Source organism: Telmatherina bonti (genome assembly GCF_933228915.1).
Source record: "Telmatherina bonti genome assembly, chromosome: 22".
In the NCBI taxonomy this organism is placed as follows: domain Eukaryota; kingdom Metazoa; phylum Chordata; class Actinopteri; order Atheriniformes; family Telmatherinidae; genus Telmatherina; species Telmatherina bonti.
The window spans coordinates 5,272,458-5,333,405 of record NC_136631.1 but is presented as its reverse complement, the minus strand read 5'-3'; the positions used below and the strand labels follow the sequence as shown (position 1 = coordinate 5,333,405).

Sequence of the window (60,948 nt, the reverse complement as noted above, 5' to 3'; positions counted from 1 at the left end):
TCCCTCCCTTCTCTTCTGGACGATACATGATCTCTCTTTTTAATCTTTCATGTCGACCACCCCAGATAAATTGAAAGATCATTTTCCGTAAAGTCAAAATGATATTATATGGTGGGGGAAAAGTTGTTGCTAAGTGGGCCAGTGATGCCACCGCTTCTGCTTTTACCACAAGAACTTTGCCAAAAAAAGTCAACTCTCTTTCTCGCCACTGAAGGAGCTTTCCCTGTACTTAAGTACAGGGTCCAATTTTTTCCTATCATGTCCTCACCAAAATTGATTCCCAATATCTTGATTGTTCCTGTCTTTTCTGGCATGCCCCCATCTCTCTAGTCTCTCTCCAGTTATAATAAAATAATTGGCTTTTTTCTTTATTAACTTTTGTACCTGACGCAAAAGAAAATTGTTCACATACCAAAATGGCTTTCCTGATTGATCGATTGTCTGTTAACAAAAGGGTCAAATCATCCATATAAATACTTAATTTTGCCTCAATACCACCACCTCCTGGAACGGTTAAACTCTTGATCTCTTTTTCTCGTCTTAATGCACAAACTAACGCTTCCATAGCCAAAACGAAAAGAATCGGAGAGAGGGGGCAGCCTTGTCGGACGCCCGGTCTAACTTCCAATGATGGTGTTAGCCTGCCATTTACTATAACTTTACTTTTGCACCCTTTGTACAAAAAATAACAATCAGAGAACAAACATTAAGTAACTATCATTACTAACAAACTCTTGTAACAGTGAAAACATGAATGCTGAATTTGTAGAAATGATGAGCTATCCAAACCCTCACTCATGGTGATGATTGGGTTTGTTGTTGCTCCACCCATAAATCAAGACTCATCCAATTACTTTTCATTTTGTTCAGACTTTTAAAACATGCTTGATCCTGTAAACAGTATAAAGAAGATAATCTATATGACGTATTACTATTAAATATCAAGGTTACAAATTGTTAAACACATATCTACTGAAGAGTTTTATAAAAATGTTTCAAACATTCACTTTCATCTGCTGGTGCAGGTGTTCCAGGCTCATGCAGTTACAACCCTTAACGGCAGGGGGCAGTAATGTACCCGTGAGCTGGATGGCAGCCGAGCTTTAAGCACAAATAAGAGACCAGACCCACTGATGCATTCAATGTCCCTCGGATGTAGAAGTTCCAAATCACTGAGACCCTTTTATTGTGTTCGATTAAAACTAAACAAATCTTTATTTCAGCTCTGATTAGAGCTATAGAAAACATACCCAAGTAACTTGTTTAAAAAGGAAATTTAAGTAGTGAATGTATTAGATATTAATTATTTTCTTACTTATAAAAGTTTCTGATTAAACATGCAAAATTCCGATTTATAAGGTAACAACGAATGCAACATAAACTTCCGATTAACCAACCAATCAGAAGCCGGCAGCCAGCAGCAGACACCGGCAGTGTTTTCATGATTTATCATATTTTACAGGTAAATAATAATTTAATTCACTTATTTATCACTAGATTCTGTATTTTACCTTGTATAAAACTCTTGTTTGTTAGTTTAACTGGTCAAACACAAAGTTAAATCTAGAGATGTGATAATTTTATCAGCTAAATGAGCTGTCTGTGAAACTTTAGTGGGTTTAATTTTTACATTTTAAGCCGTGAACATTTTCCTTTTTAAATTCTGAATCATAAATATGAGCAGAAATTATTTCTGACATGAATGAACCTTTGGACTCTGCTGATAAACAGCTGGAGACTCGGACTGTCTGTATGTGGATCTGACCTGACAGCTTCATTAAAGATCTGAAATGAGTGACTTTCTGTGTATAAACAACATTTAAGTCGTGAATGTTTTCCTTTTAAAATTCTGAATCATTAATATGAGCAGAAAATGACATGACATGAATGGATCACCTTCGGACTCTGCTGATAAACAGCTTGGACTGCGTGTTTAACATGACAGGTTCATGGACCACCCGGTGGGAGACACGCAGGATGACCCACGCACCCAGTTCATCTACTGCCGTGGAGCCGCCACGGAGCTGCTGAAGTTCGGCTCCTGTCAGCTCGGAGCCGGACATGAAGTCCTGTTCCTCATTGTCCCAGGTGAGCTGGACCACCTGTTCAGGCCAGTTTGTCCACGCAGACTGGTTTAGATGTGCACTGGGTGTTTTCCAGCCAGCTCCTTTGTGAACCATGTAGTCATAATGATCCGTTGCTGTCCTCCACAGGTAACCCAGGTGTGGTGGGCTTCTACAGAACCTTCATGAAGACGCTCCACAGTTCGCTGGGATACCGGTACCCGGTGTGGGCCGTAAGCCACGCTGGACACTGTGCTCCACCAGAATGCATGGACATGGTGGACGGTAGGACGCGCGACGAACAGATTTGGATGCTTCTGTAGTTTAATGTCAATGTTTAGAGAGATGCAGATGTAGTTTATCTGACTCAGACCAGTGTTCCTGAACGAAACAACTCATCCTTCATATCACAGATTTAATCCTGTTTGTAGTTCTCGGTCCAGGGACACCTTCCCAGCAGGGCCGGATTAAAAGTGCAGAGGCCCCTGGGCTCAGAGTTCTCCAGGGCCCCCCTTCTCCACCGTAACGTTGTGAAATTTGTGAAAGATACTCTGTGAAACAACATTTCTAACATCTCTCAGCCAGTAGCAACACACTGGAAACTGTGGTGTAACTATCTGGCTTTTATATACATTTAGTTTCATCTCCAAACTGCTGCTGTTTGCCCTCCGTGGGCGTAGAGCAAACATGATCCGGCCTTGCTTCCCAGAGATCCCTGACAGCAGATAGCCTGATGTTTTCCTGGCTTTGCCACCAGAGAGGAGCTCCAGCGAGCTCATTGTGCTCTCCTCCTCTGCAGACGCCTCGGCGGCGGCGGAGGACGACGTGTTCGGCCTGAACGGGCAGATTGAGCACAAGCTGGCTTTCCTTCGCGACCACGTTCCCAGAAGAACCAATCTGGTTCTGGTGGGACACTCCATCGGCTGCTATATGATCCTGGAGATGATGAAGAGGGACCCTGAACTCAAAGTTAGTCATGTTTTCCTGAACAGAAGCAGGTCCATGTGGAAGCATGTCCAGCCATCTGCTGACATTTGGAGAAACAACCTGAATGCAGATAAAGGAACTTTTGGCCTTCTTGGTGGGACTTCAGGTGTTTCTGCTTCCTCCCTGCAGGTCCTGAGGGCCGTCATGCTGTTTCCCACCATCGAACGGATGGCCGAGACGCCCCAGGGGAGGAGGATGACCCCCGTTCTGTGTCAGATGCGCTATCTGGCCTACCTCCCCGTCTTCCTGCTCTCTCTGCTGCCCGTCAGTCTCAGAGCAGGACTGGTCAAACTGGTGTTTAGTGGGGTCCGTGGTCTGGACCGCTGCATTGTCCAGCCCACTGTGGAGCTGCTCAGTGGAGACTGTGGAGGTGGGTGGACTTCTGATTCTTCATGTGTTAATTTGGAGCTGAAAATGTGGAAGAAGAGTCCTGAATGTTTGGACCTGCGATGAGACGAGTAGAAGGACGTTTCCCCAAACTTTACACAACCGGATTTCTCCTCAGGAACATTTCTAACCGATCGAAAGTTATTCAGACATGAACACAAAATGATTTCAGAAAAACTTTAGACGGAAAAACGAAACCGAAGTGAAGAACCTCGATCTGAGCTGGACGACACAATGAACGGGTTCTTTATGTAGTAAACATGTAAACATGTACACGGCGTGTCAGACTGTAATCCTGCTGGTTTTACATGATGAAATATTAAATCAACATTAAAAATTAGCTGAATAAAAGCAAATCTACCTTTAGTTGGCTTTTATCATGTAAATAAGAAATTAAAAATATTGATCTCATCACGCTGATATCATTAACTGTTCCTATTAAATCGTTCATCTGCAGAACTTCTGACATTCTGGATAATGAAGTTCTACTGAGTTTTAGTTTTTATTGTGTTAACTAATGTTGAACCATTTCTTAGAAGGTAAGTTGAGATGGGGGGGGCTAAGATGACACAGTCAATCACAAGTCCAGTCAGCAGGTGATTGTCCTTACAGGACTGCTTCAGTCATGCACCGTGTCTGTTGTGAATGTTAGATCAGAAGCATTTCCACTGGCTTGAATATGTGTTTCATTCTTGTGCAGAGGCAATATCATAGTCCATGAAGTTCTACTGAGATGTGATTATTGCTGGTTGAAAACTTCACCCAATACCCCGCCTTGAAGACTGATGCAGTCAGATATGGCAATTTTTGGTGGTCTCTCAGGAGACTGTAGTTGTGTCAATGAATCAGAAATTAATTATTTTGAATAACCTTATAGAATTCAGACATGGGAGGAGTTTGGCGAGGCCATGGAGAGGAGGGGGAAGCAGTGCTCCATCAACACTGTGTACAGTGGAGGTGGGGAGCTGCTGACCTCAACTCGGGACGTTGTGGGTCGGTGGAGGGAATACTTCGAAGACCTCCTCAATCCTACCAACACGTCTTCTGATGAGGAAGCAGAGCTGGAGGGACTCAGGGGTGGACTCTCCTATCTCTGGGGCTGAAGTCGCTGAGGTGGTCAAAAAGCTCCTTGGCGGCAAGGCCCCGGGGGTGGATGAGATCCGCCCGGAGTTCCTTAAGGCTCTGGATGCTGTGGGGCTGTCCTGGCTGACACGCCTCTGCAGCATCGCGTGGACATCGGGGGCAGTACCACTGGACTGGCAGACTGAGGTGGTGGTCCCCCTTTTTAAGAAGGGGGACCGGAGGGTGTGTTCCAATTACAGGGGAATCACACTCCTTAGCCTCCCTGGTAAGGTCTATTCAGGGGTCCTGGAGAGGAGGGTCCGCCGGATAGTCAAATCCTGGATTGAGGAGGAGCAGTGTGGTTTTCGTCCTGGTCGCGGAACAGTGGACCAGCTCTATACCCTCTCTGGGGTCCTGGAGGGGGCATGGGAGTTTGCCCAACCAGTCTACATGTGCTTTGTGGACCTGGAGAAGGCGTTCGACCGTGTCCCCCGGGGGCTCCTGTGGGGGGTACTCTGGGAGTATGGGGTACCGGTCCCCCTTGTACGAGCTGTCCGGTCCCTTACGACAGGTGTCAGAGCTTGGTCCGCATTGCCGGTAGTAAGTCGGATTCGTTTCCGGTGAGGGTTGGACTCCACCAAGGCTGCCCTTTATCACCGATTCTGTTCATAACTTATATGGACAGAATTTCTAGGTGCAGCCGAGGTGTTGAGGGGATCCGACTTGGTGGCCTCAGGATTGGGTCCCTGCTTTTTGCAGATGACGTGGTCCTGTTGGCTTCATCTGGTCGTGATCTCCAGCTCTCGCTTGAGCGATACGCTGCCGAGTGTGAAGCGGCTGTGATGAGAATCAGCACCTCCAAATCTGAGACCATGGTCCTCAGCCGGAATAGGGTGGATTGCCCTCTCCGGGTCGGGAGTCAGGTCCTGCCTCAAGTGGAGGAGTTTAAATATCTCGGGGTCTTGTTCACAAGTGAGGGAAAGATGGAGCGCGAGATCAACAAACGGATCGGTGCGGCGTCTGCAGTAATGCGGACTCTGCGCCGGTCTGTCGTGGTGAAGAAGGAGCTGAGCCAGAAGGCAAAGCTCTTGATTTACCAGTCGATCTACGTTCCTACCCTCACCTATGGTCATGAGCTGTGGGTCGTGACCGAAAGAACGAGATTTCGTATACAGGCGGCTGAAATGAGTTTCCTCCGCAGGGTGGCCGGCTCTCCCTTAGAGATAGGGTGAGGAGCTCGGTCATCCGGGAGGAGATCAGAGTAGAGCCGCTGCTCCTCCGCATCGAGAGGAACCAGTTGAGGTGGCTCAGGGCATCTGGTCAGGATGCCTCCTGGACCTCCCTGGTGAGGTGTTCCAGGCACGTCCCTCTGGGAGGAGACCCCGGGGAAGACCCAGGACACGCTGGAGGGATTATATCTCTCGGCTGGCCTGGGAACGCCTCGGGATCCCCCCCGCAGAGTTGGTAAATGTGGCTGGGGAGAGGGAAGTCTGGGCTTCCCTGCTTAGGCTGCTGCCCCCGCGACCCGACCCCGGATAAGCGGCAGAAGATGAAGATGAACTTTATAGAACTTCTAAAGGAGATCAGACCTTTGCCCTAAAAACAACTTTATATCAAGGAGGTAAAGGAGTTTTTTTTGTGTGTAGACACTGTAAGTAAACATGATTATAAACCACTAGGAAGGAAAACACATTTCTTTGGAAGCAGTGATGGGAAGTTCAGCTCCCATCACAGATTTGGTTCTTTTTGACTCGTTTGTCTCAGAAGAGTCTTTCTGCTGCTAAATAGATTTTCATTTAGTTTCACTCAGAGCTTCTGATTTAGTTTCATTTAGCAATTATTGGTTTGTTTGTTAGTGAACAGTATTTTTTTGAATGATATGACCCTTAATTTTGATTATTTTGTTTTCAAATTAAATAGAAATATGTATATTTTCATCAAATCTTTAAACTGTCAACTGAATCTAGTTAATAAAAGTCAAAAGCTGAACATTATCACACTTTTAATTAACTTATATCTCAATTTTTTCTAACACACTTGTAATTTAAATCTATCTTAAATCCTGTGAACCTGGTCTGTACCACTAAACTCCCTGGTTCACTACAAAGAATCATTTCTTAGGGCCGACTCGTTCATGAACGACACATCACTGTTTGGAAAAAAAACCCCAAAGGAACTCTGGAGTCAAAGTCACATCTTAAAGTTAAATAAATTGACGTGGATTCAGATGGGACAAAACTCTGCTAACTGATCAGATTAACTTCAACAATTAACAGGAATAAATTTCAGAAAGAATTCTAACCCAGAGAAACTAAACAAAAGCAGAGAACCTCACACTGAGCTGGACAACACCTTGTTACTAGAGATGGGCGGGGCTAAGATGAAACAGCCAATCACAAGTCCAGTCAGCAGGCGGTTGTCCTTACAGGACTGCTTCAGTCATGCACCGTGTCTGTTGTGAATGTTTGATCAGAAGCATTTCCACAGGCTTGAATATGTGTTTCATTCTTGTGCAGAGGCAATATCATAGTCCATGAAGTTCTACTGAGACGTGATTATTGCTGGTTGAAAACTTTACCCAATACCCCGCCTTGATGACTGATGCAGTCAGATATGGCAATTTTTGGTGGTCTTTCAGGAGACTGTAGTTGTGTTAAAGCAAATAAATATCTGTATCTACTATCAAATAAGTGAAAACTGTACAAATAAGATGAAACTTAAAATCAGTATTAGTAAATTCAGCTTATATGAAAGACTCGGTTCTTTTGAATCGTCTTTCTTAGAAGAGTTGACTCTTCCTGCTGCTAGATAGTTTTTCATTTAGTTTCATTTAAAGCTTCTAAGTTACTCTTGTTTAGCAATTATTAGTTTGTTTTTTGTAAACAGAATTTATATTATGACAAGACCCTTAATTTGGATTGTTTTGTTTTCAAATCAAAATAGAAATTATTATTTTCATCAAACCTTTAAACTGACATCTAGTTGATAAAGGCCAAAAGCTGAACATTATCACACTTATATCTCCTTTTTTTCTTACACACTCGAAATATAAATCTATCTTAAATCCTGTGAACCTGGTCTGTACCACCACTCCCTCGTTCACTGCAAAGAATCAGTTCTTAGGGCCGACTCGTTCATGAACGACACATCACTGTTGGGAAGAAAACACCAAGGAACTCTGGAGTCAAAGGCACATCTTAAAGTTAAATGAGTTGAAGTGGATTCAGCTGGGACAAAACTCTGCTAACTGATCAGATTAACTTCAACAATTAAGAGGAATAAATTTCAGAAAGAATTCTAACCCAGAGAAACTAAACAAAAGCAGAGAACCTCACACTGAGCTGGACAACACAATGAATTAAACATTTAAACATGAACAGATTGTGAAGAAATAAAACATAAAAGCAGTGATAAAAACGTTGCAGGCTGAATTTATCATTCTGCCAGAGTTCATCTTGGACTTCAGGCATGTCAGACTGTGATCCTGCAGGTTTTAGATGTTTCCCTTCTTCAACACAGCTGACTGAAATGAAATGTATCCAACAGTTTGTTGACATTGGGTCAATGAGAAAAAGTGGACAAGCTGGAGGAAACGTACAAAACCAGCTTGAAGACTGGAGTTTGAGATCCCTCCTCTGTTGGATGGATGATGTCATACTGTAATGGGCGGGGCTACGATGACACAGCCAATCACAAGTCCAGTCAGCAGGTAATTGTCCTTACAGGACTGCTTCAGTCATGCACCGTGTCTGTTGTGAATGTTAGATCAGAACCATTTCCACAGGCTTGCATATGTGTTTCATCCTTGTGCAGAGGCAATATCATAGTCCATGAAGTTCTATTGAGACGTAATTGTTGCTGGTTGAAAACTTCACCCAATACCCCGCCTTGATGACTGATGCAATTTTTGATTATCTCTCAGCAGACTGTAAATTTTTTAATATTACATGTTGTCTCAAAATTACCAGTTGTGGATGTGTGATTATGTTGTGCATTTGGCCTTTATCAACAAGTTGACAGTTTAAATGAAAATAATCATATTTCTACTTCATTTGAAAACAAAATAAGAATCTTATAATAGAAAAATACTGTTTACAACCCAATATTTGGTGAATACGACTAAATTAAAAGCTCTAAATGAAACTTAAAAAAAAAACTATTAAGCAGCAGAAAGAGTAGACTCTTCTAAGGAAGGTGAATCAAAAGAACCAAATCTGTCACAAAAGCTGAATTTTCCATCAATGCTTCCTAGTACCATCTTATCCATACAGTTAAGACTTCATGTTTGATAGTAGATAAAATTATTTGCTTTAGCACAACTATAAGCCTCCTGAGAGACCATCAAAAAATGCCATATCTGACTGTATCAGTCATCAAGGCGGGGTATTGGGTGAAGTTTTCAACCAGCAATAATCACATCTCAATAGAACTTCATGGACTATGATATTGCCTCTGTGCAAGGATAAAACACATATGTAAGCCTGTGGAAATGCTTCTGATCAAACATTCACAACAGACACGGTGCATGACTGAAGCAGTCCTGTAAGGACAATCACCTGCTGACTGGACTTGTGATTGGCTGTTTCACTTTAGCCCCGCCCATCTCAACTTACCTTCTAAGAAACATTAGTTAACACAATAAAGACTTACTATTTCAATACAACACAGGTTATTCCACATCAACTTATTTAATAGAATATGTGACTTTGACTCCAGAGTTCCTTGTGTGTCGTTCATGAACGAGTCGGCCCTGAGAAATGATTCCTTGTAGTGAACCAGGAAGGCCCCACTACATCCCATGATGCACTGGGAGCTTTTGTAACGCAACATAGATAAATCCCAGCTTTTCCTGTGTTACCTCTTTAGCTAATTCCATGTACCTGGGGGGTCAGGAAATGAGACAAGTCCTGGAACGCGACAACATGACCATCAAGAGGAACCTGGACAAGGTAAGAAACACACTTTTATTTGAAGCTGATTGAACCAGAAGGTCCTGGCTGCAGCCTGGAGAATGGGGTGGGGCGGGATGTTGGACATCCAACCCTGCCCCCTCAAAATTTTGATTGGAATAACTATAAATCCATGCCCACTGGATGTCTAACCCCGCCCAATATCCAGACCTGCCCCATTCTCCAGGCTGCAGCCGGGGTTGATCTGATTGGTCAGGAAACATATCAGGAAGGAATCAAGATAAACTCCCCCGTTACTGTGGTGACAACAGCAGGCAAGTTCACATTAACCCTGAATCACATGTCAGGAACCAACATCCTGAACTAACTGCTGGTTACCAGCTGAACCAGTTGTCTAGTTCACAGAACCAAGGCCGGGTGTTTAACGGTGCCGCAGGAAGGTTAAATAAAACGTAACAATTGTGCTCTGATTGCAAACGTTAACTTATCAACGATCAATGATGGATCCGAGATTTTATCTATAAAGAATAAATTAAAAGGAAATATGATGATCTGCATCTGTCGCTGGAATCGTCCGGTAATGAAGCGAGACTGCCGAGTCACTGCATAAATACGATGTCGCTGCAAAGAACCTGCCAGATCCAGATCGATGCCTCAACTGCGTATCAGCATGTCGCCACGGCAGCGCGTCGCCACGGCAGCGCGTCGCCTAGATTTCAACCAATCACAAGTTTGCGGTGTGTCAAGCTCCACCCTTCTGGGTCAGATCGTTCCGATCGATCAGCAAACAGAAGATCCTGAAGGAGGAGGAGACGGCTCGTGTTAGAATATGTTCTGACCTTTTAGAGCTGATATTAGTGTTGATAAATTCATGTTTGTGTTTACAAAGCGTTCAATGGAAGGGAAATTATTTCAACATGTTTTATCACAGCAGACGAGGTTAAACTTCGTCACCCACGATGCATTTGGATGGAGAACGCTTCTTCTTCTGTGAAGAAAGAGTTCTGACCAGAAGCAAGATGAAGGGAAGTGTTAAGGAGTCGTTTTCTGGAACGCTGCAGTCTTGTGTCAGTGTGGCGACAGAGTCCCAGTCCTGGAAACCTGCTCGCCGCTTTACAGGCTGAGAGATCATTAAGAATAAGAGAGAAAACTTTTAGTATGGAGACCAGTGGAAGAAAACAATCCGGTGTATGGGAAAACTTCCATCTTGTGTCACCCACAAAGGAAGGAGAATAGTAATATGGCAAAAGATGAAATAGTATTAGATTATATAGTATTTAGTAATTGTTAATGTAGTACTGTATTTAGTATTATATGGTATTGCTCTGTGACATTGGCTAGAATAACTGACAACAGAAGATTAGCTGATATTAAAATATAAAATTTTATGATGTTGATGGTGTTGCTGACTAATGAGGAAGTGTAATCTATCATTCATAAATAATGAAAAACATATGAACTAAACTTAAGAATATTCTAATAATTGTTAGAATAAATATTACTAAATCTAATAAATTCCCACTGAGAGGCATAAACACATCCCCCAAACACCATATATCCCAATAAACTAAGTCTGACATACCTGTCTATCATCTTATTTCACATCTAAATCATGTTAGAAAATCTAATGAATAACAGGACAACACGTTGAGCCATAACTAACACACTGAGAATATAGAACGTTACACTCATAGAGATGACGACCCTCAGAATGAAGACAGCTGCAAGACTGACTGAACTGTTTGTGTTGGAAGTTAAAGCCTGTTCCATCCTCCACGAGAAGCCAGAACTTTTTTCTTCTTCTCGAGGCTCCGAGAAGAAAAAACGTCATTTTGTTCTCGCGGACGTGTTTGAGGACAGTTCTTGACACACCGGGCTGGCAGAACTTTTTTCTTACGGGGCTGCGAGACGTATCGTGTGATTGGTCGGACATGTGAGGTGGGCGTGGTTAACACAGAGAAAGCAGGAAGCGGAGTTGCTGCTTCCATTTGTTTGCTGTTGCCGGCAAAACGGATTGTTTTGATAAAACAGCTGATCGAGGTGGTGAGAAAGTACGAACATTTTTACATGTGGCGTTAAAACACTCGGACCCAGCCGCGTGCACGACCCGCCCTGCCACGTGCACGACCCGCCCCGCCGCGGACGAAGCTGCTCGTTAAATATGAAACTAGAAAAACAGAGCGGAGAGCAGAAACCTCCACCAAGCACGATGTTTAAGAATCCTTTTTAAACATTCCTGGATCCAAACGGTGATCCGGATCACCACCAGAATTTAATCAGTTCTTCATTTTTACATTTGCAACAACTCTTGAAATATGTATAAAATCCCTCCGTAACCTTTTAAGTTATCTTAAGCAAAAAGGCGCCGGGGAAAACAACCTCCTCGGCGGAGGCAACAACCAGGTTAATCGCGCATAAAAGCAGACATCGCCCCCCGCAGTGACCCCTCCCCGCTGCAGACGTGCTTCTCGTATGTATGGACCTGCCGAACAAGACGTTTTTTCTTGTTCTTGCAGCCTCGAGAACAAGAACTGAGTTCTTGTTCTCGTGGAGTATGGAACAGGCTTAAATCAAGTCAGAGAAATGATTAAAGATCTGCGCCTGTAATAACTACAGCTGACCACCTGATGTCACTACTATGGTCTATTTTATAAGACTTTAAAGTTTTTTTTCAGTTCAGTCCAATAAAAGCCTTAAAAGCTTCCCAGGGCTTCATGGACCCATCTCTACTACTCAGAGTTGTTTTTCTGAACAGAAAACTAAACTCCCCTGCCAGAGTTTCCTGGTTAAAACGCTTTCCTTCCTTCCGACGTGGCTTGACTGTCGTTGCCGCGGCAGCAGCTGAAACTAGAGACCGTTGCGGCGCATTTCTCTGTGGGCGTCAGGGTTTGTTTGGCGGGGAAAGTTTGGGAACGACCTCACATCTGTGACCTCTCTTCCTGTTTCCAGCTTATCTTCTACTACGGAGCGACAGACCACTGGTGCCCCGTGACGTATTTCCATGACATCAAGCAGGACTTCCCACATGGAGACTTCCGACTGTGTGAGAAAGGCTTCCGCCATGCCTTCGTCCTGGATGCGGGGCGGGAAGTCGCCAACATGGTGGTCGAATGGATCCGCGGGTGTTTGAGGGCATAAGATGTTGTTTCTCCCGTCCGAACACGGACGACCACGACGCGACAGGAAGTCCGGTCGGGATAAAAGCTGAACTGGATCATCAGGAGGAAGTTTAGTTTCAGACATAAGAACAGAAATGTTGATGTGGAATCATGAAATGACTAAAATCTGTCCTGAAAACTGGATGAAAGTGAATAATTTTCTCTGAAATTCTGATCAAGCAGCTGAATTATCGATGCAGAAGCTGTTTCCATGTTTGTGTTTTTAAGGTTTGATCTAAAATATCTGATCAAGTGAAATGAACTTTATCAAAGTGTTTTATATCTGAGTTTCGCTCCTGCAGCAGATTTGACAGAACGTTCCAGAATATCGCAGATGTTTCCTGTTTGTATGTTTACCATGAAACATTCTGTCAGCTAAAAGATGATTCAATTTTTATCAATTTGATCTTTCACAAAGATTTCAAATTTATTTAGTTCAATCAGATAAATGTAAGAAAATGTATTTTATGCAATGTTTACTATGTTTAATGTTTTCCGTCCTGTTCTGACATACTTTATTATTTAACTAAATCATATTGATTAAAATCGATAAAACTTAAAATTTACAAAACTGAGCGCTGAGTTATTCCAGCTTTAAATTAAGGCAATAAATTCTCTACAACAGAGTCCGTTAACACTTACTTTGAGTTGCAACTGGTAATTTTGAAACAGCATTAACAACTTTACAGTCTCCTGAGAAACCATCAAAAATTGCCATATCTGTCACATAAGGTGAATTTACCGTCACTGCTTCTAAGAATCATGTTATTCATACAGTTTTCACTTATTATCAATAGATACAGATATTTGTTTGCTTTAACACAACTAGTCTCCTGAGAGAACTAGAACTGGATCCTGAACTGGTCCTTGACTTGGCCCTTGAACTGGTCCCTGAACTGGTCCCTGAACTGGACCCTGAACTGAACCTTGAACTGGTCCTTGAACTGGTCCCTGAACTGGTCCCTGAAATGGTCCCTGAACTGGACCCTGAACTGGTCCCTGAACTGGACCCTGAAATGGTCCCTGAACTGGACCCTGAACTGGTCCCTGAACTGGACCCTGAACTGAACCTTGAACTGGTCCTTGAACTGGTCCCTGAACTGGACCCTGAACTGAACCTTGAACTGGTCCCTGAACTGGTCCCTGAACTGGTCCCTGAACTGGACCCTGAATTGGACCTTGAACTGGACTGAGCGGTTCAGAAAATGGATGGATGATATACAGGGAGTTGTTTGCATTACTAAAATGTAACTTAGAAGACAGTTGTGGAGTAAAGTTGTTCTGCATGGAAGTTATTTGCAGCCTGTTTAGTTCTAGTTGAGCCACAAAGTGTTTTTGTTGAGAGAAAATCCTACAAAGTGATCTGACAGTGGAGCCACGGAGACACCTGATGGAATGATTACAATGAAAACACAAGTTTATAGAATTACAATCAATATTTCTAAATAATTGTCACCAACAACACAGTGGTGGTGGATGTGTAAAAGTGCATTTTTTCTGATCCAAGTCTTACATGATAATTCCTACCAGTTACTTTGTCTTTAATAAAAATTAATCGACTGACTGGATTCTAAAAAAGCTAGAAACTAATTAAATGAAGAAGCCAGACTTCATGATGCCACTGGATAGAGAACTGTTCAGTCTGCATGTAACCAAGTAACATATGTCCCATCTGTACATTAATGATCTTTTGTTCATTAATAAATTATCATATATATTTACTTTCACACAACTACAGTCTCCTGAGAGACCATCAAAAATTGCCATATCTGACTGTATCAGTCATCAAGGCGGGGTATTGGGTGAAGTTTTCAACCAGCAATAATCACGTCTCAGTAGAACTTCATGGACTATGATATTGCCTCTGCACAAGAATGAAACACATATTCAAGCCTGTGGAAATGCTTCTGATATAACATTCACAACAGGCACGGTGCATGACTGAAGCAGTCCTGTAAGGACAATCACCTGCTGACTGGACTTGTGATTGGCTGTTTCATCTTAGCCCCGCCCATTACAGTATGACATCATCCATCTAACAGGATAAACTCTGTTCATCAAAATTAGTTATCAATTGTTTTCATTTAGCTTTTTGTGTTTCGTTAAGTTGTTTATTTCTTTATTTCTCTCAATATATCCATCTTCATATGTTTAATCAATCAGAGATTCAGCGTGAGCTTCTTTACTTGTGTTTAGTTTCTTTCTGTTAGACGTGTCATGATGTCATTCTGTGTTTTCTGGTGAAAATAAGTGGATGAGTTAGCAGAGTTTCTCTGCAGGTGAATCCACCTCAGCATATTTAATGTTTAGACACTCGAGTTTCACTTCTATCTGTCCAAAGGGAAAGTCTTTTCTACCCAGTAGCTATTGTCCATCATTTCTCTCCAACAGTAACACCTGACACAACCTCTCCAACTCCTTGGTTTTTATTCACGTCTCTGTTGAGAATATCTATTAGGGAAGTGATGTTCATGAACGATTCGATTCTTTTAAACGACTCTTTTAAATGACCAATGAGAACTGAGTCCGAGTTACGAGTCGTTCATGTTATATAAAAATGATTTACGCTGCCTTCATGTGACACGTGTGCCATGATGGGAGTCTGATGTCCAACACTCTTCATTCACCTGAACGCATCGAGAAGAAGAAAGTATTGATCAGAAACTAAGTTTTATCCATCGTTCCATTCATTATTTTTCATTTATTTCTATATTTTTCCTCATATTTTTTAACTTGTGTCGCAGATTTGATCAAGGAACTGTTTTAATTATTTATCATTCTTCAATATTGTGAGTTAAGAGCTGCAGCATCCCGTGACCCTGAACTGGACCCTGAACTGGTCCCTGAACTGGACCCTGAACCGGAACTAGAACTGGACCCTGAACTGGACCCTGAACTGGTCCCTGAACTGGTCCCTGAACCGGAACTAGAACTGGATCCTGAACTGGTCCTTGACTTGGCCCTGAACTGGTCCCTGAACTGGACCCTGAACTGGTCCCTGAATTGGACCTTGAACTGGACTGAGCGGTTCAGAAAATGGATGGATGATATACAGGGAGTTGTTTGCATTACTAAAATGTAACTTAGAAGACAGTTGTGGAGTAAAGTTGTTCTGCATGGAAGTTATTTGCAGCCTGTTTAGTTCTAGTTGAGCCACAAAGTGTTTTTGTTGAGAGAAAATCCTACAAAGTGATCTGACAGTGGAGCCACGGAGACACCTGATGGAATGATTACAATGAAAACACAAGTTTATAGAATTACAATCAATATTTCTAAATAATTGTCACCAACAACACAGTGGTGGTGGATGTGTAAAAGTGCATTTTTTCTGATCCAAGTCTTACATGATAATTCCTACCAGTTACTTTGTCTTTAATAAAAATTAATCGACTGACTGGATTCTAAAAAAACTAGAAACTAATTAAATGAAGAAGCCAGACTTCATGATATCACTGGATAGAGAACTGTTCAGTCTGCATGTAACCAAGTAACATATATCCCATCCGTACATTAATGATCTTTTGTTCTTTAATAAATTATCATATATATTTACTTTCACACAACTACAGTCTCCTCAGAGACCATCAAAAATTGCCATATCTGACTGTATCAGTCATCAAGGCGGGGTATTGGGTGAAGTTTTCAACCAGCAATAATCACGTCTCAGTAGAACTTCATGGACTATGATATTGCCTCTGCACAAGAATGAAACACATATTCAAGCCTGTGGAAATGCTTCTGATCTAACATTCACAACAGGCACGGTGCATGACTGAAGCAGTCCTGTAAGGACAATCACCTGCTGACTGGACTTGTGATTGGCTGTTTCATCTTAGCCCCGTCCATTACAGTATGACATCATCCATCTAACAGGATAAACTCTGTTCATCAAAATTAGTTATCAATTGTTTTCATTTAGCTTTTTGTGTTTCGTTAAGTTGTTTATTTCTTTATTTCTCTCAATATATCCATCTTCATATGTTTAATCAATCAGAGATTCAGCGTGAGCTTCTTTACTTGTGTTTAGTTTCTTTCTGTTAGACGTGTCATGATGTCATTCTGTGTTTTCTGGTGAAAATAAGTGGATGAGTTAGCAGAGTTTCTCTGCAGGTGAATCCACCTCAGCATATTTAATGTTTAGACACCCGAGTTTCACTTCTATCTGTCCAAAGGGAAAGTCTTTTCTACCCAGTAGCTATTGTCCATCATTTCTCTCCAACAGTCACACCTGACACAACCTCTCCAACTCCTTGGTTTTTATTCACGTCTCTGTTGAGAATATCTATTAGGGAAGTGATGTTCATGAACGATTCGATTCTTTTAAACGACTCTTTTAAATGACCAATGAGAACTGAGTCCGAGTTACGAGTCGTTCATGTTATATAAAAATGATTTACGCTGCCTTCATGTGACACGTGTGCCATGATGGGAGTCTGATGTCCAACACTCTTCATTCACCTGAACGCATCGAGAAGCAGAAAGTATTGATCAGAAACTAAGTTTTATCCATCGTTCCATTCATTATTTTTCATTTATTTCTATATTTTTCCTCATATTTTTTAACTTGTGTCGCGGATTTGATCAAGGAACTGTTTTAATTATTTATCATTCTTCAATATTGTGAGTTAAGAGCTGCAGCATCCCGTGACCCTGAACTGGACCCTGAACCGGAACTAGAACTGGATCCTGAACTGGTCCTTGACTTGGCCCTTGAACTGGACCCTGAACTGGTCCCTGAACTGGTCCCTGAACCGGAACTAGAACTGGATCCTGAACTGGTCCTTGACTTGGCCCTGAAATGGTCCCTGAACTGGTCCCTGAATTGGACCTTGAACTGGACTGAGCGGTTCAGAAAATGGATGGATGATATACAGGGAGTTGTTTGCATTACTAAAATGTAACTTAGAAGACAGTTGTGGAGTAAAGTTTTTCTGCATGGAAGTTATTTGCAGCCTGTTTAGTTCTAGTTGAGCCACAAAGTGTTTTTGTTGAGAGAAAATCCTACAAAGTGATCTGACAGTGGAGCCACGGAGACACCTGATGGAATGATTACAATGAAAACACAAGTTTATAGAATTACAATCAATATTTCTAAATAATTGTCACCAACAACACAGTGGTGGTGGATGTGTAAAAGTGCATTTTTTCTGATCCAAGTCTTACATGATAATTCCTACCAGTTACTTTGTCTTTAATAAAAATTAATCGACTGACTGGATTCTAAAAAACTAGAAACTAATTAAATGAAGAAGCCAGACTTCATGATGCCACTGGATAGAGAACTGTTCAGTCTACATGTAACCAAGTAACATATATCCCATCTGTACATTAATGATCTTTTGTTCTTTAATAAACTATCATATATATTTACTTTCACACAACTACAGTCTCCTCAGAGACCATCAAAAATTGCCATATCTGACTGTATCAGTCATCAAGGCGGGGTATTGGGTGAAGTTTTCAACCAGCAATAATCACGTCTCAGTAGAACTTCATGGACTATGATATTGCCTCTGCACAAGAATGAAACACATATTCAAGCCTGTGGAAATGCTTCTGATCTAACATTCACAACAGGCACGGTGCATGACTGAAGCAGTCCTGTAAGGACAATCACCTGCTGACTGGACTTGTGATTGGCTGTTTCATCTTAGCCCCGCCCATTACAGTATGACATCATCCATCTAACAGGATAAACTCTGTTCATCAAAATTAGTTATCAATTGTTTTCATTTAGCTTTTTGTGTTTCGTTAAGTTGTTTATTTCTTTATTTCTCTCAATATATCCATCTTCATATGTTTAATCAATCAGAGATTCAGCGTGAGCTTCTTTACTTGTGTTTAGTTTCTTTCTGTTAGACGTGTCATGATGTCATTCTGTGTTTTCTGGTGAAAATAAGTGGATGAGTTAGCAGAGTTTCTCTGCAGGTGAATCCACCTCAGCATATTTAATGTTTAGACACCCGAGTTTCACTTCTATCTGTCCAAAGGGAAAGTCTTTTCTACCCAGTAGCTATTGTCCATCATTTCTCTCCAACAGTCACACCTGACACAACCTCTCCAACTCCTTGGTTTTTATTCACGTCTCTGTTGAGAATATCTATTAGGGAAGTGATGTTCATGAACGATTCGATTCTTTTAAACGACTCTTTTAAATGACCAATGAGAACTGAGTCCGAGTTACGAGTCGTTCATGTTATATAAAAATGATTTACGCTGCCTTCATGTGACACGTGTGCCATGATGGGAGTCTGATGTCCAACACTCTTCATTCACCTGAACGCATCGAGAAGAAGAAAGTATTGATCAGAAACTAAGTTTTATCCATCGTTCCATTCATTATTTTTCATTTATTTCTATATTTTTCCTCATATTTTTTAACTTGTGTCGCGGATTTGATCAAGGAACTGTTTTAATTATTTATCATTCTTCAATATTGTGAGTTAAGAGCTGCAGCATCCCGTGACCCTGAACTGGACCCTGAACCGGAACTAGAACTGGATCCTGAACTGGTCCTTGACTTGGCCCTTGAACTGGACCCTGAACTGGTCCCTGAACTGGTCCCTGAACCGGAACTAGAACTGGATCCTGAACTGGTCCTTGACTTGGCCCTGAAATGGTCCCTGAACTGGTCCCTGAACTGGACCCTGAACTGGTCCCTGAACTGGTCCCTGAATTGGACCTTGAACTGGACTGAGCGGTTCAGAAAATGGATGGATGATATACAGGGAGTTGTTTGCATTACTAAAATGTAACTTAGAAGACAGTTGTGGAGTAAAGTTTTTCTGCATGGAAGTTATTTGCAGCCTGTTTAGTTCTAGTTGAGCCACAAAGTGTTTTTGTTGAGAGAAAATCCTACAAAGTGATCTGACAGTGGAGCCACGGAGACACCTGATGGAATGATTACAATGAAAACACAAGTTTATAGAATTACAATCAATATTTCTAAATAATTGTCACCAACAACACAGTGGTGGTGGATGTGTAAAAGTGCATTTTTTCTGATCCAAGTCTTACATGATAATTCCTACCAGTTACTTTGTCTTTAATAAAAATTAATCGACTGACTGGATTCTAAAAAACTAGAAACTAATTAAATGAAGAAGCCAGACTTCATGATGCCACTGGATAGAGAACTGTTCAGTCTACATGTAACCAAGTAACATATGTCCCATCTGTACATTAATGATCTTTTGTTCATTAATAAACTATCATATATATTTACTTTCACACAACTACAGTCTCCTCAGAGACCATCAAAAATTGCCATATCTGACTGTATCAGTCATCAAGGCGGGGTATTGGGTGAAGTTTTCAACCAGCAATAATCACGTCTCAGTAGAACTTCATGGACTATGATATTGCCTCTGTACAAGAATGAAACACATATTCAAGCCTGTGGAAATGCTTCTGATCTAACATTCACAACAGGCACGGTGCATGACTGAAGCAGTCCTGTAAGGACAATCACCTGCTGACTGGACTTGTGATTGGCTGTTTCATCTTAGCCCCGCCCATTACAGTATGACATCATCAATCTAACAGGATAAACTCTGTTCATCAAAATTAGTTATCAATTGTTTTCATTTAGCTTTTTGTGTTTCGTTAAGTTGTTTATTTCTTTATTTCTCTCAATATATCCATCTTCATATGTTTAATCAATCAGAGATTCAGCGTGAGCTTCTTTACTTGTGTTTAGTTTCTTTCTGTTAGACGTGTCATGATGTCATTCTGTGTTTTCTGGTGAAAATAAGTGGATGAGTTAGCAGAGTTTCTCTGCAGGTGAATCCACCTCAGCATATTTAATGTTTAGACACCCGAGTTTCACTTCTATCTGTCCAAAGGGAAAGTCTTTTCTACCCAGTAGCTATTGTCCATCATTTCTCTCCAACAGTCACACCTGACACAACCTCTCCAACTCCTTGGTTTTCATTCACGTCTCTGTTGAGAATATCTATTAGAGAAGTGATGTTCATGAACGATTCGATTCTTTTAAACGACTCTTTTAAATGACCAATGAGAACTGAGTCCGAGTTACGAGTCGTTCGTGTTATATAAAAGTGATTTACGCTGCCTTCATGTGACACGTGTGCCATGATGGGAGTCTGATGTCCAACACTCTTCATTCACCTGAACGCATCGAGAAGCAGAAAGTATTGATCAGAAACTAAGTTTTATCCATCGTTCCATTCATTATTTTTCATTTATTTCTATATTTTTCCTCATATTTTTTAACTTGTGTCGCGGATTTGATCAAGGAACTGTTTTAATTATTTATCATTCTTCAATATTGTGAGTTAAGAGCTGCAGCATCCCGTGACCCTGAACTGGACCCTGAACTGGTCCCTGAACTGGACCCTGAACTGAACCTTGAACTGGACCCTGAACTGGTCCCTGAACTGGACCCTAAACTGGTCCCTGAACTGGTCCCTGAACTGGACCCTGAATTGGACCTTGAACTGGAATGAGCGGTTCAGAAAATGGATGGATGATATACAGGGAGTTGTTTGCATTACTAAAATGTAACTTAGAAGACAGTTGTGGAGTAAAGTTGTTCTGCATGGAAGTTATTTGCAGCCTGTTTAGTTCTAGTTGAGCCACAAAGTGTTTTTGTTGAGAGAAAATCCTACAAAGTGATCTGACAGTGGAGCCACGGAGACACCTGATGGAATGATTACAATGAAAACACAAGTTTATAGAATTACAATCAATATTTCTAAATAATTGTCACCAACAACACAGTGGTGGTGGATGTGTAAAAGTGCATTTTTTCTGATCCAAGTCTTACATGATAATTCCTACCAGTTACTTTGTCTTTAATAAAAATTAATCGACTGACTGGATTCTAAAAAAACTAGAAACTAATTAAATGAAGAAGCCAGACTTCATGATGCCACTGGATAGAGAACTGTTCAGTCTGCATGTAACCAAGTAACATATCCCATCTGTACATTAATGATCTTTTGCTCATTAATAAATTATCATATATATATTTACTTTCACACAACTACAGTCTCCTGAAAAACCATCAAAAATTGCCATATCTGACTGTATCAGTCATCAAGGCGGGGTATTGGGTGAAGTTTTCAACCAGCAATAATCACGTCTCAGTAGAACTTCATGGACTATGATATTGCCTCTGCACAAGAATGAAACACATATTCAAGCCTGTGGAAATGCTTCTGATATAACATTCACAACAGACACGGTGCATGACTGAAGCAGTCCTGTAAGGACAATCACCTGCTGACTGGACTTGTGATTGGCTGTTTCATCTTAGCCCCGCCCATTACAGTATGACATCATCAATCTAACAGGATAAACTCTGTTCATCAAAATTAGTTATCAATTGTTTTCATTTAGCTTTTTGTGTTTCGTTAAGTTGTTTATTTCTTTATTTCTCTCAATATATCCATCTTCATATGTTTAATCAATCAGAGATTCAGCGTGAGCTTCTTTACTTGTGTTTAGTTTCTTTCTGTTAGACGTGTCATGATGTCATTCTGTGTTTTCTGGTGAAAATAAGTGGATGAGTTAGCAGAGTTTCTCTGCAGGTGAATCCACCTCAGCATATTTAATGTTTAGACACCCGAGTTTCACTTCTATCTGTCCAAAGGGAAAGTCTTTTCTACCCAGTAGCTATTGTCCATCATTTCTCTCCAACAGTCACACCTGACAGAACCTCTCCAACTCCTTGGTTTTTATTCACGTCTCTGTTGAGAATATCTATTAGGGAAGTGATGTTCATGAACGATTCGATTCTTTTAAACGACTCTTTTAAATGACCAATGAGAACTGAGTCCGAGTTACGAGTCGTTCATGTTATATAAAAATGATTTACGCTGCCTTCATGTGACACGTGTGCCATGATGGGAGTCTGATGTCCAACACTCTTCATTCACCTGAACGCATCGAGAAGCAGAAAGTATTGATCAGAAACTACGTTTTATCCATCGTTCCATTCATTATTTTTCATTTATTTCTATATTTTTCCTCATATTTTTTAACTTGTGTCGCGGATTTGATCAAGGAACTGTTTTAATTATTTATCATTCTTCAATATTGTGAGTTAAGAGCTGCAGCATCCCGTGACCCTGAACTGGACCCTGAACTGGTCCCTGAACCGGAACTAGAACTGGATCCTGAACTGGTCCTTGACTTGGCCCTTGAACTGGACCCTGAACTGGTCCCTGAACTGGTCCCTGAACTGGACCCTGAACTGAACCTTGAACTGGACCCTGAACTGGTCCCTGAACTGGTCCCTAAACCGGAACTAGAACTGGATCCTTAACTGGTCCTTGAATTGGACCCTGAACTGGTCCCTGAACTGGACCCTGAACTGGTCCCTGAACTGGACCCTGAATTGGATCTTGAACTGGAATGAGCGGTTCAGAAAATGGATGGATGATATACAGGGAGTTGTTTGCATTACTAAAATGTAACTTAGAAGACAGTTGTGGAGTAAAGTTGTTCTGCATGGAAGTTATTTGCAGCCTGTTTAGTTCTAGTTGAGCCACAAAGTGTTTTTGTTGAGAGAAAATCCTACAAAGTGATCTGACAGTGGAGCCACGGAGACACCTGATGGAATGATTACAATGAAAACACAAGTTTATAGAATTACAATCAATATTTCTAAATAATTGTCACCAACAACACAGTGGTGGTGGATGTGTAAAAGTGCATTTTTTCTGATCCAAGTCTTACATGATAATTCCTACCAGTTACTTTGTCTTTAATAAAAATTAATCGACTGACTGGATTCTAAAAAACTAGAAACTAATTAAATGAAGAAGCCAGACTTCATGATGCCACTGGATAGAGAACTGTTCAGTCTGCATGTAACCAAGTAACATATATCCCATCTGTACATTAATGATCTTTTGTTCTTTAATAAATTATCATATATATTTACTTTCACACAACTACAGTCTCCTGAGAGACCATCAAAAATTGCCATATCTGACTGTATCAGTCATCAAGGCGGGGTATTGGGTGAAGTTTTCAACCAGCAATAATCACGTCTCAGTAGAACTTCATGGACTATGATATTGCCTCTGCACAAGAATGAAACACATATTCAAGCCTGTGGAAATGCTTCTGATCTAACATTCACAACAGGCACGGTGCATGACTGAAGCAGTCCTGTAAGGACAATCACCTGCTGACTGGACTTGTGATTGGCTGTTTCATCTTAGCCCCGCCCATTACAGTATGACATCATCCATCTAACAGGATAAACTCTGTTCATCAAAATTAGTTATCAATTGTTTTCATTTAGCTTTTTGTGTTTCGTTAAGTTGTTTATTTCTTTATTTCTCTCAATATATCCATCTTCATATGTTTAATCAATCAGAGATTCAGCGTGAGCTTCTTTACTTGTGTTTAGTTTCTTTCTGTTAGACGTGTCATGATGTCATTCTGTGTTTTCTGGTGGAAAAGAAGTGGATGAGTTAGCAGAGTTTCTCTGCAGGTGAATCCACCTCAGCATATTTAATGTTTAGACACCCGAGTTTCACTTCTATCTGTCCAAAGGGAAAGTCTTTTCTACCCAGTAGCTATTGTCCATCATTTCTCTCCAACAGTCACACCTGACAGAACCTCTCCAACTCCTTGGTTTTTATTCACGTCTCTGTTGAGAATATCTATTAGAGAAGTGATGTTCATGAACGATTCGATTCTTTTAAACGACTCTTTTAAATGACCAATGAGAACTGAGTCCGAGTTACGAGTCGTTCATGTTATATAAAAATGATTTACGCTGCCTTCATGTGACACGTGTGCCATGATGGGAGTCTGATGTCCAACACTCTTCATTCACCTGAACGCATCGAGAAGCAGAAAGTATTGATCAGAAACTACGTTTTATCCATCGTTCCATTCATTATTTTTCATTTATTTCTATATTTTTCCTCATATTTTTTAACTTGTGTCGCGGATTTGATCAAGGAACTGTTTTAATTATTTATCATTCTTCAATATTGTGAGTTAAGAGCTGCAGCATCCCGTGACCCTGAACTGGACCCTGAACTGGTCCCTGAACCGGAACTAGAACTGGATCCTGAACTGGTCCTTGACTTGGCCCTTGAACTGGACCCTGAACTGGTCCCTGAACTGGACCCTGAACTGAACCTTGAACTGGACCCTGAACTGGTCCCTGAACTGGTCCCTGAACTGGACCCTGAACTGGACCCTGAACTGGACCCTGAACTGGTCCCTGAACTGGACCCTGAACTGGACCCTGAACTGGTCCCTGAACTGGTCCCTGAACTGGACCCTGAACTGGACCCTGAACTGGAACCCGAACTGGACCCTGAACTGGACCTTGAACTGGACCCTGAACTGGTCCCTGAACTGGTCCCTGAACTGGACCCTGAACTGGACCCTGAACTGGACCCTGAACTGGAACCCGAACTGGACCCTGAACTGAACCTTGAACTGGACCCTGAACTGGTCCCTGAACTGGTCCCTGAACTGGACCCTGAACTGGACCCTGAACTGGTCCCTGAACTGGACCCTGAACTGGACCCTGAACTGGTCCCTGAACTGGACCCTGAACTGGAACCCGAACTGGACCCTGAACTGGACCCTAAACTGGTCCCTGAACTGGTCCCTGAACTGGACCCTGAATTGGACCTTGAACTGGACTGAGCGGTTCAGAAAATGGATGGATGATATACAGGGAGTTGTTTGCATTACTAAAATGTAACTTAGAAGACAGTTGTGGAGTAAAGTTGTTCTGCATGGAAGTTATTTGCAGCCTGTTTAGTTCTAGTTGAGCCACAAAGTGTTTTTGTTGAGAGAAAATCCTACAAAGTGATCTGACAGTGGAGCCACGGAGACACCTGATGGAATGATTACAATGAAAACACAAGTTTATAGAATTACAATCAATATTTCTAAATAATTGTCACCAACAACACAGTGGTGGTGGATGTGTAAAAGTGCATTTTTTCTGATCCAAGTCTTACATGATAATTCCTACCAGTTACTTTGTCTTTAATAAAAATTAATCGACTGACTGGATTCTAAAAAAACTAGAAACTAATTAAATGAAGAAGCCAGACTTCATGATGCCACTGGATAGAGAACTGTTCAGTCTGCATGTAACCAAGTAACATATATCCCATCTGTACATTCATGATCTTTTGTTCTTTAATAAATTATCATATATATTTACTTTCACACAACTACAGTCTCCTGAGAGACCATCAAAAATTGCCATATCTGACTGTATCAGTCATCAAGGCGGGGTATTGGGTGAAGTTTTCAACCAGCAATAATCACGTCTCAGTAGAACTTCATGGACTATGATATTGCCTCTGCACAAGAATGAAACACATATTCAAGCCTGTGGAAATGCTTCTGATCTAACATTCACAACAGGCACGGTGCATGACTGAAGCAGTCCTGTAAGGACAATCACCTGCTGACTGGACTTGTGATTGGCTGTTTCATCTTAGCCCCGCCCATTACAGTATGACATCATCAATCTAACAGGATAAACTCTGTTCATCAAAATTAGTTATCAATTGTTTTCATTTAGCTTTTTGTGTTACGTTAAGTTGTTTATTTCTTTATTTCTCTCAATATATCCATCTTCATATGTTTAATCAATCAGAGATTCAGCGTGAGCTTCTTTACTTGTGTTTAGTTTCTTTCTGTTAGACGTGTCATGATGTCATTCTGTGTTTTCTGGTGAAAATAAGTGGATGAGTTAGCAGAGTTTCTCTGCAGGTGAATCCACCTCAGCATATTTAATGTTTAGACACCCGAGTTTCACTTCTATCTGTCCAAAGGGAAAGTCTTTTCTACCCAGTAGCTATTGTCCATCATTTCTCTCCAACAGTCACACCTGACACAACCTCTCCAACTCCTTGGTTTTTATTCACGTCTCTGTTGAGAATATCTATTAGAGAAGTGATGTTCATGAACGATTCGATTCTTTTAAAAGACTCTTTTAAATGACCAATGAGAACTGAGTCCGAGTTACGAGTCGTTCATGTTATATAAAAATGATTTACGCTGCCTTCATGTGACACGTGTGCCATGATGGGAGTCTGATGTCCAACACTCTTCATTCACCTGAACGCATCGAGAAGTAGAAAGTATTGATCAGAAACTAAGTTTTATCCATCATTCCATTCATTAGTTTTCATTTATTTCTATATTTTTCCTCATATTTTTTAACTTGTGTCGCGGATTTGATCAAGGAACTGTTTTAATTATTTATCATTCTTCAATATTGTGAGTTAAGAGCTGCAGCATCCCGTGACCCTGAACTGGACCCTGAACTGGTCCCTGAACTGGACCCTGAACTGAACCTTGAACTGGACCCTGAACTGGTCCCTGAACTGGACCCTAAACTGGTCCCTGAACTGGTCCCTGAACTGGACCCTGAATTGGACCTTGAACTGGAATGAGCGGTTCAGAAAATGGATGGATGATATACAGGGAGTTGTTTGCATTACTAAAATGCTAAGCATTACTAAACTTAGAAGACAGTTGTGGAGTAAAGTTGTTCTGCATGGAAGTTATTTGCAGCCTGTTTAGTTCTAGTTGAGCCACAAAGTGTTTTTGTTGAGAGAAAATCCTACAAAGTGATCTGACAGTGGAGCCACGGAGACACCTGATGGAATGATTACAATGAAAACACAAGTTTATAGAATTACAATCAATATTTCTAAATAATTGTCACCAACAACACAGTGGTGGTGGATGTGTAAAAGTGCATTTTTTCTGATCCAAGTCTTACATGATAATTCCTACCAGTTACTTTGTCTTTAATAAAAATTAATCGACTGACTGGATTCTAAAAAAACTAGAAACTAATTAAATGAAGAAGCCAGACTTCATGATGCCACTGGATAGAGAACTGTTCAGTCTGCATGTAACCAAGTAACATATATCCCATCTGTACATTCATGATCTTTTGCTCATTAATAAATTATCATATATATTTACTTTCACACAACTACAGTCTCCTGAGAGACCATCAAAAATTGCCATATCTGACTGTTTCAGTCATCAAGGCGGGGTATTGGGTGAAGTTTTCAACCAGCAATAATCACGTCTCAGTAGAACTTCATGGACTATGATATTGCCTCTGCACAAGAATGAAACACATATTCAAGCCTGTGGAAATGCTTCTGATATAACATTCACAACAGGCACGGTGCACGACTGAAGCAGTCCTGTAAGGACAATCACCTGCTGACTGGACTTGTGATTGGCTGTTTCATCTTAGCCCCGCCCATTACAGTATGACATCATCAATCTAACAGGATAAACTCTGTTCATCAAAATTAGTTATCAATTGTTTTCATTTAGCTTTTTGTGTTTCGTTAAGTTGTTTATTTCTTTATTTCTCTCAATATATCCATCTTCATATGTTTAATCAATCAGAGATTCAGCGTGAGCTTCTTTACTTGTGTTTAGTTTCTTTCTGTTAGACGTGTCATGATGTCATTCTGTGTTTTCTGGTGAAAATAAGTGGATGAGTTAGCAGAGTTTCTCTGCAGGTGAATCCACCTCAGCATATTTAATGTTTAGACACCCGAGTTTCACTTCTATCTGTCCAAAGGGAAAGTCTTTTCTACCCAGTAGCTATTGTCCATCATTTCTCTCCAACAGTCACACCTGACACAACCTCTCCAACTCCTTGGTTTTCATTCACGTCTCTGTTGAGAATATCTATTAGAGAAGTCATGTTCATGAACGATTCGATTCTTTTAAACGACTCTTTTAAATGACCAATGAGAACTGAGTCCGAGTTACGAGTCGTTCATGTTATATAAAAATGATTTACGCTGCCTTCATGTGACACGTGTGCCATGATGGGAGTCTGATGTCCAACACTCTTCATTCACCTGAACGCATCGAGAAGGAGAAAGTATTGATCAGAAACTAAGTTTTATCCATCATTCCATTAATTATTTTTCATTTATTTCTATATTTTTCCTCATATTTTTTAACTTGTGTCGCGGATTTGATCAAGTAACTGTTTTAATTATTTATCATTCTTCAATATTGTGAGTTAAGAGCTGCAGCATCCCGTGACCCTGAACTGGACCCTGAACTGGTCCCTGAACCGGAAGTAGAACTGGATCCTGAACTGGTCCTTGACTTGGCCCTTGAACTGGACCCTGAACTGGTCCCTGAACTGGACCCTGAATTGGACCTTGAACTGGACTGAGCGGTTCAGAAAATGGATGGATGATATACAGGGAGTTGTTTGCATTACTAAAATGTAACTTAGAAGACAGTTGTGGAGTAAAGTTGTTCTGCATGGAAGTTATTTGCAGCCTGTTTAGTTCTAGTTGAGCCACAAAGTGTTTTTGTTGAGAGAAAGTCCTACAAAGTGATCTGACAGTGGAGCCACGGAGACACCTGATGGAATGATTACAATGAAAACACAAGTTTATAGAATTACAATCAATATTTCTAAATAATTGTCACCAACAACACAGTGGTGGTGGATGTGTAAAAGTGCATTTTTTCTGATCCAAGTCTTACATGATAATTCCTACCAGTTACTTTGTCTTTAATAAAAATTAATCGACTGACTGGATTCTAAAAAACTAGAAACTAATTAAATGAAGAAGCCAGACTTCATGATGCCACTGGATAGAGAACTGTTCAGTCTGCATGTAACCAACTAACATATATCCCATCTGTACATTAATGATCTTTTGCTCATTAATAAATTATCATATATATTTACTTTCACACAACTACAGTCTCCTGAGAGACCATCAAAAATTGCCATATCTGACTGTATCAGTCATCAAGGCGGGGTATTGGGTGAAGTTTTCAACCAGCAATAATCACGTCTCAGTAGAACTTCATGGACTATGATATTGCCTCTGTACAAGAATGAAACACATATTCAAGCCTGTGGAAATGCTTCTGATATAACATTCACAACAGGCACGGTGCACGACTGAAGCAGTCCTGTAAGGACAATCACCTGCTGACTGGACTTGTGATTGGCTGTTTCATCTTAGCCCCGCCCATTACAGTATGACATCATCAATCTAACAGGATAAACTCTGTTCATCAAAATTAGTTATCAATTGTTTTCATTTAGCTTTTTGTGTTTCGTTAAGTTGTTTATTTCTTTATTTCTCTCAATATATCCATCTTCATATGTTTAATCAATCAGAGATTCAGCGTGAGCTTCTTTACTTGTGTTTAGTTTCTTTCTGTTAGACGTGTCATGATGTCATTCTGTGTTTTCTGGTGAAAATAAGTGGATGAGTTAGCAGAGTTTCTCTGCAGGTGAATCCACCTCAGCATATTTAATGTTTAGACACCCGAGTTTCACTTCTATCTGTCCAAAGGGAAAGTCTTTTCTACCCAGTAGCTATTGTCCATCATTTCTCTCCAACAGTCACACCTGACACAACCTCTCCAACTCCTTGGTTTTTATTCACGTCTCTGTTGAGAATATCTATTAGAGAAGTGATGTTCATGAACGATTCGATTCTTTTAAACGACTCTTTTAAATGACCAATGAGAACTGAGTCCGAGTTACGAGTCGTTCATGTTATATAAAAATGATTTACGCTGCCTTCATGTGACACGTGTGCCATGATGGGAGTCTGATGTCCAACACTCTTCATTCACCTGAACGCATCGAGAAGCAGAAAGTATTGATCAGAAACTAAGTTTTATCCATCATTCCATTAATTATTTTTCATTTATTTCTATATTTTTCCTCATATTTTTTAACTTGTGTCGCAGATTTGATCAAGTAACTGTTTTAATTATTTATCATTCTTCAATATTGTGAGTTAAGAGCTGCAGCATCCCGTGACCCTGAACTGGACCCTGAACTGGTCCCTAAACCGGAACTAGAACTGGACCCTGAACTGGTCCCTGAACTGGACCCTGAACTGGTCCCTGAACTGGACCCTAAACTGGTCCCTGAACTGGTCCCTGAACTGGACCCTGAATTGGACCTTGAACTGGACTGAGCGGTTCAGAAAATGGATGGATGATATACAGGGAGTTGTTTGCATTACTAAAATGTAACTTAGAAGACAGTTGTGGAGTAAAGTTGTTCTGCATGGAAGTTATTTGCAGCCTGTTTAGTTCTAGTTGAGCCACAAAGTGTTTTTGTTGAGAGAAAATCCTACAAAGTGATCTGACAGTGGAGCCACGGAGACACCTGATGGAATGATTACAATGAAAACACAAGTTTATAGAATTACAATCAATATTTCTAAATAATTGTCACCAACAACACAGTGGTGGTGGATGTGTAAAAGTGCATTTTTTCTGATCCAAGTCTTACATGATAATTCCTACCAGTTACTTTGTCTTTAATAAAAATTAATCGACTGACTGGATTCTAAAAAACTAGAAACTAATTAAATGAAGAAGCCAGACTTCATGATGCCACTGGATAGAGAACTGTTCAGTCTGCATGTAACCAAGTAACATATATCCCATCTGTACATTAATGATCTTTTGCTCATTAATAAATTATCATATATATTTACTTTCACACAACTACAGTCTCCTGAGAGACCATCAAAAATTGCCATATCTGACTGTATCAGTCATCAAGGCGGGGTATTGGGTGAAGTTTTCAACCAGCAATAATCACGTCTCAGTAGAACTTCATGGACTATGATATTGCCTCTGCACAAGAATGAAACACATATTCAAGCCTGTGGAAATGCTTCTGATATAACATTCACAAAAGGCACGGTGCATGACTGAAGCAGTCCTGTAAGGACAATCACCTGCTGACTGGACTTGTGATTGGCTGTTTCATCTTAGCCCCGCCCATTACAGTATGACATCATCAATCTAACAGGATAAACTCTGTTCATCAAAATTAGTTATCAATTGTTTTCATTTAGCTTTTTGTGTTTCGTTAAGTTGTTTATTTCTTTATTTCTCTCAATATATCCATCTTCATATGTTTAATCAATCAGAGATTCAGCGTGAGCTTCTTTACTTGTGTTTAGTTTCTTTCTGTTAGACGTGTCATGATGTCATTCTGTGTTTTCTGGTGAAAATAAGTGGATGAGTTAGCAGAGTTTCTCTGCAGGTGAATCCACCTCAGCATATTTAATGTTTAGACACCCGAGTTTCACTTCTATCTGTCCAAAGGGAAAGTCTTTTCTACCCAGTAGCTATTGTCCATCATTTCTCTCCAACAGTCACACCTGACACAACCTCTCCAACTCCTTGGTTTTTATTCACGTCTCTGTTGAGAATATCTATTAGAGAAGTGATGTTCATGAACGATTCGATTCTTTTAAACGACTCTTTTAAATGACCAATGAGAACTGAGTCCGAGTTACGAGTCGTTCATGTTATATAAAAATGATTTACGCTGCCTTCATGTGACACGTGTGCCATGATGGGAGTCTGATGTCCAACACTCTTCATTCACCTGAACGCATCGAGAAGCAGAAAGTATTGATCAGAAACTAAGTTTTATCCATCATTCCATTAATTATTTTTCATTTATTTCTATATTTTTCCTCATATTTTTTAACTTGTGTCGCAGATTTGATCAAGTAACTGTTTTAATTATTTATCATTCTTCAATATTGTGAGTTAAGAGCTGCAGCATCCCGTGACCCTGAACTGGACCCTGAACTGGTCCCTAAACCGGAACTAGAACTGGACCCTGAACTGGTCCCTGAACCGGAACTAGAACTGGATCCTGAACTGGTCCTTGACTTGGCCCTTGAACTGGACCCTGAACTGGACCCTGAACTGGTCCCTGAACTGGACCCTGAACTGAACCTTGAACTGGACCCTGAACTGGTCCCTGAACTGGTCCCTGAACTGGTCCCTGAACCGGAACTAGAACTGGATCCTGAACTGGTCCTTGACTTGGCCCTTGAACTGGACCCTGAACTGGTCCCTGAACTGGTCCCTGAACCGGAACTAGAACTGGATCCTGAACTGGTCCTTGACTTGGCCCTGAACTGGTCCCTGAACTGGACCCTGAACTGGTCCCTGAACTGGTCCCTGAATTGGACCTTGAACTGGACTGAGCGGTTCAGAAAATGGATGGATGATATACAGGGAGTTGTTTGCATTACTAAAATGTAACTTAGAAGACAGTTGTGGAGTAAAGTTGTTCTGCATGGAAGTTATTTGCAGCCTGTTTAGTTCTAGTTGAGCCACAAAGTGTTTTTGTTGAGAGAAAATCCTACAAAGTGATCTGACAGTGGAGCCACGGAGACACCTGATGGAATGATTACAATGAAAACACAAGTTTATAGAATTACAATCAATATTTCTAAATAATTGTCACCAACAACACAGTGGTGGTGGATGTGTAAAAGTGCATTTTTTCTGATCCAAGTCTTACATGATAATTCCTACCAGTTACTTTGTCTTTAATAAAAATTAACCGACTGACTGGATTCTAAAAAACTAGAAACTAATTAAATGAAGAAGCCAGACTTCATGATGCCACTGGATAGAGAACTGTTCAGTCTACATGTAACCAAGTAACATATGTCCCATCTGTACATTAATGATCTTTTGTTCATTAATAAACTATCATATATATTTACTTTCACACAACTACAGTCTCCTCAGAGACCATCAAAAATTGCCATATCTGACTGTATCAGTCATCAAGGCGGGGTATTGGGTGAAGTTTTCAACCAGCAATAATCACATCTCAGTAGAACTTCATGGACTATGATATTGCCTCTGCACAAGAATGAAACACATATTCAAGCCTGTGGAAATGCTTCTGATCTAACATTCACAACAGGCACGGTGCATGACTGAAGCAGTCCTGTAAGGACAATCACCTGCTGACTGGACTTGTGATTGGCTGTTTCATCTTAGCCCCGCCCATTACAGTATGACATCATCAATCTAACAGGATAAACTCTGTTCATCAAAATTAGTTATCAATTGTTTTCATTTAGCTTTTTGTGTTTCGTTAAGTTGTTTATTTCTTTATTTCTCTCAATATATCCATCTTCATATGTTTAATCAATCAGAGATTCAGCGTGAGCTTCTTTACTTGTGTTTAGTTTCTTTCTGTTAGACGTGTCATGATGTCATTCTGTGTTTTCTGGTGAAAATAAGTGGATGAGTTAGCAGAGTTTCTCTGCAGGTGAATCCACCTCAGCATATTTAATATTTAGACACCCGAGTTTCACTTCTATCTGTCCAAAGGGAAAGTCTTTTCTACCCAGTAGCTATTGTCCATCATTTCTCTCCAACAGTCACACCTGACACAACCTCTCCAACTCCTTGGTTTTCATTCACGTCTCTGTTGAGAATATCTATTAGAGAAGTCATGTTCATGAACGATTCGATTCTTTTAAACGACTCTTTTAAATGACCAATGAGAACTGAGTCCGAGTTACGAGTCGTTCATGTCATATAAAAATGATTTACGCTGCCTTCATGTGACACGTGTGCCATGATGGGAGTCTGATGTCCAACACTCTTCATTCACCTGAACGCATCGAGAAGCAGAAAGTATTGATCAGAAACTACGTTTTATCCATCGTTCCATTCATTATTTTTCATTTATTTCTATATTTTTCCTCATATTTTTTAACTTGTGTCGCGGATTTGATCAAGGAACTGTTTTAATTATTTATCATTCTTCAATATTGTGAGTTAAGAGCTGCAGCATCCCGTGACCCTGAACTGGACCCTGAACTGGTCCCTGAACCGGAACTAGAACTGGATCCTGAACTGGTCCTTGACTTGGCCCTTGAACTGGACCCTGAACTGGACCCTGAACTGGTCCCTGAACTGGTCCCTGAACTGGACCCTGAACTGAACCTTGAACTGGACCCTGAACTGGTCCCTGAACTGGTCCCTGAACTGGACCCTGAACTGGACCCTGAACTGGACCCTGAACTGGTCCCTGAACTGGACCCTGAATTGGATCTTGAACTGGAATGAGCGGTTCAGAAAATGGATGGATGATATACAGGGAGTTGTTTGCATTACTAAAATGTAACTTAGAAGACAGTTGTGGAGTAAAGTTGTTCTGCATGGAAGTTATTTGCAGCCTGTTTAGTTCTAGTTGAGCCACAAAGTGTTTTTGTTGAGAGAAAATCCTACAAAGTGATCTGACAGTGGAGCCACGGAGACACCTGATGGAATGATTACAATGAAAACACAAGTTTATAGAATTACAATCAATATTTCTAAATAATTGTCACCAACAACACAGTGGTGGTGGATGTGTAAAAGTGCATTTTTTCTTATCCAAGTCTTACATGATAATTCCTACCAGTTACTTTGTCTTTAATAAAAATTAATCGACTGACTGGATTCTAAAAAACTAGAAACTAATTAAATGAAGAAGCCAGACTTCATGATGCCACTGGATAGAGAACTGTTCAGTCTACATGTAACCAAGTAACATATATCCCATCTGTACATTAATGATCTTTTGTTCATTAATAAATTATCATATATATATTTACTTTCACACAACTACAGTCTCCTGAGAGACCATCAAAAATTGCCATATCTGACTGTATCAGTCATCAAGGCGGGGTATTGGGTGAAGTTTTCAACCAGCAATAATCACGTCTCAGTAGAACTTCATGGACTATGATATTGCCTCTGCACAAGAATGAAACACATAGTCAAGCCTGTGGAAATGCTTCTGATCTAACATTCACAACAGGCACGGTGCATGACTGAAGCAGTCCTGTAAGGACAATCACCTGCTGACTGGACTTGTGATTGGCTGTTTCATCTTAGCCCCGCCCATTACAGTATGACATCATCCATCTAACAGGATAAACTCTGTTCATCAAAATTAGTTATCAATTGTTTTCATTTAGCTTTTTGTGTTTCGTTAAGTTGTTTATTTCTTTATTTCTCTCAATATATCCATCTTCATATGTTTAATCAATCAGAGATTCAGCGTGAGCTTCTTTACTTGTGTTTAGTTTCTTTCTGTTAGACGTGTCATGATGTCATTCTGTGTTTTCTGGTGAAAATAAGTGGATGAGTTAGCAGAGTTTCTCTGCAGGTGAATCCACCTCAGCATATTTAATGTTTAGACACCCGAGTTTCACTTCTATCTGTCCAAAGGGAAAGTCTTTTCTACCCAGTAGCTATTGTCCATCATTTCTCTCCAACAGTCACACCTGACAGAACCTCTCCAACTCCTTGGTTTTCATTCACGTCTCTGTTGAGAATATCTATTAGAGAAGTCATGTTCATGAACGATTCGATTCTTTTAAACGACTCTTTTAAATGACCAATGAGAACTGAGTCCGAGTTACGAGTCGTTCATGTTATATAAAAATGATTTACGCTGCCTTCATGTGACACGTGTGCCATGATGGGAGTCTGATGTCCAACACTCTTCATTCACCTGAACGCATCGAGAAGCAGAAAGTATTGATCAGAAACTACGTTTTATCCATCGTTCCATTCATTATTTTTCATTTATTTCTATATTTTTCCTCATATTTTTTAACTTGTGTCGCGGATTTGATCAAGGAACTGTTTTAATTATTTATCATTCTTCAATATTGTGAGTTAAGAGCTGCAGCATCCCGTGACCCTGAACTGGACCCTGAACTGGTCCCTGAACCGGAACTAGAACTGGATCCTGAACTGGTCCTTGACTTGGCCCTTGAACTGGACCCTGAACTGGTCCCTGAACTGGTCCCTGAACCGGAACTAGAACTGGATCCTGAACTGGTCCTTGACTTGGCCCTGAAATGGTCCCTGAACTGGTCCCTGAACTGGACCCTGAACTGGTCCCTGAACTGGTCCCTGAACTGGTCCCTGAACTGGACCCTGAACTGGACCCTGAACTGGTCCCTGAACTGGTCCCTGAACCGGAACTAGAACTGGATCCTGAACTGGTCCTTGACTTGGCCCTTGAACTGGACCCTGAACTGGACCCTGAACTGGTCCCTGAACTGGACCCCTAACTGAACCTTGAACTGGACCCTGAACTGGTCCCTGAACTGGTCCCTGAACTGGTCCCTGAACCGGAACTAGAACTGGATCCTGAACTGGTCCTTGACTTGGCCCTTGAACTGGACCCTGAACTGGTCCCTGAACTGGTCCCTGAACCGGAACTAGAACTGGATCCTGAACTGGTCCTTGACTTGGCCCTGAAATGGTCCCTGAACTGGTCCCTGAACTGGTCCCTGAACTGGTCCCTGAACTGGTCCCTGAACTGAACCTTGAACTGGACCCTGAACTGGTCCCTGAACTGGTCCCTGAACTGGACCCTGAACTGGTCCCTGAACTGGACCCTGAACTGGACCCTGAACTGGTCCCTGAACTGGTCCCTGAACTGAACCTTGAACTGGACCCTGAACTGGTCCCTGAACTGGTCCCTGAACTGGACCCTGAACTGGTCCCTGAACTGGTCCCTGAACTGGACCCTGAACTGGTCCCTGAACTGGACCCTGAACTGGACCCTGAACTGGTCCCTGAACTGGACCCTGAACTGGAACCTGAACTGGACCCTGAACTGGACCCTAAACTGGTCCCTGAACTGGTCCCTGAACTGGTCCCTGAACTGGACCCTGAATTGGACCTTGAACTGGAATGAGCGGTTCAGAAAATGGATGGATGATATACAGGGAGTTGTTTGCATTACTAAAATGTAACTTAGAAGACAGTTGTGGAGTAAAGTTGTTCTGCATGGAAGTTATTTGCAGCCTGTTTAGTTCTAGTTGAGCCACAAAGTGTTTTTGTTGAGAGAAAATCCTACAAAGTGATCTGACAGTGGAGCCACGGAGACACCTGATGGAATGATTACAATGAAAACACAAGTTTATAGAATTACAATCAATATTTCTAAATAATTGTCACCAACAACACAGTGGTGGTGGATGTGTAAAAGTGCATTTTTTCTGATCCAAGTCTTACATGATAATTCCTACCAGTTACTTTGTCTTTAATAAAAATTAATCGACTGACTGGATTCTAAAAAACTAGAAACTAATTAAATGAAGAAGCCAGACTTCATGATGCCACTGGATAGAGAACTGTTCAGTCTACATGTAACCAAGTAACATATGTCCCATCTGTACATTAATGATCTTTTGTTCATTAATAAATTATCATATATATTTACTTTCACACAACTACAGTCTCCTGAGAGACCATCAAAAATTGCCATATCTGACTGTATCAGTCATCAAGGCGGGGTATTGGGTGAAGTTTTCAACCAGCAATAATCACGTCTCAGTAGAACTTCATGGACTATGATATTGCCTCTGCACAAGAATGAAACACATATTCAAGCCTGTGGAAATGCTTCTGATCTAACATTCACAACAGGCACGGTGCATGACTGAAGCAGTCCTGTAAGGACAATCACCTGCTGACTGGACTTGTGATTGGCTGTTTCATCTTAGCCCCGCCCATTACAGTATGACATCATCCATCTAACAGGATAAACTCTGTTCATCAAAATTAGTTATCAATTGTTTTCATTTAGCTTTTTGTGTTTCGTTAAGTTGTTTATTTCTTTATTTCTCTCAATATATCCATCTTCATATGTTTAATCAATCAGAGATTCAGCGTGAGCTTCTTTACTTGTGTTTAGTTTCTTTCTGTTAGACGTGTCATGATGTCATTCTGTGTTTTCTGGTGAAAATAAGTGGATGAGTTAGCAGAGTTTCTCTGCAGGTGAATCCACCTCAGCATATTTAATGTTTAGACACCCGAGTTTCACTTCTATCTGTCCAAAGGGAAAGTCTTTTCTACCCAGTAGCTATTGTCCATCATTTCTCTCCAACAGTCACACCTGACACAACCTCTCCAACTCCTTGGTTTTTATTCACGTCTCTGTTGAGAATATCTATTAGAGAAGTCATGTTCATGAACGATTCGATTCTTTTAAACGACTCTTTTAAATGACCAATGAGAACTGAGTCCGAGTTACGAGTCGTTCATGTTATATAAAAATGATTTACGCTGCCTTCATGTGACACGTGTGCCATGATGGGAGTCTGATGTCCAACACTCTTCATTCACCTGAACGCATCGAGAAGCAGAAAGTATTGATCAGAAACTAAGTTTTATCCATCGTTCCATTCATTATTTTTCATTTATTTCTATATTTTTCCTCATATTTTTTAACTTGTGTCGCGGATTTGATCAAGGAACTGTTTTAATTATTTATCATTCTTCAATATTGTGAGTTAAGAGCTGCAGCATCCCGTGACCCTGAACTGGACCCTGAACTGGTCCCTAAACCGGAACTAGAACTGGACCCTGAACTGGTCCCTGAACCGGAACTAGAACTGGATCCTGAACTGGTCCCTGAACTGGTCCCTGAACTGGACCCTGAACTGAACCTTGAACTGGACCCTGAACTGGTCCCTGAACTGGTCCCTGAACTGGACCCTGAACTGGTCCCTGAACTGGACCCTGAACTGGACCCTCAACTGGTCCCTGAACTGGACCCTGAACTGGAACCTGAACTGGACCCTGAACTGGACCCTAAACTGGTCCCTGAACTGGTCCCTGAACTGGTCCCTGAACTGGACCCTGAATTGGACCTTGAACTGGAATGAGCGGTTCAGAAAATGGATGGATGATATACAGGGAGTTGTTTGCATTACTAAAATGTAACTTAGAAGACAGTTGTGGAGTAAAGTTGTTCTGCATGGAAGTTATTTGCAGCCTGTTTAGTTCTAGTTGAGCCACAAAGTGTTTTTGTTGAGAGAAAATCCTACAAAGTGATCTGACAGTGGAGCCACGGAGACACCTGATGGAATGATTACAATGAAAACACAAGTTTATAGAATTACAATCAATATTTCTAAATAATTGTCACCAACAACACAGTGGTGGTGGATGTGTAAAAGTGCATTTTTTCTGATCCAAGTCTTACATGATAATTCCTACCAGTTACTTTGTCTTTAATAAAAATTAATCGACTGACTGGATTCTAAAAAACTAGAAACTAATTAAATGAAGAAGCCAGACTTCATGATGCCACTGGATAGAGAACTGTTCAGTCTACATGTAACCAAGTAACATATGTCCCATCTGTACATTAATGATCTTTTGTTCATTAATAAATTATCATATATATTTACTTTCACACAACTACAGTCTCCTGAGAGACCATCAAAAATTGCCATATCTGACTGTATCAGTCATCAAGGCGGGGTATTGGGTGAAGTTTTCAACCAGCAATAATCACGTCTCAGTAGAACTTCATGGACTATGATATTGCCTCTGCACAAGAATGAAACACATATTCAAGCCTGTGGAAATGCTTCTGATCTAACATTCACAACAGGCACGGTGCATGACTGAAGCAGTCCTGTAAGGACAATCACCTGCTGACTGGACTTGTGATTGGCTGTTTCATCTTAGCCCCGCCCATTACAGTATGACATCATCCATCTAACAGGATAAACTCTGTTCATCAAAATTAGTTATCAATTGTTTTCATTTAGCTTTTTGTGTTTCGTTAAGTTGTTTATTTCTTTATTTCTCTCAATATATCCATCTTCATATGTTTAATCAATCAGAGATTCAGCGTGAGCTTCTTTACTTGTGTTTAGTTTCTTTCTGTTAGACGTGTCATGATGTCATTCTGTGTTTTCTGGTGAAAATAAGTGGATGAGTTAGCAGAGTTTCTCTGCAGGTGAATCCACCTCAGCATATTTAATGTTTAGACACCCGAGTTTCACTTCTATCTGTCCAAAGGGAAAGTCTTTTCTACCCAGTAGCTATTGTCCATCATTTCTCTCCAACAGTCACACCTGACACAACCTCTCCAACTCCTTGGTTTTTATTCACGTCTCTGTTGAGAATATCTATTAGAGAAGTGATGTTCATGAACGATTCGATTCTTTTAAACGACTCTTTTAAATGACCAATGAGAACTGAGTCCGAGTTACGAGTCGTTCATGTTATATAAAAATGATTTACGCTGCCTTCATGTGACACGTGTGCCATGATGGGAGTCTGATGTCCAACACTCTTCATTCACCTGAACGCATCGAGAAGCAGAAAGTATTGATCAGAAACTAAGTTTTATCCATCGTTCCATTCATTATTTTTCATTTATTTCTATATTTTTCCTCATATTTTTTAACTTGTGTCGCGGATTTGATCAAGGAACTGTTTTAATTATTTATCATTCTTCAATATTGTGAGTTAAGAGCTGCAGCATCCCGTGACCCTGAACTGGACCCTCAACTGGTCCCTGAACCGGAACTAGAACTGGATCCTGAACTGGTCCTTGAACTGGTCCCTGAACTGGACCCTGAACTGGTCCCTGAACCGGAACTAGAACTGGATCCTGAACTGGTCCCTGAACTGGTCCCTGAACTGGACCCTGAACTGAACCTTGAACTGGACCCTGAACTGGTCCCTGAACTGGTCCCTGAACTGGACCCTGAACTGGTCCCTGAACTGGACCCTGAACTGGACCCTGAACTGGTCCCTGAACTGGACCCTGAACTGAACCTTGAACTGGACCCTGAACTGGTCCCTGAACTGGTCCCTGAACTGGACCCTGAACTGGTCCCTGAACTGGTCCCTGAACTGAACCTTGAACTGGTCCCTGAACTGGTCCCTGAACTGGACCCTGAACTGGTCCCTGAACTGGTCCCTGAACTGGACCCTGAATTGGACCTTGAACTGGAATGAGCGGTTCAGAAAATGGATGGATGATATACAGGGAGTTGTTTGCATTACTAAAATGTAACTTAGAAGACAGTTGTGGAGTAAAGTTGTTCTGCATGGAAGTTATTTGCAGCCTGTTTAGTTCTAGTTGAGCCACAAAGTGTTTTTGTTGAGAGAAAATCCTACAAAGTGATCTGACAGTGGAGCCACGGAGACACCTGATGGAATGATTACAATGAAAACACAAGTTTATAGAATTACAATCAATATTTCTAAATAATTGTCACCAACAACACAGTGGTGGTGGATGTGTAAAAGTGCATTTTTTCTGATCCAAGTCTTACATGATAATTCCTACCAGTTACTTTGTCTTTAATAAAAATTAATTGACTGACTGGATTCTAAAAAAACTAGAAACTAATTAAATGAAGAAGCCAGACTTCATGATGCCACTGGATAGAGAACTGTTCAGTCTACATGTAACCAAGTAACATATGTCCCATCTGTACATTAATGATCTTTTGTTCATTAATAAATTATCATATATATTTACTTTCACACAACTACAGTCTCCTGAGAGACCATCAAAAATTGCCATATCTGACTGTATCAGTCATCAAGGCGGGGTATTGGGTGAAGTTTTCAACCAGCAATAATCACGTCTCAGTAGAACTTCATGGACTATGATATTGCCTCTGCACAAGAATGAAACACATATTCAAGCCTGTGGAAATGCTTCTGATCTAACATTCACAACAGGCACGGTGCATGACTGAAGCAGTCCTGTAAGGACAATCACCTGCTGACTGGACTTGTGATTGGCTGTTTCATCTTAGCCCCGCCCGTTACAGTATGACATCATCCATCTAACAGGATAAACTCTGTTCATCAAAATTAGTTATCAATTGTTTTCATTTAGCTTTTTGTGTTTCGTTAAGTTGTTTATTTCTTTATTTCTCTCAATATATCCATCTTCATATGTTTAATCAATCAGAGATTCAGCGTGAGCTTCTTTACTTGTGTTTAGTTTCTTTCTGTTAGACGTGTCATGATGTCATTCTGTGTTTTCTGGTGAAAATAAGTGGATGAGTTAGCAGAGTTTCTCTGCAGGTGAATCCACCTCAGCATATTTAATGTTTAGACACCCGAGTTTCACGTCTATCTGTCCAAAGGGAAAGTCTTTTCTACCCAGTAGCTATTGTCCATCATTTCTCTCCAACAGTCACACCTGACACAACCTCTCCAACTCCTTGGTTTTTATTCACGTCTCTGTTGAGAATATCTATTAGAGAAGTGATGTTCATGAACGATTCGATTCTTTTAAACGACTCTTTTAAATGACCAATGAGAACTGAGTCCGAGTTACGAGTCGTTCATGTTATATAAAAATGATTTACGCTGCCTTCATGTGACACGTGTGCCATGATGGGAGTCTGATGTCCAACACTCTTCATTCACCTGAACGCATCGAGAAGAAGAAAGTATTGATCAGAAACTAAGTTTTATCCATCGTTCCATTCATTATTTTTCATTTATTTCTATATTTTTCCTCATATTTTTTAACTTGTGTCGCGGATTTGATCAAGGAACTGTTTTAATTATTTATCATTCTTCAATATTGTGAGTTAAGAGCTGCAGCATCCCGTGACCCTGAACTGGACCCTGAACTGGTCCCTAAACCGGAACTAGAACTGGACCCTGAACTGGTCCCTGAACCGGAACTAGAACTGGATCCTGAACTGGTCCTTGACTTGGCCCTTGAACTGGACCCTGAACTGGACCCTGAACTGGTCCCTGAACTGGACCCTGAACTGAACCTTGAACTGGACCCTGAACTGGTCCCTGAACTGGTCCCTGAACTGGTCCCTGAACCGGAACTAGAACTGGATCCTGAACTGGTCCCTGAACTGGTCCCTGAACTGGACCCTGAACTGAACCTTGAACTGGACCCTGAACTGGTCCCTGAACTGGTCCCTGAACTGGACCCTGAACTGGTCCCTGAACTGGACCCTGAACTGGACCCTGAACTGGTCCCTGAACTGGACCCTGAACTGAACCTTGAACTGGACCCTGAACTGGACCCTGAACTGGTCCCTGAACTGGTCCCTGAACTGAACCTTGAACTGGTCCCTGAACTGGTCCCTGAACTGGACCCTGAACTGGTCCCTGAACTGGTCCCTGAACTGGACCCTGAATTGGATCTTGAACTGGAATGAGCGGTTCAGAAAATGGATGGATGATATACAGGGAGTTGTTTGCATTACTAAAATGTAACTTAGAAGACAGTTGTGGAGTAAAGTTGTTCTGCATGGAAGTTATTTGCAGCCTGTTTAGTTCTAGTTGAGCCACAAAGTGTTTTTGTTGAGAGAAAATCCTACAAAGTGATCTGACAGTGGAGCCACGGAGACACCTGATGGAATGATTACAATGAAAACACAAGTTTATAGAATTACAATCAATATTTCTAAATAATTGTCACCAACAACACAGTGGTGGTGGATGTGTAAAAGTGCATTTTTTCTGATCCAAGTCTTACATGATAATTCCTACCAGTTACTTTGTCTTTAATAAAAATTAATCGACTGACTGGATTCTAAAAAAACTAGAAACTAATTAAATGAAGAAGCCAGACTTCAATGATGCCACTGGATAGAGAACTGTTCAGTCTACATGTAACCAAGTAACATATGTCCCATCTGTACATTAATGATCTTTTGTTCATTAATAAATTATCATATATATTTACTTTCACACAACTACAGTCTCCTGAGAGACCATCAAAAATTGCCATATCTGACTGTATCAGTCATCAAGGCGGGGTATTGGGTGAAGTTTTCAACCAGCAATAATCACGTCTCAGTAGAACTTCATGGACTATGATATTGCCTCTGCACAAGAATGAAACACATATTCAAGCCTGTGGAAATGCTTCTGATCTAACATTCACAACAGGCACGGTGCATGACTGAAGCAGTCCTGTAAGGACAATCACCTGCTGACTGGACTTGTGATTGGCTGTTTCATCTTAGCCCCGCCCGTTACAGTATGACATCATCCATCTAACAGGATAAACTCTGTTCATCAAAATTAGTTATCAATTGTTTTCATTTAGCTTTTTGTGTTTCGTTAAGTTGTTTATTTCTTTATTTCTCTCAATATATCCATCTTCATATGTTTAATCAATCAGAGATTCAGCGTGAGCTTCTTTACTTGTGTTTAGTTTCTTTCTGTTAGACGTGTCATGATGTCATTCTGTGTTTTCTGGTGAAAATAAGTGGATGAGTTAGCAGAGTTTCTCTGCAGGTGAATCCACCTCAGCATATTTAATGTTTAGACACCCGAGTTTCACGTCTATCTGTCCAAAGGGAAAGTCTTTTCTACCCAGTAGCTATTGTCCATCATTTCTCTCCAACAGTCACACCTGACAGAACCTCTCCAACTCCTTGGTTTTTATTCACGTCTCTGTTGAGAATATCTATTAGGGAAGTGATGTTCATGAACGATTCGATTCTTTTAAACGACTCTTTTAAATGACCAATGAGAACTGAGTCCGAGTTACGAGTCGTTCATGTTATATAAAAATGATTTACGCTGCCTTCATGTGACACGTGTGCCATGATGGGAGTCTGATGTCCAACACTCTTCATTCACCTGAACGCATCGAGAAGCAGAAAGTATTGATCAGAAACTAAGTTTTATCCATCGTTCCATTCATTATTTTTCATTTATTTCTATATTTTTCCTCATATTTTTTAACTTGTGTCGCGGATTTGATCAAGGAACTGTTTTAATTATTTATCATTCTTCAATATTGTGAGTTAAGAGCTGCAGCATCCCGTGACCCTGAACTGGACCCTGAACTGGTCCCTGAACCGGAACTAGAACTGGACCCTGAACTGGTCCCTGAACTGGACCCTGAATTGGACCCTGAACTGGACCCTGAACTGGTCCCTGAACCGGAACTAGAACTGGACCCTGAACTGGTCCCTGAACTGGTCCCTAAACCGGAACTAGAACTGGATCCTTAACTGGTCCTTGAATTGGACCCTGAACTGGTCCCTGAACTGGACCCTGAACTGGTCCCTGAACTGGACCCTGAATTGGATCTTGAACTGGAATGAGCGGTTCAGAAAATGGATGGATGATATACAGGGAGTTGTTTGCATTACTAAAATGTAACTTAGAAGACAGTTGTGGAGTAAAGTTGTTCTGCATGGAAGTTATTTGCAGCCTGTTTAGTTCTAGTTGAGCCACAAAGTGTTTTTGTTGAGAGAAAATCCTACAAAGTGATCTGACAGTGGAGCCACGGAGACACCTGATGGAATGATTACAATGAAAACACAAGTTTATAGAATTACAATCAATATTTCTAAATAATTGTCACCAACAACACAGTGGTGGTGGATGTGTAAAAGTGCATTTTTTCTGATCCAAGTCTTACATGATAATTCCTACCAGTTACTTTGTCTTTAATAAAAATTAATCGACTGACTGGATTCTAAAAAACTAGAAACTAATTAAATGAAGAAGCCAGACTTCATGATGCCACTGGATAGAGAACTGTTCAGTCTACATGTAACCAAGTAACATATGTCCCATCTGTACATTAATGATCTTTTGTTCATTAATAAATTATCATATATATTTACTTTCACACAACTACAGTCTCCTGAGAGACCATCAAAAATTGCCATATCTGACTGTATCAGTCATCAAGGCGGGGTATTGGGTGAAGTTTTCAACCAGCAATAATCACGTCTCAGTAGAACTTCATGGACTATGATATTGCCTCTGCACAAGAATGAAACACATATTCAAGCCTGTGGAAATGCTTCTGATCTAACATTCACAACAGGCACGGTGCATGACTGAAGCAGTCCTGTAAGGACAATCACCTGCTGACTGGACTTGTGATTGGCTGTTTCATCTTAGCCCCGCCCATTACAGTATGACATCATCCATCTAACAGGATAAACTCTGTTCATCAAAATTAGTTATCAATTGTTTTCATTTAGCTTTTTGTGTTTCGTTAAGTTGTTTATTTCTTTATTTCTCTCAATATATCCATCTTCATATGTTTAATCAATCAGAGATTCAGCGTGAGCTTCTTTACTTGTGTTTAGTTTCTTTCTGTTAGACGTGTCATGATGTCATTCTGTGTTTTCTGGTGAAAATAAGTGGATGAGTTAGCAGAGTTTCTCTGCAGGTGAATCCACCTCAGCATATTTAATGTTTAGACACCCGAGTTTCACTTCTATCTGTCCAAAGGGAAAGTCTTTTCTACCCAGTAGCTATTGTCCATCATTTCTCTCCAACAGTCACACCTGACACAACCTCTCCAACTCCTTGGTTTTTATTCACGTCTCTGTTGAGAATATCTATTAGAGAAGTGATGTTCATGAACGATTCGATTCTTTTAAACGACTCTTTTAAATGACCAATGAGAACTGAGTCCGAGTTACGAGTCGTTCATGTTATATAAAAATGATTTACGCTGCCTTCATGTGACACGTGTGCCATGATGGGAGTCTGATGTCCAACACTCTTCATTCACCTGAACGCATCGAGAAGCAGAAAGTATTGATCAGAAACTAAGTTTTATCCATCGTTCCATTCATTATTTTTCATTTATTTCTATATTTTTCCTCATATTTTTTAACTTGTGTCGCGGATTTGATCAAGGAACTGTTTTAATTATTTATCATTCTTCAATATTGTGAGTTAAGAGCTGCAGCATCCCGTGACCCTGAACTGGACCCTGAACTGGTCCCTAAACCGAAACTAGAACTGGACCCTGAACTGGTCCCTGAACCGGAACTAGAACTGGATCCTGAACTGGTCCTTGACTTGGCCCTTGAACTGGACCCTGAACTGGTCCCTGAACTGGTCCCTGAACTGGACCCTGAACTGAACCTTGAACTGGACCCTGAACTGGTCCCTGAACTGGTCCCTGAACTGGACCCTGAACTGGTCCCTGAACTGGACCCTGAACTGGACCCTGAACTGGTCCCTGAACTGGACCCTGAACTGAACCTTGAACTGGACCCTGAACTGGTCCCTGAACTGGTCCCTGAACTGGACCCTGAACTGGTCCCTGAACTGGTCCCTGAACTGGACCCTGAACTGGTCCCTGAACTGGACCCTGAACTGGACCCTGAACTGGAACCTGAACTGGACCCTGAACTGGACCCTAAACTGGTCCCTGAACTGGTCCCTGAACTGGACCCTGAATTGGATCTTGAACTGGAATGAGCGGTTCAGAAAATGGATGGATGATATACAGGGAGTTGTTTGCATTACTAAAATGTAACTTAGAAGACAGTTGTGGAGTAAAGTTGTTCTGCATGGAAGTTATTTGCAGCCTGTTTAGTTCTAGTTGAGCCACAAAGTGTTTTTGTTGAGAGAAAATCCTACAAAGTGATCTGACAGTGGAGCCACGGAGACACCTGATGGAATGATTACAATGAAAACACAAGTTTATAGAATTACAATCAATATTTCTAAATAATTGTCACCAACAACACAGTGGTGGTGGATGTGTAAAAGTGCATTTTTTCTGATCCAAGTCTTACATGATAATTCCTACCAGTTACTTTGTCTTTAATAAAAATTAATCAACTGACTGGATTCTAAAAAAACTAGAAACTAATTAAATGAAGAAGCCAGACTTCATGATGCCACTGGATAGAGAACTGTTCAGTCTGCATGTAACCAAGTAACATATATCCCATCTGTACATTAATGATCTTTTGTTCATTAATAAATTATCATATATATTTACTTTCACACAACTACAGTCTCCTGAGAGACCATCAAAAATTGCCATATCTGACTGTATCAGTCATCAAGGCGGGGTATTGGGTGAAGTTTTCAACCAGCAATAATCACGTCTCAGTAGAACTTCATGGACTATGATATTGCCTCTGCACAAGAATGAAACACATATTCAAGCCTGTGGAAATGCTTCTGATCTAACATTCACAACAGGCACGGTGCATGACTGAAGCAGTCCTGTAAGGACAATCACCTGCTGACTGGACTTGTGATTGGCTGTTTCATCTTAGCCCCGCCCATTACAGTATGACATCATCAATCTAACAGGATAAACTCTGTTCATCAAAATTAGTTATCAATTGTTTTCATTTAGCTTTTTGTGTTTCGTTAAGTTGTTTATTTCTTTATTTCTCTCAATATATCCATCTTCATATGTTTAATCAATCAGAGATTCAGCGTGAGCTTCTTTACTTGTGTTTAGTTTCTTTCTGTTAGACGTGTCATGATGTCATTCTGTGTTTTCTGGTGAAAATAAGTGGATGAGTTAGCAGAGTTTCTCTGCAGGTGAATCCACCTCAGCATATTTAATGTTTAGACACCCGAGTTTCACTTCTATCTGTCCAAAGGGAAAGTCTTTTCTACCCAGTAGCTATTGTCCATCATTTCTCTCCAACAGTCACACCTGACACAACCTCTCCAACTCCTTGGTTTTCATTCACGTCTCTGTTGAGAATATCTATTAGAGAAGTCATGTTCATGAACGATTCGATTCTTTTAAACGACTCTTTTAAATGACCAATGAGAACTGAGTCCGAGTTACGAGTCGTTCATGTTATATAAAAATGATTTACGCTGCCTTCATGTGACACGTGTGCCATGATGGGAGTCTGATGTCCAACACTCTTCATTCACCTGAACGCATCGAGAAGCAGAAAGTATTGATCAGAAACTAAGTTTTATCCATCGTTCCATTCATTATTTTTCATTTATTTCTATATTTTTCCTCATATTTTTTAACTTGTGTCGCGGATTTGATCAAGGAACTGTTTTAATTATTTATCATTCTTCAATATTGTGAGTTAAGAGCTGCAGCATCCCGTGACCCTGAACTGGACCCTGAACTGGTCCCTAAACCGGAACTAGAACTGGACCCTGAACTGGTCCCTGAACCGGAACTAGAACTGGATCCTGAACTGGTCCTTGACTTGGCCCTTGAACTGGACCCTGAACTGGTCCCTGAACTGGTCCCTGAACTGGACCCTGAACTGAACCTTGAACTGGACCCTGAACTGGTCCCTGAACTGGACCCTGAACTGGTCCCTGAACTGGACCCTGAACTGGACCCTGAACTGGTCCCTGAACTGGACCCTGAACTGGTCCCTGAACTGGACCCTGAACTGGTCCCTGAACTGGACCCTGAACTGGACCCTGAACTGGTCCCTGAACTGGACCCTGAACTGGTCCCTGAACTGGACCCTGAACTGGACCCTGAACTGGTCCCTGAACTGGACCCTGAACTGGTCCCTGAACTGGACCCTGAACTGGTCCCTGAACTGGACCCTGAACTGGACCCTGAACTGGTCCCTGAACTGGACCCTGAACTGGTCCCTGAACTGGACCCTGAACTGGACCCTGAACTGGTCCCTGAACTGGACCCTGAACTGGTCCCTGAACTGGACCCTGAACTGAACCTTGAACTGGACCCTGAACTGGTCCCTGAACTGGACCCTGAACTGGACCCTGAACTGGTCCCTGAACTGGACCCTGAATTGGACCTTGAACTGGACTGAGCGGTTCAGAAAATGGATGGATGATATACAGGGAGTTGTTTGCATTACTAAAATGTAACTTAGAAGACAGTTGTGGAGTAAAGTTGTTCTGCATGGAAGTTATTTGCAGCCTGTTTAGTTCTAGTTGAGCCACAAAGTGTTTTTGTTGAGAGAAAATCCTACAAAGTGATCTGACAGTGGAGCCACGGAGACACCTGATGGAATGATTACAATGAAAACACAAGTTTATAGAATTACAATCAATATTTCTAAATAATTGTCACCAACAACACAGTGGTGGTGGATGTGTAAAAGTGCATTTTTTCTGATCCAAGTCTTACATGATAATTCCTACCAGTTACTTTGTCTTTAATAAAAATTAATCGACTGACTGGATTCTAAAAAACTAGAAACTAATTAAATGAAGAAGCCAGACTTCATGATGCCACTGGATAGAGAACTGCTCAGTCTGCATGTAACCAAGTAACATATGTCCCATCCGTACATTAATGATCTTTTGTTCTTTAATAAATTATCATATATAGTTACTTTCACACAACTACAGTCTCCTGAGAGACCATCAAAAATTGCCATATCTGACTGTATCAGTCATCAAGGCGGGGTATTGGGTGAAGTTTTCAACCAGCAATAATCACGTCTCAGTAGAACTTCATGGACTATGATATTGCCTCTGCACAAGAATGAAACACATATTCAAGCCTGTGGAAATGCTTCTGATCTAACATTCACAACAGGCACGGTGCATGACTGAAGCAGTCCTGTAAGGACAATCACCTGCTGACTGGACTTGTGATTGGCTGTTTCATCTTAGCCCCGCCCATTACAGTATGACATCATCAATCTAACAGGAGAAACTCTGTTCATCAAAATTAGTTATCAATTGTTTTCATTTAGCTTTTTGTGTTTCGTTAAGTTGTTTATTTCTTTATTTCTCTCAATATATCCATCTTCATATGTTTAATCAATCAGAGATTCAGCGTGAGCTTCTTTACTTGTGTTTAGTTTCTTTCTGTTAGACGTGTCATGATGTCATTCTGTGTTTTCTGGTGAAAATAAGTGGATGAGTTAGCAGAGTTTCTCTGCAGGTGAATCCACCTCAGCATATTTAATGTTTAGACACCCGAGTTTCACTTCTATCTGTCCAAAGGGAAAGTCTTTTCTACCCAGTAGCTATTGTCCATCATTTCTCTCCAACAGTCACACCTGACACAACCTCTCCAACTCCTTGGTTTTCATTCACGTCTCTGTTGAGAATATCTATTAGAGAAGTCATGTTCATGAACGATTCGATTCTTTTAAACGACTCTTTTAAATGACCAATGAGAACTGAGTCCGAGTTACGAGTCGTTCATGTTATATAAAAATGATTTACGCTGCCTTCATGTGACACGTGTGCCATGATGGGAGTCTGATGTCCAACACTCTTCATTCACCTGAACGCATCGAGAAGCAGAAAGTATTGATCAGAAACTAAGTTTTATCCATCATTCCATTAATTATTTTTCATTTATTTCTATATTTTTCCTCATATTTTTTAACTTGTGTCGCGGATTTGATCAAGGAACTGTTTTAATTATTTATCATTCTTCAATATTGTGAGTTAAGAGCTGCAGCATCCCGTGACCCTGAACTGGACGCTGAACTGGTCCCTGAACCGGAACTAGAACTGGACCCTGAACTGGTCCCTGAACCGGAACTAGAACTGGATCCTGAACTGGTCCTTGACTTGGCCCTTGAACTGGACCCTGAACTGGTCCCTGAACTGGACCCTGAATTGGCCCTTGAACTGGAATGAGCGGTTCAGAAAATGGATGGATGATATACAGGGAGTTGTTTGCATTACTAAAATGTAACTTAGAAGACAGTTGTGGAGTAAAGTTGTTCTGCATGGAAGTTATTTGCAGCCTGTTTAGTTCTAGTTGAGCCACAAAGTGTTTTTGTTGAGAGAAAATCCTACAAAGTGATCTGACAGTGGAGCCACGGAGACACCTGATGGAATGATTACAATGAAAACACAAGTTTATAGAATTACAATCAATATTTCTAAATAATTGTCACCAACAACACAGTGGTGGTGGATGTGTAAAAGTGCATTTTTTCTGATCCAAGTCTTACATGATAATTCCTACCAGTTACTTTGTCTTTAATAAAAATTAATTGACTGACTGGATTCTAAAAAAACTAGAAACTAATTAAATGAAGAAGCCAGACTTCATGATGCCACTGGATAGAGAACTGTTCAGTCTACATGTAACCAAGTAACATATAACCCATCTGTACATTAATGATCTTTTGTTCTTTAATAAATTATCATATATATTTACTTTCACACAACTACAGTCTCCTGAGAGACCATCAAAAATTGCCATATCTGACTGTATCAGTCATCAAGGCGGGGTATTGGGTGAAGTTTTCAACCAGCAATAATCACGTCTCAGTAGAACTTCATGGACTATGATATTGCCTCTGCACAAGAATGAAACACATATTCAAGCCTGTGGAAATGCTTCTGATATAACATTCACAACAGGCACGGTGCATGACTGAAGCAGTCCTGTAAGGACAATCACCTGCTGACTGGACTTGTGATTGGCTGTTTCATCTTAGCCCCGCCCATTACAGTATGACATCATCAATCTAACAGGAGAAACTCTGTTCATCAAAATTAGTTATCAATTGGTTTCATTTAGCTTTTTGTGTTTTGTTAAGTTGTTTATTTCTTTATTTCTCTCAATATATCCATCTTCATATGTTTAATCAATCAGAGATTCAGCGTGAGCTTCTTTACTTGTGTTTAGTTTCTTTCTGTTAGACGTGTCATGATGTCATTCTGTGTTTTCTGGTGAAAATAAGTGGATGAGTTAGCAGAGTTTCTCTGCAGGTGAATCCACCTCAGCATATTTAAGATGGTTCAAAAGACTCAAATCTGTGACAACATTTGAACTTTCCATCACTGTATTTAAAGAAATGTGTTTTCCTTCCTCTTGGTTTATAATCATCTTTACTTACAGAGTCTGAACAAAATTAACTCATTCACCTCCTTGATGTCAAGTTAAATTTAAGTGAAAAGGTTTGTGCTGCTTTGAAAGATATATAAAGCTGTTCAAAACAGCCAAAAAGCTATTTCATTGACACAATTACAATCAAACTCTCCCAGTGCATCATGGGAGGCCCCACTGTGTCCCATGATGCACTGGGCTCCTCTCTGCTCTCTTTCCATTTAGAAATGATTGACGTCATTAAACAAGGAATGTTGAATAATACAGTTGATTTTCTTAGTGACGTAATTATTTTTGATTAACTGTTTTATATCAACATGGTTATTTTAAATTAAAATAACTTAAACTGGGCCCTGCGATGGACAGGCGAGCTGTCCAGGGTGTACCCTGCCTGTCGCCCAATGCCGGCTGGGATAGGCTCCAGCTTCCCCGCGACCCTGAATTGGAATAAGCGGTTTAGAAAATGAATGAATGAATGAATGAACTTAAACTGGTTTAAGCTGGAGTAGATTAACTGGACTGGAATCAGTCTACAGAAAAGCTTAGATGTGACTTCATTAATATGTGGCACTTTATAAAAACGTTATGATGTGTTGAACTTGTGCTGCTGCAGTACAACGTAAGGTCGACTGTAAGTAACGTTAATGAAAGCTCTGTAACTTCAGGAACTACTGGCAAGCAACACAAACAGCTGGTCTGGACTGTTAACTGAATGAATAAAACTGCTAGCTGTAATGACAAGCAGGGATTATGTTTGCTTGGTTATAGTTTCACACAAACAGAACATCTCAGATGCTTGAATATATTTAAAGATTTACATAAAATGTATGAAAGTCATGTAGAAAAAAACGTATTTACTGCATGAGAAGATTCTCTTGTTCTCATTAGTGATGTTAAAAGAGAACATTTCCCCTCCTGACCGACCAGACGGATGTGCTGGGGAGTCAGCTGAGAACGCCTCCCCTCCATCCGGGACGCAGCGACACAAACAAATCAGACTATTCTGTTACTTTAAAGTTCACAGATCTATCTAATAATGGTCATTAGATATGAATCTAGTCACGATGAGTTGGTCAGTGGACAGAACTTACCGTACTTGGTTCTGCTCGTTCTGCATTTAGACTGAACCCAGACAGGCTTCAGTCCATGTTGTTTATCAGACAGCAAGGCCTCCAGACCCGTCCAGTGTCTCAACATTGTCTACTCAGGGGTCAGCTTGACTAAAAGCCTGTTTCCTCCACCAGGACAGAAAACATAATTAACCACATTGGTAGAGACTATTTCACTGACAACAATAAAGTCTCCTGAGAGACCATCAAATATGCCATATCTGACTGCATCAGTCATCAAGGGGAGTATTGGGTGAAGTTTTCAACCAGCAATAATCATGTCTCAGTAGAGACATTCACAACAGACATGGTGCATGACTGAAGGTGATTGTCCTGTAAGGACAATCACCTGCTGACTGGACTTGTGATTGGCTGTTTCATCTTAGCCCCGCCCATCTCTAGCTACCTTTAAAGAAATGGTTCAACATTGGTTAACACAAACAGACTCACTAAATCAATACAACTCAGATTATTCCACCATACCTGCATAACTTTAGTTCTTAAGGAACCCTGAACACATTTAACTGTTTTTGGCTGCTGAGCAAATGCAAAGCATTCTGGGAAGCCCCGCCAACTTCTCTCCATCACGCTGAAAGTCAGTGAAGGCCACTTTATCCTTCTTTTATCCTCCTTCCACCTTAAATTCAACCACACCTGCTTCATATTATGTTAAAATATTCCACTTTCCATGTGTCCGCTCTGTTTGTGTTTGTCATTTGGACTAAAATAAGAAAGTAAAGTTTTTGGTTTGTCTTACTGGTCTTGGGATGGATTATTGTTTATCTTCATGTTTTTGGATGCTTTTGTTACTGTACTGCTTCTTTTGCTCAAACAAGATGTAATTAAAGCTAAATATCTACACGTCTGGCTTGTCTGCAGCCCTCAGTACGTCTACTGGTCTTCCTCAAGGATCAAATTTGGGACCTTTGTTATTTTTACTGTACATGACCTCCTGTCTGTTTGTCCTGATGCTTCTGAGCAGATGTATGCTGATGACACTATAGTCTACCTTCATGGCAGCAACATCTCTCAAGTGGCAGAAATGCTCACCAACGCCATGGTCCACATCCCAGCTTGGTTGAAGTACTCCTGCTTACAGCTAAACACATCTAAAACAGTCGCAATATTCTTCACCAAGTCTAATAGTAATCCTATAGCTGAGCCCAATGTTTTTGTTTCAGGAGAAAGGCTGCAGATCCAGTCCAATAAAACTATCTGGGTCTTAAAATGGATTCAAAACTGTCATTCACACCAAATGTAAAAAGAGTCTGTAATAGAATCAAATTCATCCTCAGTAACTTTAGAACCATTCACCATAATGTCCACACAGGCAGCAAATATGTACATGCATTCCATGATTTTACTCACATCTGACTTACTGTTTACCCATTAGGTCACATGCTTTGTTACATCTGTAAAACCTCTGCAATCACTGTACAGACTATCAGAATTCTGGATAAGAAACCCAACATTGTTCAACATTGTCCTGTATTACGGAAACACAGATTACTGAGCTGGGAAAACATGGTCAAATACTCAAATCTCTGTTTTATGGATGAAAGTATTCATGGTTTATCATCGTCTTCACCAGTTTAACATCCGAACAGCTGATCCCAGGAGAACTGGAGGTGCAGCGAGGGGAGGTTGTATCATTCTCTTTAGGAAAAGTTTGTGTCTGTTCCAGCTGCGACTGAATGGAACAGAACCCCCGTAACCATAAAAAATCTACATATAAATAATTCATTTAAGACACAGTTAAAGAAATGGTTCACTGACAATCAGAGCTGTCAACATGAACTAAACCTGCTGCCGCCTGCTGCCATCTTGCCTTGTGTGTGTGTGTGTGTGTGTGTTCATGTATTTTGTTTGTTGTTCTGATTGTTGGTCTGTTCTGTCGCTAATACACTTTTAGTCTAAATGTTATGTCTACTAAATGTACTATGGCAATATTGTCATGTAAATAAGTAATTTAACTCTTCTTCTTCTATGGTGACTTTTAACATCTGTCTAGGAACTGCAGAGGAAAATTAGCCTTCTGCCTAACTCTGGCATATTGACAGAAATGTTTATTAATACGCACTGTCCCTCTAATAAATAAATAAACATATAAATAATAACAAAATATTCTATCATTATTTTAAAAATCTAACAAAATGATTATTTAAGTTTTGTATTTTAATGAACACAACAGTAGAAACCATCTCAGTTCTAACATGTCACACCTAAAAGTTTGGAAGAAAACTCCTGAAAGTTACAGTAATTATCCAGAATATCACAATTTTTGTAAAAAGTTCTACAGATGAGCAATTTTATAAGAACGGTTGTTTGGCATCAGCGTGATAAGATCGATATTTTTCTTTTCTTATTTACATTCCACCAAATAAAAAGCCAACTAATAGTAGATTTGCTTTTATTTTTTTTTTATTTTTACTATTGATTTAATTTTTCCTAAACAATTGTGTATGATAAAATAATAACAATAATCATTTTATAATGTTGTTAATGTTATTAAATTTCTTTTTTTTTTAACAAAAAGGTTCCATTTCAATATCTCAGTAGTTTAATGGAAAAAAGTTTTTTTTAATAAAAAAAAGAAAAGAAAAGAAAAAAAGTACACTGTGAAAAGTCAAACAAGCAGTATCGGTACCGGTATCTGTGGTATTTGCCTGTGTTTATCTGGTATCGGCTTGATGACATCATTCCAGTACCGGTATTGGTGATATTTGCCTGGGTCTACCTGGTATCAGCTTGATGACATCATTCCAGTATCGGTACCGGTATCAGCGATAATTGGCTGTGTTTATCTGGTATCAGCTTGATGACACCATTCCATCATCGGTGATATTTGCCTGGGTTTACCTGGTATCGGCTTGATGACATCATTCCAATATCGGTGATATTTGCCTGTGTCTACCTGGTATCGGCTTGATGGTAACATTTCAGTATTGGTACCGGTATCGGTGATATTTGCATGTGTTTATCTGGTATCAGATTGATGACATCATTCCAGTAGCGGCCTTTATTTTGGTGAACGAGAGCAACACTTCCGGTTCAGAAGACCAAGCCGGAAGTGCGGATGGCTTCTCTTGTTTGCAGAAAAGCGGGGAAAGTTATGAATAGAGGTCTTTATGGTCCCCGTCAGCACATTTAAAGTTATTTTCTGTAAAAAGCTGCAAACTGGGATCCTGACGCTGCTGGTTTCTGCAGCGCGAGACTCTACGGGTCGCAGGAAGGGTCGGAAAGGCTCGAGCTGAGTGGAAAGTCTCCTGGAAGGGAGGTGAGAACAGGATCATGTCATGTTTGCTGCTTAGTGGGGTTCAGACGTGGATCTGCGGGCTTCATCTGCTTGATTTGCGGTGGCAAATGTTTTACTTTTCTCTACAAGACTGAAGAGAGAAAATGAAACAAATTAAATGAAATTACTGTCATGTCCGACAGGAAGAATAAACACCTCAGACCTGCATTTATCACACCTAACAGCTGAACACTGAGCAGGTTAAAACCACATGGAAACGAAGAGAAATGCTTTCACATCTTGTGTTCGGTGTGTTTTAGGTTTGGATGTTTATTTACAGCTGGGATTATGGTAGAAATGTGAGATTGTGGGTTTGCTTGCTGCAGTTTTCTGGTTGGATGGAAGAAGAGAAAACTGATTTGTTGAGATGAAGGTTTTTTCTGCTGCATGTGTGATGAAGAGGAAACAGAATCAGTCCCGGTGTTGTGTTGAAACATGCCAGCAGACAGGATTTATGGGTTTATCTCTCTTGTCTTAGAATAACTAAAGTGTAGGAAGAAATGACCCGTTAATGCAGATTTATAAACCTTTCACTATTCAAATATTGAATAAAGTAACTTTAACATTGCAGGACCTGACTGTTAATTTCAGTCTTTTGCTGACTGCTGATTTTATTTATTTGTTTAGTGTGGTTGTTTATATAATTCAATGCAACCCTCTTCAGACCCAGTGTGGACAGTCTGCACCCTGGAAACCCACATGCTTAGTCGACATGACGTCGCACACAGTCCTAAATGGATCTGCAGGTGTATGCGTACATTTTGATTATGCCTGAAAGACATGGAAAAAATCTAATGATTATTTTTTATTTTATTTTTACTGATGCTGCAATAATTCACACTTAAGTAAATTCCCTATATGCTGCTTCCTCTCCTTCCTCCTGACAGGTTGTAAAAGCAGAGAACAATAACGTGGGGAGTCAAACACAAATCAGATGTAAACGTGTTTGAATCTCACATGAAGCAGAATTAGAAATTTAAACTCCATACTGATACTAGGGATGGTTCTCGATACTTCACAGACGGGAAAAACATTTCTTTAATAAATCAAAATCAGAACACTGCAAAAATATGATAAGTTATAGATGGAAAATATAAATAAAAACAAGAAAAGACATCAACAGTGTGGAATAAATGCATTTTTTTAAAGCTCTTATTAACTTGTGCAGCTATGTTTTTCTCAAACTGCCTACTGTAGAGAAAAAATACAAAACTAAAAGAAACATTGATTATTAACAAGTACGCAAGGTACACTTAGTGTCTTTTGACTCGTTTATCTTAGAAGAGTCGACTCTTTCTGCTGCTAAATAGATTTTCATTCACGTTCACTCAGAACTTTTAATTTAGTCTTATTTAGCAATTATTGGTTTGTTTGTTGGTAAACTGTGTTTTTTTTAATTATTATTATAAGACCCTTAATTTTGATTATTTTGTTTTCATATTAAAAGATAATAATGTTCATTTTCATCAAACCTTTAAACTGACAGCTGAACACAGAACCACACCAAGCAAATCTAGATAATAAAGGTCAGAAGCTGAACGTTATCACACTTTTAATTCACTAATTTCTTCATTTTTTTTCTAACACACTTTCTAACAACCCTAAGAGCTAATTGAGCGAACCTGGAAATAACTTGAGTTAACCAGTCCACGGACGTAACTGCTAAAGCTAAAGCAAAGACATGTTAACCGGCTAAATACCGCGGTTGTTCTATGTTCTTCTTACTTAATGGGGGAGATCAGGTACCTGTTAATCAAAAGGACCCACCCCTAAATATGCCGAATTTTGAGATTAAATTATTTTTAAACGTGCGAGTTAGAAAAAAATTCACTCTCCCCGCAGTTGTCATGAAGGTAAACTTGACCTAATAAACGTAAAATGGATTTTAGAACCAGGCTGTAAACATGTTTATTTCTGCTGTGAAGTTGGTCTTTTTAACATGGGAGTCTATGGGGATTTGCTCTGTTTTGCAGCCCCTAGTGGATGAAGGAGGAACTGCAGTTTTATTCACTTCTGCATCTACTTCACTTTTAACCACCGGAGGTTGCCACTGGGTTTGTATGTTAGTAAGCAACGTTTTTCCATTATCATAAGAGCGTTAATAATTTTTTAATTAAAATGATAATTAATTTAATCAAAACTACAATGACAGCTGAACACAGAACCACACTAAGCAGATCTAGATAATAAAAGTCAGAAGCTAATTATTAGTACACTTAATTCACTAATTTCTACATTTTTTCTGACACACTTGTAATTTAAATCCATTGTAAATCCTGTGAACCTGGTCTGTACCACTACACACCCTGGTTCACTACAAAGAATCAGTTCTTAGGGCCGACTCGTTCATGAACGACACATCACTGTTTGGAAAAAACACCAAGGAACTCTGGAGTCAAAGTCACATCTTCTAAAAATGAAATAAGTTGAAGTGGATTCAGCTGGGACAAAACTCTGCTAACTGATCAGATTAACTTCAACAATTAAGAGGAATAAATTTCAGAAAGAATTCTAACCCAGAGAAACTAAACAAAAGCAGAGAACCTCACACTGAGCTGGACAACACAATGAATTAAACATTTAAACATGAACAGATTGTGAAGAAATAAAACATAAAAGCAGTGATAAAAACGTTGCAGGCTGAATTTATCATTCTGCCAGAGTTCATCTTGGACTGCAGGCATGTCAGACTGTGATCCTGCAGGTTTTAGATGTTTCCCTGCTTCAACACAGCTGACTGAAATGAAATGTATCCAACAGTTTGTTGACATTGGGTCAATGAGAAAAAGTGGACAAGCTGGAGGAAACGTACAAAACCAGCTTGAAGACTGGAGTTTGAGATCCCTCCTCTGTTGGATGGATGATGTCATACTGTAATGGGCGGGGCTACGATGACACAGCCAATCACAAGTCCAGTCAGCAGGTGATTGTCCTTACAGGACTGCTTCAGTCATGCACCGTGTCTGTTGTGAATGTTAGATCAGAAGCATTTCCACAGGCTTACATATGTGTTTCATCCTTGCACAGAGGCAATATCATAGTCCATGAAGTTCTACTGAGACGTGATCATTGCTGGTTGAAAACTTCACCCAATACCCCGCCTTGATGACTGATACAGTCAGCTATGGCAATTTTTGATGGTCTCTTAGGAGACTGTAGTTGTGTCAACGGAAGTAAATAAATGTGTTGATTTATTATTAATCAGTAACTCTTCACAGGAAAGATTGGATATAAGTTATTCTTCTATATGCGACTCAGCAGTTCTCTACACAGCAGCATCATGAAGTCTGGCGTCTTTATGTTATTTAGGGATGGGTCAATAAAGGTTTTTAAGGCTTCTATTTGATTGCACTGAAAACAGAATCAAAGCTTCAAATCCTTATGAAATAGACCATACCAGTGACGTTTGGTGGTCAGCTGTAGTTATCACAGGAGCAGACATTTTAATAATTTCTCCAACTTGATTTAACTTCCAACACAAACAGTTCCGCCAGTCTTGCAGCTGTCTTCATTCTGCGGGGTCATCATCTCATAAGTGCTGTAACATTCTGTCTTCTGTGAGTGTTAGTTATGGTTCAATGTAGTACACTTAGTGTACTTGTTAACAGAACTTGTTTCTTCATAATACCTTTAAACAGATTACATAAACGGAACAAACAAAGAATCAAAATATTATTAAAACTTTTCAATTCATATTTTGACGAAGTCTGAAGTCTACGTAACGTCTCAGACAGGAAGCAGCTCCATTAAATGTACTCAGCAACAGTCCTGTTGCTTCTGTGTGTCCAGTTTTGTTGCTGGCAGGTGGGGTTGTGTTGGTG

At 40.4% G+C, this 60,948-nt stretch overlaps 1 protein-coding gene across 1 annotated transcript; it reads left to right on the top strand.

Annotated features, from left to right (window-relative positions):
* Positions 1–1,413: 1,413 nt before the first annotated feature.
* Positions 1,414–13,073, top strand: ldah (lipid droplet associated hydrolase). The gene is made up of 7 exons (XM_079262237.1): positions 1,414–1,462; positions 1,946–2,088; positions 2,214–2,348; positions 2,863–3,032; positions 3,180–3,420; positions 9,366–9,448; positions 12,359–13,073. Exons 2-7 carry the CDS (start codon positions 1,950–1,952, stop codon positions 12,545–12,547), a joined length of 957 nt encoding a protein of 318 aa, XP_079118363.1. The 5' UTR covers positions 1,414–1,462; positions 1,946–1,949; the 3' UTR covers positions 12,548–13,073.
* The last annotated feature ends 47,875 nt before the right edge of the window (positions 13,074–60,948 follow it).

What these genes read in the sequence shown, in the direction of transcription:
- ldah (XM_079262237.1), top strand. Translation starts at nt 1,950, where the DNA reads ATGGACCACCCGGTGGGAGACACGCAGGATGACCCACGCACCCAGTTC. An exon ending in CCTGTTCCTCATTGTCCCAG is followed by an intron (nt 2,089 to 2,213) that starts GTGAGCTGGACC and finishes TGTCCTCCACAG; the next exon opens with GTAACCCAGGTGTGGTGGGC. An exon ending in ATGCATGGACATGGTGGACG is followed by an intron (nt 2,349 to 2,862) that starts GTAGGACGCGCG and finishes CCTCCTCTGCAG; the next exon opens with ACGCCTCGGCGGCGGCGGAG.